This window comes from Panthera uncia (assembly GCF_023721935.1).
Source record: "Panthera uncia isolate 11264 chromosome C1 unlocalized genomic scaffold, Puncia_PCG_1.0 HiC_scaffold_3, whole genome shotgun sequence".
NCBI classification, from domain to species: Eukaryota; Metazoa; Chordata; class Mammalia; order Carnivora; family Felidae; genus Panthera; species Panthera uncia.
The window spans coordinates 29,264,671-29,334,132 of record NW_026057584.1 but is presented as its reverse complement, the minus strand read 5'-3'; the positions used below and the strand labels follow the sequence as shown (position 1 = coordinate 29,334,132).

Sequence of the window (69,462 nt, the reverse complement as noted above, 5' to 3'; positions counted from 1 at the left end):
TTGGTTCAGGAGTATGAGCCCCGCCTCGGGCTCTGCACTGTCAGAGATTCTCTGTCTCCCTCTCTCTCTACCCCTCCCTCACTCATGCTCTCTCCCTCCCTCTATCTCTCTCTCCCTCAAAAATAAATGAACATTAAAAAAAAGAATAAAATTGACTCTGTGTTTAAAAAAATAAAGAATGAAAAACTGATTAACAATGGGGCTCACGTGGATCAAGAGGAGGGGAAAAAACAATCCGCCATTTGCCTTTTCATAGATAAATTACATTGATTTTTCTGGGAACAGATAAGACAATGTGGGAAAAGAGTAAGTTTCTCTCACGTGAAATCTCTGTCTTTTGCGTGTTGTAGACTCAAAGCTGAAATCGTACTTACGAGGTTCATGTTCCACCATATCTGGATCGAGGAATATAGTATCAGAGGTATTGGTGATAGAGGGATGTTTTACTAAACGCTGCACTGTTGAGATCTGAGCAGCCCTCTGGTGTTGATTAATTATGTAGCTCAAGAATCGTAGCACCACCAACAAAAACAAATGTCCAAAGTTCCAGTCAAAATGACATCATTGAACAGACAAGTATTTAAGTACATACAAATGAACCACGGTTTGTCGGAAAGTAACGTAAGCACGTGAGCATGAGCAACTGATAGTCTGAGCTGCAAGTCTGGCTGGTTTGGGACAGGCTGAGGGCTCCCAGGACTGTTTTGGTTTCACTTACTTCTGGAAAGGTTTAGTTAACTGTTGCACCTCCCGGTTCAGGCTCCGGTAGGCTTGGTCACAGTAAGATTTTTTTCTTTTTCATAGGAAGTTTTGGGTTATAAATCAAAGCCAGTTACTGCGATTGTACTACACCATAGATCCTCAGTGAGGGGGCATTTTTCGCTGGCATATGACAGTAGGTCCCGTAAATCGTAATGTATAATTGATATTCTTTGCCTCCTGAAACAGAGCAGCCCCACCCTGAGGAAGCAGGGAGGCAGAGGGTTCAAACTTCCCGCACAATCCCAGCATGCCCTGGTTTGGACATAGGAGGCTGCACACCAACCAGAGACTGGGTGACCATTGCTTATTGCGCACGGGGACTGATTTTTGAGGCAGCCAGGGTTCTGTTCACCCTCTATCTGACAGCTTTTTGCACATACATGCGAAGACTCTAACTCCCAAGAGAGAAAGAAGGGGTTTGACACCTTGCACCCTAACACGTGTACGTAGTCCCTTACGTAAATCACAGGATGGCTTTGTACACATATTTACATACACATGAACAACTTCAAGGAAAAATTGTTACGAAAATCGACTCAGATTAGAATGTAGAAAAGGGAACACTTTGTGTGCCGTTGGTAGGAACGTAAATTGTTACTGCCATTACGGAAAACAATACGGAGATCTCTCAAAAACATTAAAAATAGATCTGCCATATGATCCGGCAATCCTACTTCTGGGTATATACCCAGAGGAAATAAAATCAGTATCTCAAAGAGATATCTGCACTCATATGTTCATTGCAGCATTACTCACAGTCACCAAGATATAGAAACAACCTAAGTGTTGATTAGCGGATGAATGAGTAAAGACTTTGTGGTATGTATATACAATAGAGTTTTATTCAGCCTTCAAAAAGAAGGAAATCCTGCCCTTTGCGACGAGAAGGATGAACTTGGAGGATATTATGCTAAGTGAGGTAAGCCAGGCACAAAGACAAATACCACCCAATCTCACTTACATGTGGGCTTTTTTGAAAAACAAGAAGTTGACCTCATAGTTACAGAGAGTAGAATGGTGTTTTCCAGAGATGGGTGGGGGTGGGTAGAAGGGGAGACACTGATCACAGGCTGCAAACTCATCCTTTAGGCTTCGCTGAGGTCTTTCACGACCCCCCCATCTCAACTGGCTTCAATACATCACTCTACTTGATTCATAGCTTATAAGCAAGCACAAACTGTGGTCTTCTTGGTTTTTTATATTAACTGGTTGACTGGCTTATTATTTTTCTTCTCTAATAGAAAGCAAGCTCCTCAAAGGCGGGAACAAGAGCCCTTTTCTCTTGTCTGTCCCTGTGTGACATTATGATTTATAATAAGTAATATGTATGTGGTCTTTGTCTTTCTGGCATATAGAGCTGTTAAAACCCTTGAGATTTCCTAAGGGATGAGAGGGTTAACATACCTTTTGTTATGCAAATAAGGCAATTATTGGCCCCTTCTAAAAGAGGGGACTGGTTGCCAGGGGAACCAAATTTTAAGTCTTCACCTCTGGTTTGGAGGGGGGGGGGGAGAGGAGCTAGAGATGGAATTAATCACCAATGGTCAGTGATTTAATCGCTCATTCCTATGCAACGAAGCCTCCAGAAAATCCCAACATGGTGGGGTTCGGAGAGCTCATGGATTGGTGAACACGTGGAGATCTGGGATGAGTGGTGCACTGGACAGAGTGCAGAAGCTTGGTGCCCTTTCCCCATACCCTGCCCTATGTACCCCTTCCATCTGGCTCCTGAGTTACATATCCTTTTGTAATAAACTGGTAATCTGGTAGGTAAAATGTTTCTCTGAATTCTGTGAGCCCCTCTAGCAAATTAATTGAACCCAGGGACAGGGTTGTTGTGACCTCTGATCTGTAAGCTGGTTGATCAGAAGCACAGGTGACAACTTGATTGGTAACTAAGTGGGGTGGCGGCGGCGGGGGGGGGGCAGTCTTGTAAGACAGCTCTTTACCTGTGAGATCTGATCTTATCTCCAGGTAGATAGTGTCAGAATTGAGCTAAATTGTAGAACACCCAGCTGGAGTAGGAGTCTTGCTTTGTGCTGAGGAAACCCCACAGCTCAGAATTGGGAGCAGAATTATGCTTTGTGCCCTCAGTGCTTGCTTCCCTCACTGCATGACCTATCATAAGCACTCAAGAAAAAATAAATCAAGAGAGACTGGCACCAAGCAGAAAGAGACTGGCACCAAGCAGGCTGCCCATCTCAACCAGTCTGTATCGTATATGGCTTTCTTATGGAGATGAAAGTTAGAGTTTCAGGCCATCTGATTTCCAAAACATCTGAATCCTTTTCCTTGTTCTGACTAAGCCTTCGGATTGTTACCTTGCCTCCATCTAGCTTGCACAGGAAGCGAACTCACTGTCAGAGCTACGGACATCTGGTATCCTTGGTCGTTCTATTTTGACTCTAAGATTTATAAAGTGGCATTCTTGTTCCATCATCAGTCTTGTTCTCGCTTATGTGAAGGTCACTACTGGTGCCTGCAAACTATACCTCTAACCCTGCAAAGATGAAGCATAGGCTTTGGTGGTGGATTCTACCGAGGTAATGTCACCCTTGTAGTAACCTTCCCACCTCCTTAGACACTCACTGGTTTTCCTTTTCTTTCATACTTCAAAAAATTAATAACGAATATTGTCAGAATTTGGAAGACAGGGATCAAAAACATTCTGGGGAGCGGGGAGGGAAGGGAAAAAAACCATCCAAAAGGTATCCTCCAACAACACAGCATCAGCAGGTAAGACTACAGGGGTTTCTCCATAGATCATGCATTCAATATGACAATATCCACTTCACAGTGTAAACAGGTGTAAAATTGTATTCAATTTACAATTCCAGTAGGAAAGGCACAATGTGGCAAAAAATTTTTTTGGGGGGATCGTAAGAAAGTGCAATAACGAAGACAAACTTTTGATAACAGTCTTGATCTACTTTTCCACATAGAAGGAGACTTCTCCACTGAGAAATTAAGGTCTTTCTTTCTTCTCTCTTGTTCATCCACTAGAGCAATGTGTCCTCATTTGCTGCATATTACATATACGCAAAGGGGGGAGTTTAAAACAAAGACCCGTAAAGAGATCTTAAATGTCCAGTCACTCCCACCGCACCAACTCAGGTTGAAGACAAGGCGTCAGAACACTTGAGCGGTCATAAAATAGGAAAATAGAAATGATGGCTACAAAAATAAAAATAAACGAGGCAGACCAGTGAAAGCTTTCACACCCATGACTTACTTGTTCCAACTTCGTAGCCTTCATGAAATACTCAAAACAATCTTCATAATTACTTGGCTTAAGTCATACCAAGGACATTTTCGTACAAATTAGTCTGTGGACCTATAAGAAACATGCCTTCCCATGAGTTTCTTCAAGAATGAAAACCCAGTTTTTCAACAGGGTAGGCACACGTGAACCAAATTAAGTCAGCTGAGGGTCCTCTCCTGGTGGCTCAGGAAGGAGGCATCTGGAAAACATAGGAAGTATGTTTGGGGCTCCAGCTGAACTGTATTTCAATAAAGCAGCAACACACACTGACTCCCTAAGGACTAAAATCAGTCCAGGGGCATTTGAGTGGCTCAGTCGGTGAAGCATCCGACTCTTGGTTTCAGCTCAGGTCATGATCTCATGGTTTGTGAGTTCAAGCCCCACATCGGGCTCCATGCTGACAGTGCAGAGCCTGCTTGGGATTCTCTCTCTCTCCCTCTCTCTCCTCTCTCTCAAAAATAAATAAACTTGGAAAAATTTTAAATCAGTCCATTTGAGGGCATCCTATTTAAGGTTCCAAGGTTGAAGGAATTTTGAAATTCTACCACCTTAGTTAAAAAAGAAAAAAAGATGGGTGCAGCGTTGGGGGTTATACAAAAAAAGACTCTAAAGATGACTGATCTTGTCCATGGATGCACATATAGTCAGTTACCAGGGAAGTATATAGTACCCACCCCCATCCCCAGCCCCCAATTAGGCTAACAGTTGTCTTTTCCGTTGCAGGTCAGTAAGTTCCAACTTGAAATAAGGGAACAGTCTTTGGAAACAGTTACTCTAGGTTGTACAAAGGTTTTTATGCATACAGTTTGTTAAAAGTAACAAAGCTACTTTGCAAGACCTGCTTCTTTCCAAAAAAAAAAAAAAAAAAAAAAATCTAGTCTGTTTTTGTTGTGGTTTGTATTTTTTCATTTTGGGGTGTAATTTTTTTGTATGTTTTTCAATATTTTTCCATTTTTTTTATTTTTTCAATTTTTTAAATTTTATTTTATTTTATTTTTATTTTTTTGCCAAGCAACATAACATTTGATTGTAAGCCTTGCCTGAGGCTGTGATCGCAACTGTAAAAACATCATTTGCACATCAGTAAGAAAACACACAGGAAGGGATGTGTTCTTTTAAAAAGGAAAAATAAAAAGGAAAAGGAAGTACAGTTCTAGCCGGGTCATTCTCCTGGCCCTTCTGCTTCACAAGGGTTCTCCTAGAGCATAGAGGCCTGCAATCCTGTTTTCTTCCGAAAGTGAGGGAACTGGGGTTTGGGAAGGCTGTCCGCAGCGTCCGGGCTTTCCACTTGGTCGCTGATAGCCGACTGGAAGCCACCCATCGTGGAGACAGCGGTGTTGTCCCCAAGGCAGCAAGCCCCATTGTGGGCCAGGATGCCACCACTCCGGATCACAGAGATTTCATTGGTCGTCACGGCCAGACCTCCCCCGAGCACGGTGCTGTGCTGGCTCCAGACGACAGGGCCCACGTTCCATGCAGGGGCCAGGGTTTCCTTGGGAAACCTCTCGGGGACTCTCTTCTCATCAGTTCCTAACAGAGGCCGGGTGTCCTGGATGGCCAGCCTCCTTCCCCCCCCCGGGCGTGCCGAGCTGCTGTTGGCCCCATGCGTCCTATGTGCACCTTCAGGTTGCCTTTGATGGTACAAGATCGCCCGCGAATGTTCCACACGAAAGGCTTCTCCCCGGTGTGCGTCCACTCGTGAACCTGAAGAGCGCTCGCCGAGAAGGTCTTCCCGCGCTGTGCGCGGCCTGTCACCAGGGCCTGCCCGGCTAATGACGGTGTGATGCATGGGGACGCAGTCGCGGGTCCAACACGGGCACCAGGAACTTCAACTGTGACCGAGTTGGCTGGGCTCGGGTAAACGTGGAGGCGGACTGCCCCGACACTTGTGCCTGCAGAGGACGGGCCGGTCTTTGGGTTGGACCTCCGTCGGGGACACGTTCGGTGGCTTCCCCTTCCCTTTCTTGGATGGGGCCCACGCCACAGTGGAGAAAGGGCTCTGGAAGAGCACAGAGCCCGGGGCCCCGCCCCAACATATTTGGGACTTGACAGTTTCTTTGCCGATTAGCCGTTTGACTGGAAATATTAAGCAGCATAGATGAACCTGAGGTTTGGAAGCAATGACACCCTGCTGATACAGTCTTGGGAATTACTTACATATAGATGGCTTGTAAAGTCATGGGACTGGTTAGGATCACTAATAGATGAGTGTAGGTAGAGAAGACAACCGAGGGCAGGTCCTCAGAGTCTCTCCAACCTTGTGAAGGGATAAGAGGAAGAGTCAGCAAAGGATACTGAGGAAAAAGTGAGGTGCTTCATGGAGATTACATAGGAAGAAAGCCAAGAGAGAGTCATGCCCTGAAGGCAAGTGAAAGGTACCAGAGAGAGGTAAATTATCAACTATGTCAGATACCGCTGATAGGTCAGCATGGGGACTGAGAGCTCACAATGGGTAGTTGTTGGGCACCAAGGATGAAAACTTGCCTGGTAGCATTACTTGAGTGTGACCGTTGCATGTTGTTCTTGAGCAAGACACATTCCGGTTTGTGGCCACTGTCCCGGAGATAGGTAGCCCACCTGTGAGAAGGGAGGAGACTGCGTGCATTCTGCAAAAACCTTGCTTATGGACCCTTTGTATAGAAATCACTCTTCTTTGTACCAGTGAAGGGAGAAAGTGGTGGTCAGATATGTCCATGGGCTCATAGTTTCTGTCCGGAGGAAATTAATGTGAAGGATGCAGCAAGCACTTACTCTTGGGAGGGTTACTGGTTTAGCTTCCAGTAGCTCAGCCATAAGCCTGAATAACGTTTCTGTGTCCTCTGCAGAATGAGTGAACGTTCGGCTCTGGGCCAAGGCAATTTTAGAGTTAAAATTTTTGTGTTAAGGCCAGCAAAGGAGCAAATGACAGTTATGTGGGATGTTATCCCCCGCTTGTACCTGGTAGGGAGTACAGAGGGAGGAAAAAGGCTGTTTAACCTCTTTCTAGGCATTGAAGTCCCACAATTTTTTTCTCTCTGAGATAAAAAGAAAGAAAGAAGGATTTGGTCAAGAGAGGGAAGGCCACCCACTGTGTGAGACCCAAAGAGGCTTCAATGAGGTCAGGTTTGGGGACACTCCAGGCAGGGCAAATGGTATAAGTAAAAGCAGGCAGGGCACAAACCTAAGGCTCACAGGATCATGGCGGACCAGTTTGGATAGCATCAAGGAGACCTAAAACAATTTACTGGTGAGTATGGAGAGGAATCCTGTGGTTAGAAAATGAAATTCAGACTCAACTGTCTGGGGTGTAGGTGTGAGTGGAGGGGACTGGGGATATGGCTGACTTAGGATGTGACTGCCTGTAGGCTAGGCAGTGTCCGTCCAAGTGTGCTTCCCCAGATCAGCAGCCTCACCTGAGAATTTGCTAAAAATGCAAATTCTTAGGCTCTACCTGAGACCTACTGAATCAGAGACTCTGGAGGTAAAGCCCAGCAATCTGTTTAAAAAGATGATTATGATACATGCTAATGTTGGAAAAGACAGGTCTAGGACCAAACGAGGCATTTACTAACTGGAATTAGGAAGAAGATTACAAATATAGGAGTCAATAAAGGTTTTGAGCTTGGCTGAGTGAGAGAAGTCAGTTGTTTAAATTATATAAATCCATTTCTTATTCGTTCCTCTGAGACAAATAATAAATTGAAAGATATATCTCTATCAGGTTACATAGCTGTTGGCCGTAAGTGTATATGGTCATATATATATATATGTATATATTCATTGGCTAACAACTAACAGAGGCCTAAGCCATAAAGTTGTTCATTGTTCATTTGACAGAAATTCTGAAGTTGGCCCAGAGTTGGTTCAGAGGCTCTTTTAATTCATCAAGGTCTCAGTCCCAGGTGCCAGGCTTTTTCTCTTTCCACACAACCACCTTCCTGGTGGCACCATACTGGTGATGTGTCTCCTCATGGCCACAAAATGGCTGCCCAAGCTGCAAGCATTCTATCCTGGTAGAAGAGCAAATTTTTAAGCAGGAAGGAAGTAGGTGGAAGCCCAAGTGCTTTCTTTCCATATGCCATTTATTCATCTCAAACCCTGTCTGCCTCCCACACACCTCCAGAAGACTTCTTATGTGTCAATGCACAAAACTGGATCCCATGCCTGCCCGCGGACCAATCACCAGGACGTGAGAGTAGATGACATCTAGCAAGATGCATCCCTAGGGTTGGGCCTTTGTACATCCCAATTAAATTGGAGTTCTGTCAGTCAAGGTAATGGGGACAGGGCTGTACGGGGAGCAAGTAACAGTGCTTGCTGTAGTTATAAGAACATATACACTTAACCTATATTTCTGGGACCAATAATTACTTTATTCACATGATGCCTCTGTTCGAGTAATATTCTAAATTTTCTACTGAATATTTCTCCCACATGACTTTATCATGACAGTTGTAATAACATAGAGAAATCATTTTTATAACCTCCTATTCAAGTTACTTCCAATGGGAAAACCAGACTTGAGATTTCCCAAGTTGGTCGACCATACCTATCAGGCTACTGTGACAGCTAGTGCCTTAGCTGAAACAAAACAAAACTCTCTGAGAGATGTTTTCGGAATGGTCCCGGCATTATTGTCAAACAAATAGCAAACGCTAATATTTTTCTTCCGGTATAATTCCGTATCTTCTATCAATCTGGGACAAATGTGTGATACTATGTGTAATGATTAATATCACTTTGGTCTGTGCTCCGATGGGAGCCTATCCTAGAATATCCTGGTCATCCTATAGTGTTTCAAACATATAATAGCTTATGTTCATGCTAGAAAGACTAGCCTGCTGGGGATGGGACTGGATGTGTCCTACAGCATCTCTAAAAAGGAGAAACTCTGCCCTGTCTCTCTATAGCCCCTTGTAGATGTCCACCAATCTGAATGATGTTCACAATGATGTTCACCATATCTGAATGGTCAGGGCTTCACCCACTGGAAAGCCTATCACTGAGGGGCAGGACCACTGCCTTGAAAGGTGATGGATCTTCATGGTTATATTCTCTATTCCAGGTTTTCTGGCTGGTTCCTGTTGATAAGTGACTAGCATACCTGATTCAAGGAGAATGGAATAGGAAGCCTTACTTAGGTTTCTTGGTCTGAGCCACATTTTCCAATCTAGTGTGGTTTTCCCATAAAGAAGCCCTGTAGATTGAGGAATAGCTGCCACATACTGGCCTCGTGATGCGTAGAGCACCACGTGACTTCCCATCCAGTTATTGTTCTTTGTGGTCACACTGCTTCGGTTGAGAATAGCACAAGGAGAAGCAGGGGAAATGGTAGGATCAGGGAACGACACCTCACCCAACGTCAACATTGACAGACATTAAGTTTTCTTTACAATAACATCAAATGAGGTGCTGACTTTGGAAACAAGCTGACGTTGGTCACAGCCTTGAATCATAAGGGTGTAGAAGCAATGAAGAAGTATCCAAAATTTCCCTGAATTTTCAGAAAGTAATTTGTACTGTAAGATCTATTGAAACTACACGGAAAGCACAGATATCAGCAGTTTCTAACGTGACTCCTGGGCTTTCAAAAGCTCCTAATTGGCATTTGTAAAGGGTTCTATTAGCTTGAAAATATATGAGCATATTGGTTTGACTACTACTGCTTTAATAAAGACTGTAATTTTTACTTAAACCATGCAATTATATGGTAAAAATATTAGGCTTTCCTTTCAACATTCTATTTATTTTCAGTGTCAAGAAACAGAAACCCATTCAATCTAAGCTAAAGTAAAAGTGCGATTTATTGTAAATATAATTATCCCAAGCAAACCCAAGGAGAAAGGATACACAGCCAGACCTTATGAAGGTGGTGAACCTGACTAGCTCTGAAGACCTCACAGCAGAAATGTGTGGCCTTCTCTAGTTTCTTGTCATTACCATCATCCAGACACCAAGTTACTTATCCATTTTTCTCAGTGCAAATTTTTCGACACAGGGAGAAAAAAGTCTAGTTGGTTCTCTCTGAGTAAAGTATGTTTATTCTGGTACAATCAGATGAAGCCAAAGGTGGTGAGACCAGCTGAGCAAACATGGCTGCTTATGTCCATGCCGTAGGTATGGCCTGTGGGAGGAAGCAGATTCTCCTAGAAGGATATATGGGCAAGGATGCAATGACTGACAACTGTATTTTAATGTGGTTTACAAAATAGCAATTGACACCGAACTGTATGAGAAAATGGGACAGTAAGGAAACCTATGGGTGGGTTCGGGTAACACAAAATGACTGGGCTCACTTTTTCGTGGGTGTGTGCTGTCACTATCGTTGTCTAGCATAACATCGTCTAAGATGAAAGCCAATCTTTTCAAATTATTCTTCCCTAAATACAGACATTCATGGGTCTTTCCGTGTTTATTACATTACTAAAGAACTTTATAGTTGGTCTAGTATGCTCTATTGCTCTTCCATAGTTTTGCCTTCAGAATCTGTAAAAGGAAGAGGATAAAAGGTATAACTATTTAAAAATCTATTAATAACCTATTTTGTATTAGCTTTTGTTGCTCTCCTCTTTCTTCTGTTCCCTGGATTCCTGTATTCCATCTGATTCAATTGAGGGAGCATGTGTGTGTGTGAGAGGGATTCTATCTATGAGGGACATTGAACCACGAGACCATTGCTAGGTATTTTTATACAGCAAAACTAAATTCTGGCCTCCCTCCTCACCTTAATCTATTTCTATGTGCAGTGTCCCTTGGCTCCTTTGCTTTCCATTCTCGATTTTGTTTGCAGCTATGTTGTCAGTTCCATTTATTCTCTTGGCCCTGCTTCTCATCTATGCACCAATTCCAATTCCCTGTGGTGAGCCCCACTTCAAAGCCCATCATACTGTACATTTTCAGAATGGAAGGTAGAATTGATTTGTTCATTTTGTTGGACATTTAAATAAAAGTGTGGAGGCGTGGGTGAATATCCTGACTGGTCAACCACAAAGAAGTCTGCATCAGCCTTGTTTTCATACAATACCGTGACAACTAGGTTATAGACTTTGAAAATCTGGACTCACAGATCTATCTGTGTCCATTTCCTTACATATTCATTCTAAGGGAATGATTCAGTTGTCATTGACACAGCCCTGGTTATAAATGTAGGAAGGTAGGTTCCAGAAGCATCAGTGAGCAAAGTTGAGGACCTGGGATGTAGGATGGGGAAAGGGTCTGAAAAGAACTGTATCTGGGGGAAATTTGATCTCTTCTACCCAGTTCTACTTATAGAATAACAAACAGACTAGTTAATGTTTTGTTTCCCACCTACCATTTATGGGTGCTTGACTGTATGGGTTTTCAGAGATGGTTAGAGGAGTCACATCTGAAAAACCCACCATAGTAAATAGAGAATGAAAAGAACAGAGATTTTAGTATCTAAAACACATTGCTTTTTGCAGATCTTCTCATTTTCTCCTATGTTGTTTCTTCCATTCCAAGTTTCTCTGAAAGCCTTGCTCTTTAGGAGCTGCCAGATGCCAGATCACTTTCATATGGCATCTCAAGAGCTGGACTATGTTCTTCTGACTGCAACGTTATTGTCTAAGACTGGACAATGTGAGTCATGACCATTAGCACTACAGAGATTGTTTCTTACTCGACTGACCTACTGTCTGGCATAACTAGATCTTTTTCCTCATCTTGGATTAGATCAGAATACATTCTATCTTTGTATTCTGAAACCAAAATTAAATAAAACATATTGGCTGTAGACTATAACAACCTCTGAAATGTTCTAGGTCAGTGTTTTTCCATCTTTGTTGACCAGGACTTACAGTTAAAAATGTATTTTACATTATAGTCCAGTACGTGCACTTGTGTGCATATAATACAACAAAAAAGTTACAGGAAGCAGTACTTACCCTTTTCTAATCTTTACTACTCATCTTTGTTTTTCTATTCTATTCAAGTGCACCGGGAAGAAAATTCTGGTCTTCTCACTGTTCTTTTCTTATCAATTTTATTCCAGTTCAGGGAAAAAATGCCAGTGGTTATACTGATTTTGTCACCCACAAAATTTTTTGACAACTCACCGAACTCACACTGGAAAGCTCTATCGAGTGATATTTGATTCTTGATGCTCATTCAACAGCTAGCCCCGAAACAACCTGAGATCAACCCCATTTTCTTTATGTTATCACCACTAACATTCTTCAGTCTACGTAAGATTATGATTTAGTAGAGGGTCTAAGAATCTACCATTAAGACATTTTTTTAGTTTGTTTATTTTTTGAGAGAGAGAGAGAGAGAGAGAGAGAGAGAGCAAGTGCAGGGGAGGGGCAGCAAGAGAAGGAGAGAAAGAATCCCAAGCAGGCTCCTCACTGCCAGTGCAGACCCCAATTCAGGGCTCAAACTCATGAACTTGAGATCATGACCCAAGCTGAAATCAAGAGTTGGATGCTTGATTAACTGACTGAACCCCCCAGGTGCCCCCTAAGAATCTACCATTTTAATTAACCACTTAGATTGTTCTGATGTCGAAACTCAGGAGTAGATCCTCTACAATTTGGCTTTTCTCCGTCTGTTCTGGAAAGCTGCCAGTCACCTTCATCATGACAGGTCTTCCAGTTTTTCTCATTTCCCTCACAAGGGCCTTGGAGCCCTCACTCCTTTCCTGAGTACTGCTTAGCACCAGCAGGCTCATTGGAACAATAGTGCTGACACTCTGATCCCTGCAGATACTGTCTCCCTGGGCCTCTTAAAGTACCTATTCTGTCTGGGACTGAGCTCAGCACAATCCTGCAGACACTGACTTGGGCTGCGTGATCATCCTCTAGGGGACGATGATAAAGCCACATTAGTTCTCTAAGCCTGACCCACCCATTCCGTGATTTGTCTGGCCATCCACCGGCTGTTTTGCTGAGCTCTCAGCCAACCATTCAGCCAAACTGGAGATGTCCTCCATCCACCGTTTCCAGTTCCATTCATCCTCTTGGGACCCTCTGCTCTAGCCCAGCTACTCTATTTAATGTCTTCTGAATACAGTTCCACACTGCCTCAGGTTCACACTTCTGGTCATGCCTTGGTCACCTGACATGTCTCCTTGGCTCATGTGTCTCCTGGTGGTGCACCTCCCACAGCCTCTTCTACTCTTCCTCTTAGCATGCTTCTTTTTCACTACATGACGTGAGTAATTCCTACTCATCCTTCCAGACTCCACTCCCATTTTGTTTCTTCTTGAAAGCCTTTGCTAACACTCCCGTCTATGTCAGGAGACCCCCAATGTGGTTCCATTATGCCTGGGCCTCTCTCTGCATACCACTGCCTTCTCAGTTGGGTAGTTTTTTTTTTTTAATTTTTAAAAAATTTTTATTTATTTTTGAGAGAGAGAGAGCGAGCAGGGGAGGGGCAGAGAGAGAGGGAGACACAGAATCCCAAGCAGGCTCCAGGCTCTGAGCTGTCAGCACAGAGCCCGACGTGGGGCTCGAACTCACGAGCTATATAGATCATGACCTGAGCAGAAGGTGGACGCTTAACCAACTGAGCTACCCAGGTGCCCCTCAATTGGGTAGTTTTAAGTCAGCTTTGCTGTTTCCCACGCTAGATGGTGAGCACTTTGAGAGCAAGAACAACATTTGATTTATGTTCATGTCTCTAGAACCTAGTATTTCTTTCTTTCTCTTTCTTTTATTATGCTAAAAACATGTAACGTGAAATCTACCTTTTTAACATGTTTTTCAGTGTACACGAGCATATTAACCAGGTACACATTGTTGTACAATAATCTCTAGAATATTTTCATCATGTGTGACAGAACTAGCACAGTTTCTAACTAAATATATGACCATTTGGTTATTTTTAGCTACTGTAAGTCCCAACTAAATTTGAAGATATGACTAAACTTCCTCCATATATTACAAGGACCTCTCGTTTCCTTGTGAGTTTCCAGATTAGTTATTATGTACTCTCTTTACTTTTGACCTGTCTTGCTTTGCTTTATTGAGCTTTTTAATTCATTGTGCATCTTTGCATTTACTTTTTAATATTCTTATGGCTCCTTTCCCAAGACGTGTTTGCGTGGCCATAACTCTGTTATTGTGTCCCCCAGTGTCTCTCACAGTGGCCAGCATACAGAAGGTGCTCAATAAATCGCTGGTAATTTCCTTCACAGGTTTTAATAGATTTTAAATATGATCTGATTTTTGAATATAGGATAAGGGTGATGAAAGGCTTACCTCCCCTTCATGGTTAATTGATGATCAAATTTCTTTGTTCAAAATTTAGTGTTAAACCTTGGATAAAAAGGACATTTTTTTTTTTCAATTGATATACCTACCATCTGAGACTTTGATTTTCCTGGTTGGTGTATGTGGTTGGTAAGGTGGTCTTTTCATCTCTTTCGTCTAAGTCAGTTTCTAAAAGTCAAGAAATTATGTATTAAATTAATGGAAAAGAATAAACAAACCTCATACACGAATCATCTCATTGATATGTTAATAAGCAGAGATCTTCAAACAGCAAAATTCTGATTATTTTTAATGCTCTGATCTTGGAATCTCTGGAACAGTGTTTTGGTCAAGGTCACCCTCAGGTGACAGAGTCAAGATCAATCAAATATATATATATATATATATATATATATACACACACACATATATATATGTACACATATATATATATGTATACACACACACATATATGCTTTGACCTTTGTTAATGAAAATAGCATAAAATCAGGTTGTTCTTTTTTCATAAAACCCTCTATAATGCAAGTATTATGGAAAATTTAGGACTAACTACCAGTCAAAGGAGTCAAATTTAGAATGATTGCTTTATACCCCATTCTCAGAAAAGGAATTTGTAGCTCTACCCTGCAAAAGCAGGAAACCTCACAGAGGGCCTCAAAAATCTGGGAATAAAAGAGTTCCAGTGAAAATCGACTGCTCTTTGGACTTCTGAGTCCATACCCTTGGATTCCATGCTGTCTCTGGGCTTCATTGACTTTGGCCCATTCCTGGTGACTTGACTACCAGGCAGAACCAGGTCTGGATTCCCAAAACCCACCTTTCTGCCCAGAATCTCTTTTCCTTGAGGTCTAGTCTCTCTGCCCTTCCCCTATGGCAATGCTTTGACCTCACTAAAACTTCTCTAGTCTGGACCAAGGAAGTCCTCTGTCCACTGCCCAGTTCTTTTTACCAGTTAATTCATTCTAAGAGGCAGATTGGGTGAAATCTGTGCCACACTGATTGTTAAATATTTTCAATATTTAGAGATTAAAGAAAGATGATAACATTTCCTTGTCAGTTTAGGATTCGAGAAACTGCCCAGGAGAAAAATAAGCTTACTAAAAAAAAAATTTTTTTAAGTGATCTAAAAGTGAATGGGATGTTGTGGGTTGGATTGTGTTCCCAAAAAGACATGCTGAAGTCCCAATCTCTGATACTTGTGAATGTGACCTTATTTGGAAATAAGGTTTAGCAGATCTAATCAAGTTCACAGGGGGTCATACTGGATTGCAATGACTGGTGTCCATTTGAGAAGAAACACAGACACACGTACAGAGAAGACTGACATGTGAAGACAGGGCCAGAGTGATGTGGCTATAGCCCAGACCGCCAAACACTGCCACCAGAAGCTCGAAGAGGCAGGAAAGGGTGCTTCCCTAGAGCCTTCAAAGGGGCCATGACCCTGTCAACACTTTGCTGTAGGTCTTCTAGTCTCATTTATTCACTAAGGAGTAAGTTTCCCTTGTATAAGCCCCCCAGTTTGTGGTAATTTGTTATGGCAGCCCTGGGAAATGAATACTTATGATATACGCATTTATAAGGTCATAGTGCTTTTTTTTTAAGCTTTTTAAAAATGTTTATTTTTGAGAGAGAGCCTGAGTGGAGGCAGGGAAGAGAGAGAGGGAGACAGAGAATCTGAAGCAGGCTCTGCGCTGTCAGCGCAAAGTCCCAATGTGGGGCTCAAACCCATGAACTGTGAGATCATGACCTGAGCTGATGTCAGATGCTCAACCAACTGAGCCACCCAGGTGCCCCAAGGTCATAGTGTTTTTAAGAGGTAATTTCTTTAGCATTCTTATGAGATATTTTATTTCAAAGGACACACTGAACTTGGTAGTTTATTTTGTCAATAATTTCATTTAAATGTGATAAAATGTAGATTATAGTTACCAATCTCAAATAGTGATTCAGTTTCAACAAATATTTTATTTTATTTTTTTCATGGATGATTATGGTGATCTTATTTTTTTTTAATTTAAATTTTAGTTAGTTAACATACAGTGCAATATTGGTTTCAGAAGTAGAATTCAGTGATTCACCACTTACATACAACATCCAGTGCTCATCACAAGTGCCCTTCTTAATACTCATCGCCCATCTAGCCCGTGTCCCACCCACCTCCCTCCATCAACCCATAGTTTGTTGTCTGTCATTAAGAGTGTCTTGTGGAGCACCTGGGTGGCTCAGTCAGTTGAGCATCTGACTCTTGGTTTTGGCTCAGGTCATGATCTCATGGTTCATGGCTTCAAGACCCATGTCAGGCTCTGTGCTGACAGCAAGAAACCTGCTTGGGATGCTTTCTCTTTCTCTCTCTAAGCCCCTCCCCTGCTCGCATGTGCATGCTCTCTCTCTCTTAAATACACTTAAAATAAACAAAAAGATTCTCTGTGGTTTGTTTCTCTCTCTTCTCTTTTCTTTTTTTCCCCATCTTCCCATATGTTCATCTGTTTTGTTTCTTAAATTCCACATGAGTGAAATCATGTGGTATTTGTATTTCTCTGGTTGACTTGTTTAGCATAATACATTCTAGCTCCATCCACATCACTGCAAATGGTAAGATTCTATTCTTTTTGATGGCTGAGTAATATTTCATTTCTACAACTATTTTAGTAGTCTTTTAATAACAGCTCAATAAAATGTCACATCTAAAAGATTACCTGATTGATAGGACTGGAAGCTGATCAAATCTCCAAGTGCAACAAGTTTCTCCTGTTGAAAAATTTTATAATCAGAGAAGTAAATGACCACAATTGCTAACTTAATCATTCTTCAATAGAAAAGCACTTTGAGTCTTGATTTTTAGGTAACCAACAAACATTTAAAAAAAAATTTTTTTTAACGTTTATTTTTGAGACAGAGAGAGACAGAGCATGAACAGGGGAGGGTCAGAAAGAGAGGGAGACACAGAATCTGAAACAGGCTCCAGGCTCTGAGCTGTCAGCACAGAGCCCAACGCGGGGCCTGAACTCACGGACCGCGAGATCATGACCTGAGCCGAAGTCGGCCGCTTATTCGACTGAGCCACCCAGGCGCCCCGGTAACCAACAAATATTTTTAACATGCCAGAAATTATATAACCTAATGAATAGTGTTCTTCTGTTGATTTCTTCAAACTCTTATTGCCTTCTTATTGTTTTTAGGGATAAGATGCACAGAAGATCAGCATTTGCCTTGGCCCAGAGAAAATCAGTTTATAGTCAGTATCAGTCAGCGCTCCTGTATTTATTTGGACATTACCTGAATTAGATCACTTGTCATTCTGGTCATCATTTGATTACTGATTTCAATATCTTTGAGATCCGTAAGAACCACCCAAGTTCCATTCTCAAATTTTACAGGCATAGAAAAGACGATACCTTCAGGAATACCAAACTGGCCTGCAGTGAGCAAACACAAAGCAAAGCAAAACAAAGTGCTCAGAACAATAAACCCTTCACATTAAGCACCGTAGAAAAGGACAGACATCGTATATGGTTTTTAATGATAATGGCGGAACTATATTTCTGGCAATTCCTCTCCTGGGAAGATTGAAACATTTACTCCAGAAATATTGCCTGAGCACCTCTCCAAGTTCTGACAACTCTCTCCTCTGTGTTTCCCTCCGAAAGAAGAACTACTGTTCCTCTTGTTGTGCCTTCTGTTGCCTCTGGCTTGGTTCAAACCCCCTGCTGCTTCAGGGGCCAATGCAGTCTTTCTCCTCCATTTTTTCTGGATTCCTTTTGTCTGCTCCTTGTGGCCTTTCCTTGACACCTCAGTAGCCCAAGACTCCAAGGCATCTGTCCACCTGGCCTTGCTCTGCTAGCCTGAATGTGGCTGGTCCGTAGCTCTGGTGTGAGGGCCGGGGGGGGGGGGGGGGGGGGGGGGGGGGGGATGGACGGGAAAGTGGATGACTTCCCCGCAGTTCCCAGGGCTCAGTTTGGATGTGTTCCAAATAAAAAGATCAACAATACTTACCACTAACTGAACAACATACAGATAAAACTTCCCCCTTTTTTTGTGAGTCAATCAAATGAGAAAGTTATTCTTGCCATCTGGTCATCAAAAATGTTGTCAGTAGAACAAAAATGGGAGGATAGTCAAGAAACTGGGATCTAAAAGGCCTTTCCTTAGAGAGCATCCCAGGTTCTCTGTTCAGTCTCTTTTTTATCTGTAAAAAGCCAGCCTTACAGGTGGACAACATATGAGAGTTTACCTATATATTTCAGGGAGATAATGATTATGTGCTCCTCACCTCCAATATTGATCCCATTGCTTACTGGTGAATTCCTACACAGCTTAATCAAACTGTTTACAAATAAAGACAAGGTTTTAAATGCCTGTTACACTAAAAAGGTCACATGCTAGGGGCACCTGGGTGGCTCAGTTGGGCATCAGACTTCGGCTCAGATCATGATCTCGTGGTTTGTGAGTTTGAGCCCCACGTCGGGCTCTGCGCTGACGGCTCGGAGCCTTGGAGCCTGCTTAGGATTCTGTGTCTCCCCCTCTCTCTGCCCCTCCCATGCTCATGCTCTGTCTCTCTCTGTGTCTCAAAAATAAACATTGAAAAAAAAAAAGAACTATAAAAAAAAAAAAGGTCACATGCTGATTTGAATTCACCTCATTCAGTAAAAGGGTGCTTCTCACCTTAACTGCAACCGAAACAAGATCCACTGAGTGTCTAACCATGAAGCAGCAAGGAGGAGACCCAGCCACAGCCCTGCCCTCAGGGTATATGCCCCCTAATGGTGGGGACGTATGTAATCAACCATGCCACCAGTGAGGGCAGGCTGGAATATGCTGTCTGACAGAGGAACAACATGCTATGTGTGTACAGAGGACAGACAGATTGATTCTGACTTGGGGGGCTTGGGGGGATTACCTTGAGCTGCACTACAGCCACTGGAATAACAGGGAAGATGGTGGTTCTCCTGATAACATAAGGAATAGAAGAGGTAGATCACATGGGAGAGGAAGACAGTTCAGTTTGGTGTAGTTTGGTTTGAAGTGACATCTAGGTGGCAATGTTTTCATAGGCTGCAGCTCAGCAGAGAGTGAAGCCTGAAGCTTTAGGCATGAATGAGTTTGCACAGGGAGAAAATAAAACACAAAGGAAAGAGGTGCTTTCGATAGAAGAACCCACAGAACACAGAACGCCAACTGTTCGCTCTTTCTACTTTGCAAAAATGGTAGCAGTCCTCTGAAATGGTTTTTAGCAGATGAAAGCAGTGAGGCTGTAAAAATGCATGTCTGGTATTTGTGGCTGGAGAGCAGGCTTTCCACATTTCCACTGGCACCTGAGATCTGTGTCCTGCTGTGCTCTCTGGATCCTGCCCCTGTGCCTTTGCTCCTGTGGCATCTGCAAGATGTTCTTCCCACACTTGTCTGCCACAGCAACACTACTCAAGCTTGAAGGCTTCCTGGAGTGTCACCTCCTTATTGAAGTCTGTCCTGATTCTTCCTGCCATCTGCCTAAAATCAACCTTTCTTTCCCTTCCTCAGCGGGGATGCAGTGAGAAAAACTTAATGGAATGGTTTAGTTGCTGTTAGCTGGCTCTTCTTACTCTGCTCGAGATCTCCTGAAGGCAGAGGCCAGGTCTGATCCCTGTGTGCTCCCTGTGCATTCGCACAAACACTCCTGGATCTCTGAATGGATAACTGAATGAATGCATGGTGAATAAATGGCAATAGAACTCTGGACGTCCGGACAGTTTATAGATCACGTCAGGCAGGAGGTGGGGAAACGGAAGTAGGAGCACAGAGCATACCTGGAAGTTTGAAAATAATACAAGGTTTAAAAACAAAACAAAACAGATTTACCTTCACTTAGTACTCCTAAAGATACGATCTCCCCAGGAGGTGAGCCCTGGTACCAGTATTTCAACGTAGTGGCTATACTGTGTGCAGCTAAGATGCTTCCAAATTGTTTTCCTGCCTCAGTCAGCTTTTTGAGAGTTGCCACAAACTGTCCGTTTACCCACTCCCTATAAGGAGACAAAGAAACAATTTTACAATGGAGGGAGGAATGCAAGTGAAAAAGAATGTTCCTTGGGTCAAGGATCTAAGTATTCAAGCTTCTTCAATCTCATAAAAAGTCAGTGGAAAAGTAACGAACCGTAGCAGAAAGGAATCCCAAAGCGTCAAATGAAAAACATGATAACAAATATGAAACACACAAACATGGTCAAAGGCTGCAAGAACGATTACTTCCATTACAAAGAATTTCTTCTATATGTAGATGTTATCTTTGGAACCAGTGGTCTCTTTCATCCTAAATAAAATGATATCATAAGACTTTGAGCTATTCACATTGAGACCGGGGAAATAACTAAGTCGTTAGAATCTATAACGTTTCAATTCAGGGAGTAGTTCCGCTAGACTAGAACAAAGCCTTGAATGGCTGTCCCCGCGAAGCCAGCTGGAGATAGCTCCATGAGACCCTGCTCCTACCCAGAGGAAGCATGCTGCAGGAGAGTGGGCTCAGGGCACATAATTTCTGGGCACGGGTGAAGTGCCTCTGATCTGCGGAAGGGGCAATGGGAAGGAAATGCTGCAACTGGAAAAGGGCTGCAAAGCTCAGAAAAAAAAAACCACTTCAGAGTCACTCCTCCTCCTCTCCCCTTCCCCACCCCATCGTATTGGGGGTGCTGACTGGGGCAGGCTTGGGTCTAAGTGCTTTGCCTGTGCTGATCCCTTTCATCTTCCCAACAGCCCTAAAGGCTCATATTATGTGACCATTTCCACTTTGTAGACGAAAAGACTGAGGCCTAGAGTGGTTAAGGAACTTCTCTGAAGTCACACAGCTAATAGGTGGCTGCTTGAGAATTCCAATCCAAGTGGCTTGGTTCTTGAGACCATGCTCTTCACCACTTCTGGGTTCTGCCTCTCCTGGGACAGAGCACCCAGCACGGGCCTGGGCCCGCTCACCACCTTAATTCCTTATTCTTGAAAATGTTCCCACCAATTTCAATTTGATACATGTCTCTGTCTCTGTGTTAAATGAAGACTCACTTTCTGTATGCTTGCTTTAGAGACAAATTTAAAGGAGTATGTGGGCTACTTGAAGGATAGTCTAACACAAAAATCCATAATTGCAAAATCAAATAAGTTGGGCATGGGGATTGACTGATTGATATTCTGTGGAATTTTCTATGTTTCTTCAATAGAGCACATAAACAAAGGTGGGTGTGAATAATGTCAAGTTATTTTTGTACAATGATTTCTAAGATGATTTAAAGGATTATAACAACGATTATACATTTACCCAACACTGTTAGTATACTTGACTTAAAAATATACCATACCTATCAAAAATCAAGCTCAAAACAGGACGTGAATAGTTAGGAGTTCCCCAAATAGCACTCTCATATCTGTAAACTCTGGCTTTTCTCAGATCAATGTAGTTATTTCCACTAATATTGCCCCAAACTATCACATTTTTGATGCCTGTGAAGAAAAAAAAAATGTTTAACATAATAATGAGCATTAATATAAAAAAGTTGCCTGCAGTCTATTTTTTGACTGTGCGTTTGTCTTAGGATTGATCGATCTTTTTGCTAGAAGATGATCTTAGTTTATGGTCCCCCAAAATGTGGAAATGGCATGGATAAGTTCCTTAATCATCGGGGTTTGGCAATGCCTAATCGTGCTCTGTGTAGGGCACGGGCATATCATTGAATTCAAGAAATACTGAAATGCTCCCTCAAAGAACTACTACTGAAAATCGTAGCACCGGTGTGATCCTTTTACCACTCTGCTTGCCATTAAGAGAACTTTTTCTCTGCTTTGGTTCTGACAGAGTCCTTGATTCTACACTGGAATAGACATTTTGGCAAATCACTTAACCCCTGAGTTGGTTTCATTTCCAGCAGAATGAGGGTGTTATAATCAGAGGACCCCAGGAACGTCCTAGTCAACAAATAATTGAATTGGCTTCTATGTGTGAGGTGCTTTTAGGTGGTACATTTGGAAGAAAACAAATGAGCCCAAATCCTTGCAACATTCTGGGGGTGGAGGGGAGCGGGTGACAAAACTACTATACAAAGTGATGTGTACTATGAAGGAAAATAAGAGGATAGGGGTCAGAGATAAAGAGTGATTAAGATTTAATATGATTCTAAAACTGGGGATCTTTTAAGGATATTGTATCCAAAGTGAAAAATAAGTAATTTGATTGGTTGATTGATTCACTTATTTATCTGCTTAAAGACTTCATTCCAAGTTCACACTACTTCCTACTGTGGAGATTACATTCTTTACTGTTCTGCACGAGGGAAGGTTGCCGTTTGGTTTCACGTCACAGAATATCCTTGTGACTTGGCTTAACTAGAAGGAATTCGCTTTTCTTCTACAATAACAGGCTGAGGTAGGCAGTGACACGGGGGTTCGCTCCGCGGCTCAGAAGATGCTACTCTCTTGGCCTGCCCCACGTGGTCCTAAAACAGCTGCATCAGTTCCAAGTATCACACTCTCACGCAGTTGTGTGCAAAGGTGGGCGGTAGGAAGAAGAATTCTGCTTATCAGATTTCAGGCTCTTTATAGCTCTGTGAGAGAAAATCATAGTGGACATCTGCTGTTTTTTCTCCTAACATTTCTTCCTAATGTTTTTCTTTAACAGCATCCTGGTTTTCCTATAAATAACTACCCTTTCTCAATTTCAGTCCATATGGTTTGGGTGGGGCTGTCCTCACCCCTCAGGTCTATCAATAGGCACGAGACCCAGATTCCAGATTTCTGGCCACAACAATTGTTTTGGAGATGGGCAAATGGTCCAAGCCTGGCCAATGAGATATTATCCTGCAACTTATGCACATTTGAGAAAGCAAACCCTCTTTATACTGGGGTGGCTAAGCTATGAATGTATGAGTCTGGAGACACCCGTGGCCACTTTGCCACTTTTTACGAGCCTGCCTGAGAATCAAACCAACGCTGAGGAAAGCAGGGCTGAGGGATAGGTCAAGAGAGAGAACCAGCTAGACCTGACATGACCATTTAAGCCCCAGCATCCATCTATGCCTGAAAAAAAAACCCCACAAAAAATGATCTGACTTCAGTTGCTTTGAGTGGACTTTCTATCACCTGCAACAGAAAGAGTTCCAACTAAGCCAATGCACATGGTCTGAGAAACAGGGTTATGTGTGAACTGAACTCAAGGGATATCCTGAAAAGGTCTGCTACCCCCTTGGCGTCTGGAATCTTCCCCCAAATGATTCTCCTTGATGGTTTTCAGATTTCAGGTCCCTCTGCTTCAATGTCTTTGTTGGTGCTGAGTTTCTTGTTGCTACTCCGCTGACAATTCCAATCGACTGCCGTCCCTCTCATGTCTCTCTTTCCTTTACCCAATAGCTGAAATTTGTCAAATATAATAAACATTTTTAAATACAGCACCCCGCTTTTAAATACACCAATCCGGGGCACCTAGGTGGCTCAGTCAGTTAAGCGGCTGACTTCAGCTCAGGTCATGATCTCATAGTTTGTGAGTTTGAGACCCGCGTCGGGCTCTGTGCTGACAGCTCGGATTGGATTCTGTCTCCCTCTCTCTCTGCCCCTCCCCCCACTCGCGCTCTGTCTCTCTCTGCCTTCAAAAATGAATAAATGTTAAAAAATAAAATAAAAAAAATACACCAATCCATTTTCTGAACTGGTCTCATCCTCGCAGGATTCTGATGCCTGCCATTCCAAAGACCAACAGAATCACAAACAGCTCAGATATAATCCCGTGGATAAGTGAAATACCCTCGCAAATGTCTACCACATGCTGGCCACTCTTCCAAGCACTTTGGAAACATTATTTTTTGAATCCTCACATCAGTTCCAGGAGGTAAGTGCTATTAACATCCTCATGTTACAGATGAGGAAACTGAGGCAAGGTTAAGTGATTGCCCAAGGTCACACAGGTGGGAAGTGAGGTAGAGCCACTTAAATACACCCCTGATTATTTTTTTAAAAAAACACTGATTACCTTAGTTGACTATTATAATGGAAAATTGGAACATTAGGTTTCAAATTATAGCTTGAAAAATATGTCTTATATGAAACGTTTGTTTACTAATTTTTATTTTAAAAAACTTAGTCTTTATTTATTTTTGAGAGATAAAGAGACAGAGCATGAGCAGGTGAGCAGGGGAGGGTAAGAGAGAGAACGAGACACAGAATCCGAAGCAGGCTCCAGGCTCCGAGCTGTCAGCACAGAGCCAGACGTGGGGCTCGAACTCACGAACTGTGAGATCATGACCCGAGCCTAAGTTGGACGCTTAACCGACTGAGCCACCCGAGTGCCCCTGTTTACTAATTTTTACAATGATGGACAAAGTCAGCCAGTCATTAAAAACAGTAAAAAACCAAAAACCAAAAACCAGTTTGCACAATAGTCAGATCACACAATAAGTTTACCCAGAAAAATCCTAACGGGTATGGTGTTCTTCCTAGCTGCTTTGAGATCACCCTGTTTAAAACCAGAAACAGAAACGGAAGCTCACTCACTGGAGGGGGCTGTTTTCAGTTTTCTGGCCAGCACGGCTTTGGCTTGGCCTTCCACCCCCAGCGCCACAGCGACGATATTATGTGCCACGTTTGGGGCGTATCTCATAAGCAAAACTGTTTTCAGATTCACGAAGGTTTTTCCTCCCACAATAACTCTGACGGAATCGTGAGCATTTTTCTCAATCAGCTGTCCAAACAGCCTACACAGAGGAAGCCTGCTTCGGATGCAGCCTTCTAGAGTGTACACCTCCCGGTCGGCGCTGTCGTCCAGGATGATGATCACGTGGGCCTGGCGGAAGGCCTCCTCCACTCTGGTGCAGACGGAGACGCTCCGGAGCAAGGGTGCCACCAGGTTCCGAGTCTCAGTCATGAGAAGGTGGAGATCTTCTTCCGCCTGCTCTTTGTCAAATAGATTTATGCTCATCTCCGTATGCATTCCGAACACCTCGCCACTTACCAAAATGGGAATTAGGCTGTAGCAGGCAGGGACAGATGCACTAATAAAAATGCAAAGCCAGATTATGAATAGTTAAATCTTTTGCCCCTGTTAAGCCTTTATTCTTAATAGATATTTCAGCATGTGCAGTAATCAGGTGATCTAATAGCTTAAATCAGCGTCCATAGCTGCATAGACTTTTTAAGACTAGAAACCAAAAGTTGAACAAAAAAATGCTTGCTACTAATCCCTTACTCTGGCCCTCTGAAAACAATCCCCAAATAAGAAATGTACCTGTTTCAAAAGTTTCAAATACAATAGATTATGCAGAAAGCAGAATTTAAAAGAATGGTGTCATATCACTCTGATTACATGTTTACATTTTGTCTTAAAAAGGTAAAGAAATAACAAGTTTTATTTAACCATAGCTCTTTTCTACTTTATATTCTTATCTACAAAGTAACGACATTTTGGAGGAAAGGGCTATCTTTTCTAAATCCTTGCAAAGAAGGCTAGGATCAGCATAGGCTAGGCATCATGGGTCGGTGTCCACAATTCAGCAAGTATCTGGGTAGCTGACCATCTGGGCCACTAGTTTTTTCTCTTTCCAAGCTTTAAATTTCCACTCTTAGGTTTTAAATTCGGCAATCCAGAGTGAGTCCACAAAACCCTAGACCCCCCACTCTCAGCCTCAAGAAAAGCAGAGCCCCAGGCCCACGCATGCTTACATGTTCTCTCTCTCTCTTTCTGTAACAGTGACATCACCATGTGGCTCAAGGTGTGCCATGTAAGTTCCAGGAGGTATAAGTAACAAACCCCTTTGTCCAAAGTTTCCTGACGGTTATTGCTGAGGGTGTCTTGCAGTCACGGTAAGAACCACAGGCTGGTCCAGCCACAACACTGGTTAGTGAGGCAGGCACACAACGGGAGGTGACAGAGGAAGAGCCAAGGAAGAGTCAACGTCAGCTCTAGCAAGTGGGGAAGAGGGGAAGGCAGCGGGCAATGAGATGGGAGTGGGGGAGGAGACAGAAAGTGAGGGAAAGGGCAGGAAGGACAGCAAGGCAAAGAGCAAGAATGAGAGCAGCAGAGGGCCTGAGAGACACAGACCGAGGGGACAAGAGCTGGAGATGGGGTTATCAAAGTACTTATCTTTGCTATACCCTTGCTCTTCGATTGCATGTGTGTGTGTGCATACACACACCTATATTGTAAAGCTTAAATATGGAGGCACGTGGGTGGCTCCGTTGGTTGAGTATCCAACTCTTGATCTCAACTCAGGTCACAATCTTGCTGTTGGTGGGATCGAGCCCCATATCAGGCTCCACACTGTCAGTGCAGAGCCTCCTTGGGATTCTCTCTCTCCCTCTCTCTGCCCCCCCCCCCCCCCGGCCCATGCACATGTACCCTCTCTCCCTCTCAAAATAAATAAATCAAAAATCTTAAAAAATAAAACAAATATGAAGCTATATTGAGGGATATATATGCATATCTCTATCTATCTATCTATCTATCTATCCATACAAATCTCAAACTTGACATTCAGATGTTCTTCCATCATGGACTTAATCCCACACTATTGTTCTTTCTAAATATAAACACCCAATCTCACGAATCCTGGAGTTTGACTGTTCTACCTGGTGATCCAGACCTGCAAGGGATTGACAAGATCTTTCCTGACTTCTTCCTGCAGTTCTTTTTCTATATGTGCTTCCAGGTTCTCTTGAGCAATTATCTTCATCAGCTCAGTAGTCATGCTAGAGGTGACACCGTAGTAAAGCTAAATATTAGGAAAGAAAAAGTCAACACCGAGAATACATAATTAGCTGACAGTAATTATAATGGGAAGTTCTTATTTAAAGCCAGAAGAGCGTAAAAAGAGAGCCGAGGGAATACTTTGGAAAGCAAGACATTTGAAGAACAGCGTGAGAGAAGGATAATGTTTTGAGCAAATAAACCAACTTAATTCGCATACCTGGGTGTACTCCAGGAACTCGTTATAGCCTCCTAAAAGCAACCCCTTTCCTCCACGATCCAACAGCTCTCTCCAGATGATGGGGGAGTTTCTGTGACTCCACTTATTCTTTTCACACAAATCTTCTAGCCACTCCTATTGAATGATATTCCAAGACACGTCATCCATTGAATCGGTGTCAGAATTTAGTTCAATACTTCAGAATTCAAACACAAACTAGCTTGTTTTTTTACTACCACTGAGTATACATAATAAAATTTAGACATCTTTACACTGTAAAAGGTATATGCAGAAAATAGTAGTGAGTTAAGTAACAAATTGATCAAATCAGAAAGATGATTCTTCAAATTTGCTGACCTAATGAGAGTTGCTCTCTTTGCTGAGGAGACCGCGAATGAAAGTGGAGAGCTTAAAAGAAAAGCCAAGTGTCCCAACTCCTCTGATATCCAAAAAATTCAACTGGTTCTTCCCTTGCTTTTCTCTATGAGATATTTCCAGTCTTAAGGCCACGTAAACTTGACCCTGATTTCCAAATATGTGGGTATAGTTTAAGTCATTCAGACTGCATTAATGAGCTAAAAATCATCTATGGATGTTAATAATATTCATTAGGAAAAGTTTAAATCGTAATTATCTGGTTTGTGTAGACCAGGCTTTCCAATGACAAGAGCTGAGTAGAGCTAGAGAGCAATTTTCTTGTGAGTAAAGTACATGATAGCATTCTTGCCATTGGAGGCATGTGTAATGAGACTACCTTACACATGAAATCTTAGAAACTAATTTATCTTGATTATGCTGAAGATCTCTGTGCCTTTATCACCCCTTAAAGCAAATAATGCTGCTGTGAGGATTCTACCATGGTTCCCCTAGTCATTATACAGCCTGACCAGTGAATGTATAGGTCTGGACCCTGAGGGTGCTATCCTGTCGGATAGGGGAGAATTTATCAATATGAATCACTCTTCTACAACTCAGTGGTATATATCCTGGCAAGAACCTCAGAAGACAGTGGTAACACGTTTCTAGAATGGCTCTCTGAAGCTTGGAGAAAGTGATGGTTCACAAGAAATGAAATGGAAATGCCAGAACGTCCATGGAAGACAATAGCAGAAGGAATCAAAAAGCTCAGAAAAGTGGGCATGCTGGTATGGATATGCTACTATGGAAGTATGGAACCTACTAGTAAGTTACGTTCTCCGGAAGGGCCTGGGGGACACTACTTTCATCAAAATGATAAGAACTGTGCTGGTGATATGTTTTCAGCATCACTGAGAAGCCTGGTATGGATATCCATTACTGGCCAGGGCTATTAAAGGACATGCTGTTCTAGAGCTGGACTCCCTGGGGATTGGGATGATAGAATCCTGAAATAAAAGAGGCTGGGGACAGTGCCCACCAGAGAACATCTATATTGTGATAAAAGCATGAGACAACCAGCAGATAAGGTGACTTAGCTGAAGGCACAGTGGGCTCACAAAAGAGACAGAGGTTACGCTACGGCCCTAGAGAATGAGCCACCACTCACTAAAGCTGATCTAGCCATTGTTGCTGCTGAATGTCCACTGTGATGGTAATACAGACCAACACTGACCCAGTGATAATGACACTATCCCTCAAAGACATTAACCAGCTTCTTGGTGGCAAGGTGATTACATTTCACCCCTTTCAGCCTAGAAAGGGCAGTGATTCATCCTGACTAGAATCAACAATCTGGTTTGTGTAGACCAGGCTTTGCAATGACAATCACAATCAATATTCTGGGTAAAGAACTGCTTTTCCTGCATGTGGGGCTTTGGCCAGCACCCTGCCCAAGAGCTTACAAAATATTCAACCTAGCAACACGGGATCCTGTGTAACATCACTCTGAACCACTTTGGATTAAAGCATGTGTAGAACTGGGCATGTAACCATGGGATGCACTGGCCCTATCATAAATCACATCACATGGCAGACTGATAGAGGGATAGGACAGCCCACTGGAGGTGCTTAGAGGTTGCTACCTTGTAGGGATAAAGCACTGTCTTTCAGGATGCAATATATACCATGAATCAATATAGTGCTTTTTCCCCAATAGGTGACATATATGGATCCAGGAACCAGGAGATGGAATTAAGAGTGATCCTGCTTACCATCACTCCCAGTGACCCACCTGGAGAATTCGTGCTTCCCCTAACCTACTTACTCTAGATTCTATGGGTCTGGAGGCTCTAAGTTCCAGAGGTGCAAGGGTGGTTCTGTCAGGAAGAGTTCCATTAAACTTTAAGTTATGGCTTCTGCTTGGTCACTTGGAGCTCCTGTGCCAAGGGACAGCAGTCAAGGGAAGGAGTTACCATCCTGGAAGGAGTAAATGCCACGGCTGATCTGGGGCATGTGGGCAGAAAAGAATATTTGGCATCTAGGTGATCCATTGGGGAATCCTTGGTACTGCTTTGCTCAGTTTTGACAGCAAATGTGCATGTGCTAGAAACTGGGACTCAGACCCCTAAGGATACAGGTCTAGTTCATTATGCCTCATAAGTCACCTAGACCAGTAGAGCAGGAGGGGGATCGATATTGGGCTGTAGACAGAAAGGTGACGAGCGTCAGTTACAGCCCTAAAATGATATGCAGTGGAGACTATGGTTCTTTTGACTAACCATCTTCTTGTAAAGTTTCCTCAGGGAAAGACGCCAACCAGAACCTCAGAAAAGCTGTTCCCAGATGGTATGAAATTATTATTTGGAGAATGTGGATCCACAAGGCACAGCTGGTGAACTGTAGCAGATCCTGTCATATGTCTTTCAGCTTTCCTCTTCATGACCAAGACACGCACTGCCTGGGCCACCAGGTGCACTGGCTGCTGATGGCTCAGTGCTGAGTCTCTCTACAGGAACCGACCTCAGAGAGGTTCCCTTGCTTAGAGTTAAGTCCCTTCCCCAAGGGCAGCCTGCATCCAAGGACTGTTAGTTGTGCCAGTACAAAAGCCCAGCCCCCTCGCCTGTATTTAGAGTATCTCTGAAGGGCCACCCAGCTTCAGAGTTCAGGGCTGGCTGAGCCCTCTTACGCAGCAGTATGGTAGTGTCTTGTGTCATTAGAAATCAGATGAAGGACAATGAAAAGTTAAAAAGGATAATATAAGTTACCTGGATTCTAGGAGAAAAAATAGCGAAATTTATTCTACTGATTGGTTAGGGCCTCATTTGTTCTACTAGCTACTGGGGAAAAAAATACATAATGTTTTGAGACTGGTAAGTAGAAATTTATTTTATTAGTGTTAAAATAGCAGTAGTACGTGAACGTTTATTATTGGAAGCCTATCTGATACACTGGCTAATATTTCATTAAATTAGAACACATTTTGTGAGTGTGTGAGTTTAACACACTAGAAAGGCTTCTTACCTCCCAAACATGAGGATGTTGTGTAATTTTATGTATCCAAAAATTAGGAAGATTCTTTTGTAAATAATCTGCCAGAAGTTCTGCTTTAGCATAATATGGGCAATCTGCTCTACCTAAAAGAGTTCAAAATAGCAACATTTTCTTACATCACACAGGAATTATCATGTAGTTATAAGTATTTGCCATATAATTACAGAAATAATGATACAGTTATGATATATTCTATTACACAGAATTATTGCATAACTGCCACCATGTAAACTTTTGATTTTTATAACAGCAGTAAACATAAAATTATTTCATAGAAGGTCAGGATCTTAAGTAATAAAATGTGGAAAGAAAATAAAGACTGTTGGATATTTACTCTCTTCCAGCATTAGCTAGATCTCACTCTCTCCAAAGGGCTGCTGTGCTACTAACTAAGCATGAATTACTAGTAATGAACTACTCATTAGTATCCACTAAAAGGCCAAGTATGAAGTGAGGAGTGGTGGTGAAATCACATGGCGCTAAAGGGAAGAGAAGCCGAAGGGAGAGAGACGAGTCTGGGATAACTTCTATTTTCTGGCCTGGGCAGATGATCCTGCACTTACTAGAGAGAAACCACAGGTAAGAAGTTTAATTACAGACAAGTGCATTGGAGGTATGTGCAGTATATCTAATTGAATATGACCAGCAGGTAGCTGCACATGTTAAGTCTCAAGTACAGGACCCACGTGAGGGATTAAGATACAGATTTTGTAGCCATCAACACACAGGAAGTTAAAGCCACCAGAGTAGATGGGATTAGGTGTCTGAGGGAGTAGGAGGAGAGGGGCAGGAGCCAAGGGCAGAACCCCCTCTGCAACAATCTTCCCCAGTTACTCCCAATCATGAGTTCTTCAACTTCAGGGTGACTTCTCAATCATCAAACTTCCCACCCACTCCTTTTCTGTTAGCCTCCCTGTTTAGTTCAAATCCATGGTTCATGAATTCAACCACTCTCTGGCTCATGTTGTAAATTATCTTGCCCTACTATGCTTCTGGCAAATCAGCCCGGTAAAAGCGTACCTGCCTTTCCTGTTTCTGGGTTCCATTTGCTAGGCACCCCTGGAGAAACATGGTAGAACCAAACAGAGAGGCGCCATTATAAATTCATGGTCACTAGCCTCAACTGGCCTTCAACTCTGCCTGGAACTCCTTCTGTTTTCTTTATCATCACTTTTTTCTGTTCTTCACAATTACCCTTCTAAACTTGGCCCACTTCTTGCAAACCTCTTGTCTCCATTTTCCCACTACTATTGGAAGGTGACAGAAAACCTTGCTTTCTACTTTACAAAAACAAACCCAAATCATACAAAAAGGCATCAGCTGGTAAGTCCTCCAACCTCCTACCATCATTCCTATAAGCCTGTCTGCATTTGGACTCATCCTTTCCTTCTTCCTCCTATTCAATGGAAGGTGGCTCCTACCTCCTTTCCAGGTCTAATCTCACCACTTATGCTCTGAATACCACCCTCTTCTGCTTTCAGAATTGCCTCTCTTTCGGCATTTTATCTCTGTTCTTGATGTTCCTTTTCCATCGTATTTAAATATAGTACAGTTATATTTAAGTTTTTCCTGTCCTAAAAAAACCAAAAAGCCTATGTCCCTCTTTAGCTAACGCATTCTACCTGCCCTTTTCTATGCAAATTTCTTGAAAGAGTCCTCTACATTTGCCATCTCCAGTTTTTCACTTCCATTTATTTCTTATCCCATTTCAATCTGGCTTTAACCATGACTCTCTGGAGGGACATCAGGGAACCTCCATGTCATTACATCCAATGGATACTTTTTGATCCTTCTCTCATTGACATTTTCTTGTTGGCATTTGCCCTCTTCTATCCTTCTGAAACACCCACTACGGTCAGGTCACTCTTCAGGTTTTCATCCTACTTCTCTGGCCATTCTCTCCATACTTTGTAGGTTCTTATTCCTTTATCAATCCCCTAAAAGGAGCATTCTTCACTGCCTCTTATCTTCATACTCTATGCATTCTTTCTGGCTAATCTTCTCCACTCTCTTGGTTTCAGGTAGAAATCTGTACATCCAGTTCAGAACTATCCAAGATGTTTATACCTTCCTATAGTTTTCCATCTCCCTCTGAATGTCTCATAGGCACTCAGCATGTCTAGGGCAGATTTTTCCCAAACTCCCCCACTGAATCTGCTCCTTCTCTTATGTTCTTTATGTTGACTACGTAGTTATTTAAGAGAATTAAGAGTATCCAGGGTATTAAGCCTACTTTTCCAATTTTTGTTTTCAGCGACTCCTTATCTACCCATTTTTCCAAACCATTGGTTGGAAATAATTTTAACTATTTCTTCTCCCTTACTTCTCTTCCTCGACCTAATTAGACATCTAGTGCTGTGAATTATGTCTCTGTAATATCCCTCCAGTCCATTCACTTCCTTCCATTTCCATTGCCCACCATCCCAGACCAGGCCGGCCACTATCTCCTTCTTGGACTATTGCACCTAACTGGGGTCTTGGCATCTAATCTTTCTCTTCCAATGGAGAATAACATTCAGGTAAAATGAAAACTTGATTATGTTCTCTCCTTCCAAAGTCTTCCATGTACTTTGGATAATGTTTAAAATACTAAACATGGCTCACAAGAATCTATATTAACTAATTCTGGCCTCAGCCTACGATACTCTCTCCTTTGTACCCTTTACTCCAATCCTACTAAATCTATTTCCATCTTCTGCTTATTGTACACTCTCAATCATCGCCAAACTAGCTTTCCTCATTCCAACCCCACTCCTATGCTTAATCCCTCTCTTCTTCCCTACCTCCTTTCTGCTAGGTAACTGCCCATCTTTCAGATCTCTGCTTAAAAAAACCACTTCCTCTGGGAGGTCTTTGGCTCCACTAAATGAGGTCTCCTGCCACACTGCTCCTACAGAACCTGCTCCATCACTGACACACAAGCACCGTTCTCTGTAAGTTTCTGTATCACTGCCTTCTCAGCAAATAGTCAGTCAGTGATCAAAAATGTTCTTCTGAATGAATAAAGAAGCAAGCAAAATCGGTTTCCAGGCAGATGGGAGATGCCAATTGTGTTAATGCATCAGAAACTTCAAATAAGGACTGGACAGCTTCTGTAAAAGTCATTGGTGACTTTGGTGAGGGCCATATTTGAAAGGAGGTAGAAGCAGAAGCCAGATTGAATGGAAGGACCTGAAGACAAGAAAGCAGTCTGCTCTTTCAAGAAACTTGCCGAGAAAAGGGAAGGAGGCAGGTACAATAGCCTGCTGCTTTTCCTGAGACCCTTTAGTGGTTTTTCTGGACGCCAGTGGACGTTTTCAATCCTCCCCCTCCATTGCTACACAGCAATGGGCTTCCTAAAATGCAAACACATACTCTCCTGCTTAAAAAAAAAAAAATTAAGACTCCTCATTGCTTTCAAGATACAGTTCAAACACCTTTGTTTGGTGTACTTTATGTGCAAGGATCTGACTGCTGCTCCCATTCTAGCCCCAGGTCCAGACTGTTCCTCCATTAGGCCATGAGACTTCTAGCCTCTTCTAGCTTTTATCTGGAATGGCCTCCCTATCGCAAATATTCACAAATCAGCTCCTGGAACGCCTCCCAGAGTCCTGTGCACATCTCCCTTATTTCATTAATTCCAGTGGATCTAAATTTCTTGTTTACGTGCTACTGTACTCCGTGAGACCGAAAGCTCTTGCAAGGCCCGGGTGTTATGTTTTCCCCCACTGTATCTCCAGTGGACGGGAGTGCTTTGCACAGGGCGCTGCCCAATAAACATCTTTGAATGAATGCATAAGAAGCTCGAGGTGGTCCATATAGATGCTGGAGTCGCTAGAACAAAAGTTAAGAATATCACTGCTAATTGACCAAAGGAGGTGAGAGTTTGGGTGTTTTGAGAGACCTACAGGGGGCACTTGGGGATCACTCACCCGCAAGCACGAATTTGGCCATGTTAAAGCCGCGACCTAGGACCAGGAACTGCGGCTCAGCGGTTCCCTAGCAACCACGGCGTGGCGCAGGCGCACTTTGAAGCTGAGGCCCTGTCGCAGACGTGAGGTGTTGGGGTACACGATCACACATTGTATTTAAAAGCCTTATGCTCTCCCCTGTCCCTATCCCTAAGCCCAAGAAAACTAGTCATTCTCTTTGGTAGGCTTTCTTCTCAGGAAGTTAACCTCGCCAACTACCGCGAACGGAAGCTTTTTGACCTATGAGGGATCCGTAAAACCTCGCGATACGCGCAGCTCGCGGGGAAGCTGTCATGGCTGCGCCTGTATAGAACCACGGGGTTCTGACCTCAGGTGAGTGGGCGACGAGCATAGGCGGGAACAGTTGGCAGCCCTGTACCATAGACTTCTTGCTTTTTGGAGAAAAGTCTCAGGAGTTGCTCGGGCATTAAGTTTAGGGAGGTGGGTTAATATTGGGTGGCTCAGCACTGGCTCCTAACATTTTCTGAGATCTGGTGATACTGGCTCATGTATCTATCTCCTAAGCGCAGGCCGCATGCAAGCGTCACTTTGGTTTATTGCTTCCTTTCCTCAGCGGTTCTACTTGTCCCAGTCCCTATTCTTACAAGTCCGGGTTTGGCAGTTGCTAAATCTTCATGTTGAAAAGTATCCGTCATGGGGGGTAGGAGGGAGGGGAAAGTGGGTGATGGGCACTGAGGAGGGCACCTGTTGGGATGAGCACTGGGTGTTGTATGGAAACCAATTTGACAATAAATTTCATTTAAAAAAAAAAAAAAAAGTATCCGCCAACGTTAAAACTTTCTCATTGAAGATCTCTCCAGGCAATGGTAACATAAAATTCCTTTCTTAAAAGGAAACTTTGTGGGAACACTTTCCACCAGAAATCCCACTCTACTTATTTATTTTTAAAACTCATTTATACGATGACTACTTCCAAAGTAACCTGGCTTCTCTGAGACAGTGTACACATTGGTGGATGTGGAGGAAGCCCATGTTGGTAAAGCACTTTTACCGTTTTAATCTTTAATGTCTCCATAGGTTCTCACTTTAGTCTCTGTTAAATTCATTTCGTTTCTTTAAGTAAAAGTTTTGCTTTGATTTGTATTCCTTTTATAACCCTTTCCCCCACAGGAAAACAACGGCATGTCTTCTCTTTCACTCATAGAAGTGGCATTTGTGTTACATAGACTACTTTAAAGCGAGTTGAAAGTGTTTGAGTGGATAGCAAAATGATGAACAGAGCAAGTTCCTTTTTATGGAACCTCAGACAATTCAGTACTTTCGTTCCAACAAGCAGAACTATGAGGCTGTATCCTTTGGGATTTTCCAGACCCAGAATTGTTTTTTCATACAATTCAAACCTAAGAAACCTTCTCTTAAGTGACTTTGGCAATAGAGTGCAGTCATCTATTAGGTACCTTTTTCAGGATGCCTTAATTTTTAAATCAAGAGACGACTTTCAAACAAAGGGCGTAAGCACTGAAACAGTCCTTACAGTTAGCAGAGTGCTTTGTCCTAGAAGACTCTCCTTTGATTCAAAACACTCTCTTTTCTCTGACGAGGGACTGAAGATAAACTTTCATCACGAGGCCTCCAATGAAGATGTTCTCACCAAGGAAACAAAACCAACCCCTGTCAACTATAGAAAACTGTCTCGGGAGTGTAGTTCTCTGAGTGATGTGTTAGATACATTTTCAGAAGCATCTACTTTCCCCAGTAGTAACTATATTTCAGCAATGTGGACCATTGCCAAAAGGATGTCTGATGACCAGAAACGCATTGAGAAACAACTGATGTTTAACCACCCTGCATTTAGCCAACTGTGTGAACAAGTGATGAGAGAAGCCAAGATCATGCACTGTGACCACCTGCTGTTCAGTCTTCATGCTGTAGTGAAGCTGGGAATTCCTCAGAACAGTCTGCTGGTACAGACTTTGCTGAGAGTGGTCCAGGTAAAATCAAAAGGCGACTTAAATATCGTTTTTCTCGACATGGCATACTTTGAAAGACTGAGGGGAAATAGAGAAGTATCCTCCTTGGAAGAGATTATCAGTGGAATGGTAGTTTATATTTGTTTTTGCATATATGTGATTTAGAAACCTTAAGTTGACTGGGCCTTTCCTTCCTTTTGCTATGGACATTTATGAAAGCTTGTGCCGTTTTTTCTTCTCCAGAGTTAACCAATAGTGAGGACTAAAATGAGGAGAGATACAAAACATACAAGGAAATGTTGGTTAGTGGAAGGCAGGAGAGAAGGGAAGAGGGGAGAACTAATATTTGTTGAGTACCTGCACTTTTTCCTAGTTTAATTAATCCTCTCAATAGCCCTGCAAGGTCGATGTTTACCTCAGTTTTGCAGATGAAAAAACAGAGTTGATGATGTTAAACAACTTGGCTAAAGTCAGACAGCTAGTGGATTCATTTATTCATACAATTAACATTTATTTCGTATCAATAGTGTATCAGTTACTGCAGTTGCTACTAGAGAGAAAGATTTAGGAGACCTCATTCCTGTTTTCCCTATGGAAAGGGAAAGGGAAGGGAAGACAAATATTTTGTAGGCAATTATAAAAATAACCAACATTCGTTTAATAACTCGTACATTTACTAAATTATAGGCACTGTGCTGAGTGCAAGGGGATATAATTATGAACAAAATAACGGCCGCATGGAGCTTTAAGTGCAATGAAGGAAAACTATAGTCTTGTAAGAGTGTGTAACAGACTTAACAGCTTAGTCAGGAGATGGCTTTCATGATGGGAAGAAGAGACAGGGGAGGAGGGTACAGGGTTAGTGTTTGAGGCAGAGACACACGTACAAAGTTTGAAAACAGAATTGTCTCATATAATCCTCAGTGTAGCCTTTAAAATATGTACTACTGGGGCGCCTGGGTGAGTCAGTGGGTTAAGCGCCAGACTTCGGCTCGGGTCACGATCTCACGATTTGTGGGTTCAAGCCCCACGTCAGGCTCTGTGCTGACGGCTCAGAGCCTGGCGCCTACTTTGGATTCTGTGTCTCCCTCTCTCTCTGCTCCTCCCCCACTCACGCTTTGTCTCTCAAAAATCAATAAACATTAAAAAAATTTTTTTAAATAGATGCTATCATCTTACTAATGATTAGTAAATTGAGGCTTAGAGAGGTTAAATAACCTGGCCGAAGTTACCTTTCTGTGAATGTCACTCTTTGTAGGTCTTGGTTTGCTGAGTAAATTAGCAAATACCTAGTTCATAGTAGAACAAGGATTCAAGCCCAGTAGGAGATGATATCTAAGTTGAACGAGCAGCAGCTTGTGAGAGATTGATAGTGAAAGGGATGGTATTTGAAGCAGAGAAGATTGCCTATTCAGAAGAGAAGTTTGGCAGGTTTGGGGGAGCTGGAAGTAGTTCAGTGGTGCTGAAGTATAGAATATCGGGGTTGTGTGTTTGAGGTAGAACGGAGGAAACGTGTAATTGTGGTCAAGGAGGAGGGGTTATGCGTACAGAGGCAAGACTGAGACTGGAAAGGGGGGCGGAGCTCAATCATGAAGAGCCTTTTATGTCTGGGTAAGGAGTTTGGAGTTATCCTATAGGCAGTGGGGATCCATGAAGTATTTTAAGCAAAGTGTCAACATGTTCAAATTTATATTCTAGATCACTGTATGAGTGGAAACACCACCAGATGTGATGATGAAATGAGAGCCCATTCAACTAATTGTGTACCTTTTAAGGGTGGACCTCTCGTCTTTTAAACTCAATGATCAGGATTAAATAATTTTTTAATTTCTTTTTTATTTAATTTTTTTAATGTTTATTTATTTTTGAGAGAGAGAGAGAGAGAGAGAGAGACAGAGCATGAGCAGGGGTGGGGCAGAGAGAGAGAGGGAGACACAGAATCCGAAGCAGGCTCCAGGCCCTGAGCTGTCAGCACAGAACCTGATGTGGAGCTCAAATCCACAGACTGTGAGATCATGACCTGAGTGGAAGTCAGACACTTAACCGACTGAGCCACTCAGGTGTCCCAATAATTTTTAAATTTCTTGAGGATGATCTCACGTGTAGTCCTTCCTATTATAGAATTGAAGAATTAAGCTCATAGGCATATAACTGTGTTTAACTTTTTATGTTACTCTGATTTCCATCCATCCTTCATTAAGAATGAGTTTTGATTTGTGTGTGTGTGTGCTTAAACCACAGAATATGCCTTTATTCTATTTATTTGGTAGACTGTGTTCTCTGCACAGTTATTTAAAAGTGATTCCAGTTAGTCACCACCTGGTTAGCAATGCTCTTACTGGATTTTGGACAAGTATCCCCATCAGCTTAGCCTCTGCATTGGTGAGGTATGAGCAGTGGATATTTGGAGTCAGTATATCTTTAGGTACAGTTGTGTCTTGCTGACCTGTTGGAATGTTGTAAAGACAGTTTGGCTGGAGATGAAAGCTCAGTATGTCATTGCTGAATTTGTCCTTCAGTCACTTGGTCTTTCCTTTCACAGCGGATAATGATGGAATGTTGCAAATTGATATGGAAACCCTCCCATGGGAATGAGACCTTTCTTTTTCTTTCGGCCTTCTCCATTTCTTCTCATTACCTGGTTCTAACCTAAGACTTTGTGCCTTGTTGGTCATGCCATTTTAGCAGAAGAGCATACCTCTTGCAGCCCAAGTTTTCTCACATGTGTTCACAACTACTTTTGTGAGGTGTATGAACCGGTTGTGATTAAGTCGTAGAGTACTAGATACACTGTGTTGTCACTATTAACTTTCCGAATTATGCCCACCGCCATTCCTAGAATCTAGATTAGTACCCTAATCCAGGAGATCTGAGAGATGGAGCTGGGGGCCTGGAGCCCCCCTTGGGACCCAGTGGTAAAATGTGATAGCAGATGTGGACCAGAAGATTCACAACTGAAGCTACGATATGATAACCGGGAAAGGACAGAGAGAAATTGTAAGAGAACAGCTATCTGAGTTTCTTTGGGGATGGACAGGTTACCGTGTATACCTCAGTAGCTCTTACGTTACTGCATTTGCTGTCTTCATGCTGAACTTGAGTCCTAAGAAGAAGTCAAAATAATGTTTGATAAAAGTTACTTCAGAAGCTTCTGAATATGATCAGTACCAAATGGATTTTCAGTGGTAATGATGAATGTAAAAAGTGTTGGTGCACAAAAGCGTGTGTTGGTTATTTGGGAAATTCACTACATAATACATTTCATTTCCCAAAGATGTTGTTTCTTGTGGGCTGGCTATGAATTATTGGTTTGATACTTAGTCATATAATTGAAAGCATCAGTTCAGCAGTTTTGCTTTGGTGAGATCGTCTGCTCTGGGCTTATCATCTGCAGTGTTCTTGTAATTATATTTCAATAGGAACGTATCAATGAGTGTGATGAGAAATGTCTTTCAGTTTTGTCAACTGTTTTAGAGGCAATGGAGCCATGCAAGAATGTGGATGTTCTTCGAGCAGGAGTGCGGTGAGTCCTGTCTTACGCTTTCTTCATGTGGCATTCTCTATCCCTTTTATATCTCCAATCAAAAACCAAGAGGAAAGCTGACCTGCCTTTTTTGGGTGGGGGGAGACTTTGTTGTAGTATAATCTTCAGTACCTTAGTAAACTTCAAATCCTGACTCTGGATCAGGAAAAGCTAGAAATAATACTTCTTTTAGGGTCTACCATTAAAAAAAAGTGTGGGTAATAGTGAATTCTAAATTGATCTTAAAACACAGTACTGATGTGGGCTGGGGGAGAATTGACATGTGTTCCGCTCATCACGGTCATTTGGGCACCATGGGGAGGTTACGTGTCGCTGACTTGGCCTGAAAAGGGGCTTGAGTTTTATAATTTATAAAATTGCTGCACCTGATCTGTTGCCATAGGTCTGTGAGGATAGTAGTTAGTTTCCTTTTTCATTGACTGTGCATTGGGATGTCTTATTATAATCTCCTGATGTGATTTGTTTATTCATAATGGTAGCAGAATAATGTGAGAGGACAGTGCTGGGCTGGCCCTGCATCTTTAACTACTTACACTCCCCCGTGGGAAGGCACATTATTTTTATGGGCTTCATCTTCCTTGCCTAGAATTAGGAGCAGGACCAAATGACTTCTAAGATAACTTTGGTTTTCAGATACTAGAATTGTGGTGTTTATTGTGTATAATTACAGGATACTAGCCGATCAGCAAGTCTGGAAAATTGAACGTGTCTTCACATTACAAGTTGTGATGAAATGTGTTGGAAAAGACGCACCAATTGCTCTTAAAAGGAAACTGGAGGTAAACACATTTTGGATTTCCTCTAGCGGCAGGATTTGAAAAAAAAAATTTCTTACGACCTGCTATCAGTTCCTGAAGTCAGTTTTTTAGGAGGACATTGTTGTGCTTTTGGGTTATAACTTTGCTAAAGTGAAATAATAGATGCAGATTTATATTTTTTGTATATACAAATATATGTGTTTAACCTGTGTATCTATTTGAGTCATTCTGCTCAAACTTTATCCTTTTTACTTAAAGATAAATTTACTTTACTTTGCCACAAGTTATAAATTAAAGTTTGTTTTCTTTAGATGAAAGCCTTGAGAGAATTAGACAGGTTTTCTGATTTGAATAGCCAGCACATGTTTGAGGCTTTAGCTGCCATGAATCACCGCTCTATTACACTTCTGAATGAATGCAGTAAGATGGTCCTAGGTAAGAGGAATTTTTCTTTCATGATTCTTAGCATCTGACCTACTGTTGAGGACTGTATTTGTTTTGTTTGTCTTAAGATCTTTGCTGTTATACAGACACTATCTGATGATATGATTAGATCTGAATTTTATTTTTGCCTTTGTTTTTTACAAAGTACAGTGCTATTTTTTTTTTTTCTAAAGAAACAAAAGTATCGAGTGTAGAGTATCTTGGATGTTACGTTCAAAGCCATGTGGTAATTTTTGTTTGTTTATTTAACTCATTCTTAAAGGTAATATCCATGGGAGTCCTTTTAAAGTATTGATCAACATACTGCAGTCTTGCAGAGACCTCCGATACCGTAATTTAGATCTTTTTAAGGGAATAGCAGATTATGTGGCTACAACTATTGACATCTGGAAGTTAAAACAAGTAAGTTTGTTAGCAGTTTAGAATAAGCCTCAGAAACTTGGGAGAAGCATATCAATTCATTTCCCATTCTGAGTATTTCTCTATCAGCTTTATAGCAGTTAATAGAGCAAAATATTCCAATGTTGGATTTACTTTTGAAAAATCAGCTCCTTATCATTTATGTCTAGGAGTTACCTGTTAATATACTATTCAATCTTTTGACTATCTTTCTGAAATAAAAATTATATTGTCCAAAGTTTGCTCTTCTATTTGTTTTTCAAAAAAAACCAGTTGTGTGGTACTCTGGATAATTAGGATTATTTCTGTTTCTGCTTTCACTTTTTTAGATTTAGAATAATAAAAATGGGTAATGTGACAGGCTTATGCATTTGGAAGAATAAAATGCCATTACTTAATGATCATGCCTATTTTCTATTTATGAAAAGTTGTCTTGTTTCCTCCAGAGTAAGAACCTTTAAATTTGGGGGCTGTGTTAGCAATATAAATATCTAGAAGCAGCTGGTAAAAATTTCTTTTTGTGACGAAGCAGTGGTAATTGCGTTAGATCACTAGATTCACTTTACCTTGGAGGGTAAAGTATATATTGAGATTGCCATGGAAATTTTCTTTGGAAAGAGAAGCACTAATTGTGAGAAGTTCCAAGAGGAAAATGAGAAGTGGACTGGAAATTTTAATTTAATCATAGTATTTCATCTCTGTTCTCATTTGTACAGCTCAATGTGGAATAGAGAAATTTTTGAGTTCCCTCTTACATGTTCTCTCTTCCTTTTGGATGTAGGAAGTGTCTGGGTTTGGAAGAGGGAATAGTTCAAAATGATTCAGTCATTTTGAAAAACCTCAGAAAAGGTGTATTTAAAGTAGTTTTCATATCTGTTGTATGAAAAACCTATAGGAAATGATTTAGAAATATGGAAACCATTGTATGCTCTGGTTCTCAGCTTATAAAAAGATAGTATTAATATCTGATTCAAGAATTACTGGAACAGATTTCGTGAGGAAGAGAGAACTGTTTCTTTGTGGAGAATATTCTCTTCAGACAGTTCTATTGCTGTTTAAATTTTTTGAGATCTAAAACGATTACTGGTAGCATACTATAATTATTAAAAGTTTTTCCTCAATTCACTCTTTTAAAGGTTCTCTTTCTCCTCATTTTACTTGAAGACCTTGGCTTCCGACATACTGATTTGATGGACTTGTTCATGAAAAAAGTGATAGATGATCCTGCTTCTCTAAACATGAAAAGCATTATCTCTATTCTTCACGTGTATTCTTCTCTCAATCACTTCTACAAATGCCAGACCCAAGAGTATGTACTTTTTTTTTTTTAATTTGTTTATTGCTGCATAACATACTTCAAGAGAAGATTACATATTATCATAATCTTAATGGATTGTTACAAGTGAACAGATCCATGGTCATTATCTATATCAACAAATAAAACATTAGTATACTTTATTTGAGAAGTTAAACAGAACTTTATTTTATTTTATTTTTGCTGTTCTTTTTTCTTTTTTGCCTTGCTTGTTTCTTTGTTCATTATGACATATTTGTTAATTCAGCATAGGAGTCTTCATTTCAAACTCTCCCAGCTTATTGCCTCAGCTCCTGAGTTCATAGTTCAATTTTCACTCTGACTATTCAATTGGTCCCAGACTACTGCTTTCTATAATTTTCATTTTTAACCACAACCATGCACTTCTGTTAAATACAGCAGCTCCTCAGACGTGCTGGGCTCTTTCATACCTCTGCTTTCCACCCAGAACATCTTTTCTCCCTTTCTAGATCAGATTGGATTCACTGAAACCCAAAATGCATATAAAATGTCACTTGCTAGAAGAGTGATTAAAAGCCCAGACTCCGGAGTCTGCTTAGGTTTGAATCTCAGCTCTGCCATTTGTTAGCTACTTAACTGTCAGCAAGTTACTTGTCTGTGCCTCAGTTTCATCATCTATTAAAATGGGGATCAGAAGTAAGAATTATTTCTAATCACATTGGGTTGTTATGAGGATTAAATGAGTTAACCTGTGTTAGGTTCTTAAAGCAGTGCCCGGCACATAGTAATTGTTAGATTACAAAAAAAACTTACAGCGTAGGTCACAGGCTGGCAGGAATAAACTAGGGCAGTTCTGAGGGTCTCAGTGGCAAGAGTCACAGGCCATCACTTTGCCATCAGGTAACTTACTTGACTGCAGCTGCTTTCTGTCCCTGTGGTTTTCCCTCAGGATTCAAATTTCTAAAACAGCAAGTCTGGTTGACTGGGTTTGGGTCACATGCCCGTCGCTTTGGAGCACGTAACCCAAGAATTCTTGGCCCACTGAAAAGCAGCTGCCCACTATACCCTCCATCGTACTGAAAAACTCAGTCTGTGCTGCATTTCCCATGCCTTCCCTACTTGTCCCCATCAGAGCCCTTGTGCTTGTCATATCTATGAATCTCCGGTGGAGCCCTGACACAGAGTTGTAATCACTTATCAATAAGCCTGTCTCTGCTTCTCAGTTGGAAAGCTCTCTAGGGTGAGGCCCAGGTTCTTGTTATTCTGAACTGAGCACAAGACCTGGCACTGAATAGGCATCTAATAAAGGTTTAAAAGTACCCCCAAATTTGGTCTTTCTCTACTCCCACGCTTGTCTTTGAGGCTGGCTCCCATGTACCTCCTGCACTTTCTTGACAAACACCGTCAAGCAGTGATAATTAAAACTCCAGAAACAGCTGCACAGATTCCATGGTATTAGGAGAAAAAGCACTGGGTGGTTAGGGAGTTTTTCAGCCTATTGTAAGCATTGCAAGAGACAACTTGGTCGAAATTGTTACATTGTGTTCCCTGTTCTTCTACCCCGCTTAAGGAGACAGGGCTGGATATCCAGAGGAAGGCAGTAAATGGTAGGTACCAAATGAACACTCTCCGGAAGAGAGAGAAAGGATGCTGGGGTCTTAGGCTGTAGTGGCAAGATTTTAAAAGCAGGCCAGCTCAGAGCATTTGGGAAATAAGTTGACTGGAAGAGAGCGGTAGAAGATTTGGCTGAGCGTATTGTATATCCACATGTTGTACGTTAATCATTTTGTTTATGTGATGGCCTCTGGGAGACAGGGTGTGTTAAATCCAGAATATGTTCCTGGGTTTGAAACCCAAGGAAGAAAACATTGTAACGGTTAAGCTGTCCTTTCAGTCCTTTGGTTTCTTCTTGATCTGTATTTACCACCCTGTAAATAATCCCAGATTTGCATCTCTGGTCCTTAGTGTGCCTCTGGACTCCAGGACTTCTGTGGTTTGCATGTGGTCATCATGTATCTTCTTCCTCTTCTTTCTCTTTCTTTTCTTCCTCCTCTTCTCCCCCCTTCCTCTTCCTCCTCCAGCAGTTATTTACTGTTTACTAAATACTATGTGAAGTGATGTTTTAAACCACTTTATTGAGGTCTGATTAACACGTAAAAAACTACATGTTTAATGCACCCAACAGGGTGAGTTTTTAACTCATTATTCTTGATTCTTTTCTGCTAACCTTCTCTTTCTCATGTCTTCCTCATCTAAATTTGTTTATTTAGTCAGAAAACGTATACTGAGCACGTGGCTACTTAGGACAAAGATGAATGAGACACATCCTTTTTTTTTTTTTAAGATTTTATTTTTAAGTAATCTCTATATGCAACGTGGGACTTGAACTCATAACCATAAGATCAAGGGTCCCGTGCCCTTCCCACCGAGCCAGCCAGGCGCCCCAAGACACAATCCTTTTTTGCCAGGATTCTATGTAATGGGTAAGGTAGATTTTGGCAATTGAATACAGCATAGAAATTGGAGTGAGAGAATTTTATGCAGGATAAATGGCAATAGAGGAAGACTGTGCCAGGACACTAGCCAGCCTGGTGACCTGGAAGTTCAGGATGAATGCCAAGCAGTGCTGCCTGGAGAGGTGGTTCCTAAGCAGATCTTAGAAGATGGAGCAGTAGGAGGTAACCATAGGAAGATAAGCAGGAAGGAAGATTCTGAGCAGAAAGGACTCCATATTCAGTCTGGGAGGAAAGAAACAGCAGAGCATGTGCAGGCAAGGACGCGTAGTTGGGTGCTGCTAAAACACGAGGAACGGCAGGAATGGGATGAGAAGATTCGAGAGGTGATCAGCACCCAGGCTCCAGAAGCGGTCATCTGCAGCCCGCCCTTTCTCGCCTTACTGCCTTCTCTGGGATCTTTCCCCTTCTTCCCATCCCATTGTAACTCCCACAGTCCTGCTCAGCCTGCCCTGGCCTCCACTGTCTCCCTCACCCCCTCCTGCTGCCCCTGGGACCTACCAGCTGATCTGAGACTTTTTCCTCTACAGGCTCACTGTGCAAAGGGCTCGTTCACGGGCGCGCTTGCCTTTGCTCTGCACCGTGGCCCCACCAGCTCCTTACAATAGCACAGATAGCACGCGCTTTCAGGGCTCCATTTCTTTGCTCAGTTTCAAATGATCTTCCCTTCTCCTGTCTTTTCCACTTGTTGAAATTCTCTTTATCCCCAAAGCTCTATCTACTTACTTTGCTGTGTGCTATCTCAGTACTTTGCATGTCCCATAATGATAGATAGCTGCTGTCTAAGATTCTGACTGACCTGGGTTCAGAACCTGCCTGTGCTGTTTATCACCAGTGTCACCCTGGGCAAGTGACCTCACCTACCGTGCTCTTTCCTCTCTTCATGCATGTTTAACTGCTTTGTTACACTGTATAACACTGGTTCTGGGTGGTAGGATTAGGCTTGCAGTTCTTTTACTTTTAACTCAGAATATTGATAGCTGGAGAATCTACAGTGGTGTTTCAGGCCTTACAGACATACTCATTGTACAAATCCAGTATCATGGTTAAAAGGCTCTGGAGCCTGACAACTTGGGTTCCAACACTGTCTCTGCTACTTCCTGGCTGTTTTTTCTTGGACAAGTTCTTCAACCTCAATGAACCTTTTACTTGTCTTTTTTTAAGAGGATAATAAGAATACCTACCCCATAAAGCTTTAGTAGTGATTAAATGAGTTAAAGCCTATGAAGTATTTGCTCTGTATAAGACATATGACAGTAGTTCACTAGCATTTATTGAGAATCTATATTTATTATGAGGTAGCCACCTGACCTGAGGGACATGTGAATACTTCCTGCCAGTCTGATTTTCTTACTTCCTTTCTTTGGACTCCTTAAAGCCATCGGTTCTCTGGCACCTAACTCGCCTCACCATGACCTTGTGTTCTGTTCATGTTTGAAAGCTGACTTTTCTTTGTTCCCCTGAAGGTTCCAGGAAGCTATGGCTCGTTCTCTGACTGGTTACCTTCACCACATCTCTTCTGAAAACCTCTTGAAAGCTGTGTCTTCATTTTGCTTGATGAACCATTTTCCCCTGGCCCTTATTAATCAGCTTCTCCAAAAGGACATCATCAATGAGCTGCTGACATCAGGTATGGCGTCGGTGTACAATGGTGACTAAAATAAGGCAATACCCTGGCTGCCTTGTGATTCCGAACGGGGTCATAGGTGGAGCAGATGCTACTGAGGACAGCACCACAAATGATGAAGTTGAAGTCCGATGCTTTAAACCAGCAAACCAGCCTCCTCTAATGACAAATCCCAGATACAGAAGGCAAGGATAAGAAACACGTCGTCATTGTTCCTTTTTTTAAAAATTTTTTTCTTAATGTTTTTTTAAATTTTTAAATTTTTTAATTTATTTTTGAGACAGAGAGAGACAGAGCATGAGCAGGGAAGGGGCAGAGAGACAGGGAGACACAGAATCGGAAGCAGGCTCCAGGCTCTGAGCCATCAGCCCAGAGCCCGACCCGGGCCTCGAACTCACAGACCGCGAGATCGTGACCTGAGCTGAAGTCGGACGCTTAACCGACTGAGCCACCCAGGCGCCCCCGTTGTTCCTTTTATTTACACTGTCTGCACCTGTACAAAGGCCGAGTGTTCAAGGTGTTCTCTATGCCTTGATCAGAGATGTTTGTAATTCCTAATCCTTACGTATCACCTTTGAAGCCAAGTTCAGTCAGCTTCTGCAGCTCTAAACACTTTATCACTCGTGGCCTACAATGAGGATACACCCCCTAGGTCAAGCAATCAAATAGTTCCCAAAGTAGTGAATTTATTTACTCTTGAAACGAAATTAATTGTTGACTTTTGGTCTTTTATATTAAGCAAAGAAAAACAATATCTGGCCGGATGTACAAAATTTGATCATGTGTCTGAGAACAGAGAAGTTTAAATTCTTTGAAAAAACAATGTTAGGAAATTCTGAAGTTGAATTGTGAAGGAGGAACGCCACGTGCTGATTTTTTTTAAGCGGTTACTGTGGGGGAAGCAGCCTTGAACCCAGGAAACCTGGATTCTAGTCCCGACTTTGCCTTTGGGTAATCATGAGGCACTTGAACATTCCTGGGCATTCCCTCATCACTCAGTGAAGAGTTTAGACTAAATCACCTTGAGAGAGATTTTAAACTGTAAGAGGTCATCAAATACTGATCTAGACACTGGGAACTGATCTAGACTGAACTGATATGGGCACTGATCTAGACTCTGGGAACTAGGGAGACACGAAGACTCCTCTCGATAGGAAACAAATAATCAGAAACATACGTACGTGAATAGAATGTCTTAACTGTGGCACTAGTGTTTTTTGGTAACTAAATATTTTTTCTTAACTCTAGATTTTCTTTCTCTTTTTTTTAGGTGACATAGAGAGGAACGTTCACAAACTTCGTATTTTGGCCGCTTGCCTAAAACTTGACACTTCTTGTCCCAAGGCCATAGACTTAGCGCTGCCGCCGCTGCCTTCCACACCGCTATCTCCAAACGCGAAGGTGGCAGAAGCACTAAGTAGCCTCCTGGGAGAAGGATACTTCTTAAGAAATGTACAGTTGCCACATAATTACCATATCGGTATGGGGCTTTATGACATTTTCCTCTATCGTATTTTATTTATTTTCCTTTATTTTGGACAAAGATGGGTTTTCCGCAGCAGGTTAGTGCGGCGTTGGCCCCAGACTGGGCTGCCTGATTTGGGCTCTTGCTCTGTGCGTACTCGTGCTGCGTTTTCGGGCCCTCCCCAGCCCCCGGCCCCTTGTCCGTGAAGCGGCAGTAAACGTGGTGCCCACCTCCTAGGGTTCCTATGGTGAATAAATGAGATTATACGTGTGAAATCCAGGCTAGAGTCTGGCACGTGGTAAGCTCGACATAGTTTTTGTCTGATGCCGTTATCGTTATTAGTAGTGGTAGCATACATTTTGAAACAGAAAATCACTTTGAGCAATGTTTGAAAAATTAATTCTTTTCTTTCAGATTTTGAAGTCAGAATGGATATTAACAGGAGTCAAGTGCTTCCATTTTCCCATATGGATGCGGTAACTTCTGCAGATATTCAAAGGTTGCTTGCATATGTTCATTTAAATCTTAATTCTCAAAGACTTCATAATAAGTGGCAGTAACAATACTAAGACCTTATATTTGTGTAGAACTTATAATGTACCAAGAGACTTCTCATCCATTAATCTCCTTAGGTGTAAATGTGGACATTGATTAAAGACAGTGGACTGGAGTTGAGCTGTTAAATAGGCAGTGTGTGTGTGTTTTTTTTTTAATAGGAAGTTTTTAAAAATCAGGTTTTAAAGCTGAATACTACAATAAAACAATGTCAACATAATTGAAACTATCAGTGCAGTATAAACTTTTGACAAGATAGTGTAATAGTCATCATAAAAAATGAAGGCATCTACGAAAATTAAATACCCAGTAAATGTTTTGTTCTACCACCAGGATCTTTCCAAAGGTAGAGAAACTTTAGCTTTTTAATGAAGTTGTATTGTGTATGGGTCAGACTGTATTGAAGTTAATCATAAGCCGTTTCCTTGACTCGCATACTACAAACCGTGTGTCTCTGGAGAATTGTGATACTGTGCCCCAGAGGATGTCCTGCCGAGCCAGTGAAGCAGGTGCTTCCGGTCATGTTGTGACACCCCGTGTTCGGTCAGCCTTCGTACAAAGGCTCTGCTAGGCCCTGCGGGGTGCACGAAGTAGAGGCAGACGTGGATCCCGACCCCGAGGAACCTGTCTCTCGATTGCTTTATAGGACATGCACGTAGGGAGAGTTATAGAAACAGATCTGTAGGCGTTCAAACTCTTAACCTGCTCATCCCTCTCCATTCTCATACGACTCTTTAACTTTACCCTTTTCTGCATCCATCTAGCTTGTTCCTTGTCCATCTGTTTCACTGTGATCTTCCCTGTACTGTCACCCATCTCCCCTGAAGGAATAGCTTTCTCTGTGACCTCTGTGAAAGCTAATTGTTCTTTTTCAGGTACTCCATTTTTCTGGCCTAATAAATGTACAAGCTTTCAGCCTAAAGTCCTGAGGAGAAGTAAGGAATGTGAGCATTCCTTTAAAAGATAAAATTTCTCTTATGTTATCTCAGATAACAGCCAAAGTATAACAGAAGAGAGAAAGGATACAAATGTCTTATTTTCCCCCCAGCCAACTTAATCTTTCCAAAAGGCCAAGAACAATGAAAAAACAAATTATGCCTTCCATATTTTGTTACACATACAGATTTTATCTTTTTAACAGTTTGGCCTTTCTCTTAGCGTTTCCTGTTTTGTATTTGGTCTCTCTGGTTTTCAGATGCTGCTCTCTCTGGACCATGTGTATACAAGGAGATCATTTGCCATTTCGTTTTTCTACATCAGTACTTCTAGTAGCATAAATAATTATATTCGGGTCAGAGATTGAACACTGCACAGGAAAGCCTTGAAATGCTTTCCTATCTGGATATTTTCCTCATCAAGAATGTAGCCATCCTTGAAGGTGGTTGAGGGATAGCTGCGTAAAGCATTATTGCAAGCTTTTGGTTTCTAAAGCAGCCTTCATGTACTGGAGTGTTTGTAAAGGCCGAGTAACAAGGAGGTGGAGGGCAGGAGGGGCAGTGGGGAATGGTGAGGCCTATGGTTGGCAGAGAGCTCAGCCATGAAATCTGCAAAGAACAGGAGCACAGCAGATTGTACGTGCAGTCTCATTAATAACGGGTCTCCGTTTGTGCATTTTTGTTTTCAGAGTAGCTGTGCTGTGTGTTCCTAGATCTACTTACTGTTTGGATTTAACCCACCCCAGAGGATTCCTTGCTATGAAAATGCGGCATTTGAAAGTAATGGGTTTTCATGTAATCTTGGTAAGAAGAAAATGCACACGAGATACTCTTCAGTGACTGATGTCTGTTCTGCTGGGGATGTTGTGGTTGGGGGTGGTCACAAGGACTCTAGGGGAATCGTCAGCAGTATTGCAGTAATTCTTTGGAAAAGAACATTTCTGTACGTGATTTGGTTTTTACTCAGCTGATAGCTGTCATTTACTAGGAGTTTTATAAATGCTACATTTGGTCAACTTTAATCCTTTTTGGTAAGAGGAAAAATTTCTTATTTAAGACCCATGATATCATATTCATTTCCCAGAGTTCCTTAAGGGAAGGAAAGATGAGAATTTAAGCTTTGTTTTCATGGGCTGGTGTGAGGCTACTGTAGGAAGTATGTCTCCAGGAAAAGCTAGCTGCTTGTAAGAGGGGAGCTCACATCTCATCTTGATTCCAACTCCACAGCTTTGCGTGACCAGCCTTTCCAGATGTCTCTGTATGGAGCAAGAACCTTGTGAATGAGTTTATATATATGTTAGCGTTGGGATCTAATTGCCACTCATTTGGTCCTGCATATTATGTGAAATGTAAACATTCACATTTACATTATGATACTTTCCTATCCAAAAATGGATTACATGTATATTACTGAGGTTAAGATGCCACATTTCTCTTAATGGGCTACTGTTTAAGCTTTTTTCCCATAAGGGATATTGTATATATTCTAAGGAAGATTATCCCAAGAAAGGGATTTTTCCACCCTTTAGAGGACCTTAGTTTTTTAAATGTTTATTTATTTTTGAGAGGGGGGTGCAGAGAGAGAGGGAGACCGACAATCCCAAGCAGGGCCCCCGACATGGGGCTCTACCCCACAAACCATGAGATCATGACTTGAGCCTAAATCCAGAGTTGGATGCTTAACCATTTGGGCCACCCACGTGCCCCAGAGACCTTTAAACTTTTTAGAATTTTCACTGATAGAGCTTTCTTCAACCCTACCTAGCACATTCTCTTACTAACCCTTTAAAATATGAGTAATCATAAGATAGCACTTGCTTTAAAAATTTTTTCTTGTTAATGTTTTTATTTATTTTTGAGAGAGACAGAGACAGAATGCGAGTGGGTTAGGGGCAGAGAGAGAGGGAGACACAGAATCCGAAGCAGGCTCCAGGCTCTGAGCTGTCAGCACAGTGCCTGACACGGGGCTTGAACTCACGAGCTGTGAGATCATGACCTGAGCCGAAGTTGGACTCTCAATGGACTGAGCCACCCAGGCGCCCCAGCACTTGCTTTTGAAGAGCAGTTGGCTTGATATTACGTTGATATGCTTGGATCTCGAAACTAGCTTTTGTTTTGCCTGTTGTCTTCTTGCAAACTGATCATTTTCTCCTTTCTTTGGTAAGGTCCATAACTGGGAGATAGAAAGACTGCAGATGAAGGACGTAGTCACGTTTTTGAAGACTGAACTCTATTCAGCTGAAGCCTTTCCTACTGCTGATGTAAATCTGCAAAGCACGTGTTAAAATGGAAGCTGCCTTTTCATATTGGGAGACATAAATTTGTAAAATAACTTTAATAAAGACTGCAATTCAGTTGTCAGTGGAATCTACCTGACTAGTCACTATAACAAAAAGTATCACTTCAGTTCACTGTTAAAATTAATTTGAAGAGTGGGAGAAATGTTGTTATTGGCATTTTAGAAGGTGCTAAGAAAACTCCAGGGGGATCACTTTTCCAACCCAACCTGTTTCCTCCAGTGCACAGATATGTGACAGATTCATGAGGTTTTATTTTGGCTCGTGAGCTTTGATGCATTGAACACTGGCTTCTTAGTTGTGAAGGGCAGCAGCTAAGGTGGCACGGGCAGTCCTTGCGTTCGAGACCTGCGTGTTTGCACTCTTACTGTATACGCTGTTCTAGAATTCAGGCACGGACTGCGTTTTTAATCATTGGCCACGTGGCCATTGGACCCAGTGCTCAAATCACGGAATTTAAGAAATGATGTGACAAATGCCTGCAGGCCAGGCGTCTGCTTTTGTAACAGGCATTCTAGGTGGAAGTGGCTCGTGAGCCACACTAAGAACTGCACAGCGAAGACAGTACAGACATGGCAACGAGTCCAAATTTATTAAAACTGCTAGGCTGTGGGTTGCTGACATGTAACTGTTGTTGCCATTATTGAGGTCGTTCCTTTTCCCTTTCTTCCCCTCTCCCCACCATTTCAGGAAGTCTTTTAAATTAAATATATAGCTGAGCTATGTTGTGAGTCCGAGCTGAGGGCTATTTTTCAGTTATGTTTGTTCCTTTTTTTTTTCCCCTCAGAGAGAGAGTGTGAGCCGGAGAGGGACAGAGAGGAAGAGAGAGAATCCCAAGCAGGCTGCACACTCAGCATGAAGCCCAACGGGCTCAGTCTCACAACTGTGAGAACATGACCTGAGCTGAAATCAAGAGTTGGATGCTTAACCGGCTGAGCCACCTGGAGGTGCACTCCCCCCCATATTTTTCTTGTTTATTCCTTCATTGAAACATTTGTTCAAGGGGCGCCTGGGTGGCTCAGTCAGTTAAGTGTCCAACTTTGGCTCGAGTCATGATCTCACTGTTCTAGAATTCAAGCCCCTCATCGGGCTCTGTGCTGACAGCTTAAAGGCCTGCTTCAGATTCTGTGTGTGTCTCTCTCTCTGCCCCACCCCTGCTTGTGCTCTGTCTCTCTTTCTCAAAAATGAATAAATGTTAAAAAAAAAAAAAATTCAAATTTGCAGTATAGCTGTCTACCTAGTGTTTGACTCACTGTGGATATAGTGAATTTCATTTATGAAACCCGAGTGCCATGTAATTTGATAAGTATTTTATCCCAATGCAAAAGACTGGATGTTTCTGTCATCCCTCCTAATTCTTATGTTGAAACCTAACCCAAGCATGATGGTGTTTGAGGTAGAGCATTGGGAGGTGATTAATCCATGATGGTGGAGCCCTCATGAGTGGTGTTGGTCCTCCTAAAGAGACCCCAGAGAGCTCCCTTGGTGCTTCTGCCATTTGAGGACACAGAAGATGACCATCTGTGAGCCAGGAAGAGGGCCTCCACCAGACACAGTCTGCCAGAGCCTTGATCTCAAGACTTCTCAGCCTCCAGATCTGTTGAGAATTTTTGTTGTTTATAAACCACGCAACTAATGGCATTCTGTTAATATCAGCCCGGATGGACTAAGACACCCCAAATACACAGACATGCAATTATTGGACATCTTATTCTCTGCCAGACCCGGCCAAGTATTCAGATGTATTCTTTCCCAGTATGGTAACTCTCTTTATGATCCTCCTGGGGCCCCTGTTTCCTTATCTCTAAAACAAAGATAGATTATTTGCCACGACGATGCAGATCATAGGGCAGGGCTGGAGTGTGAGCCTGAGGTGACATGGGCTTAAGAGTCAAGGAACCCTGGAGTGGCAATAAAGCTCCAGCACAGGACTGCAACTCTTGAGGTTTTACCCACTTATCCAGCATTTAGAAAAGGTTTGGGGTGAAAGGAAGTTTAGCAATCATTTAACTCACCTCATTTTATGCATGAGGAGGTTAAAGCTCCAGGAACTTGATTTTCCTGGAGTCTAAGCCCCATCATTGATTGCTGCTGCTTCATTTCATCCTCTACTGCCCTTTAGCTTGGGTCTCAGCAGATCTGGATTCTGGCTTCAGATTGGACGGCACTTAGCTTTGTGGCCTCGGCCAAATGATTTTAACCCTTATAAGCTTCAGAATGAAGTTTGAAAATCTTTGACTAAAGAAACTAAAATTCATTCTTTAAATGTTTTGTGTATCTGTTGCTTCTAGTGGCTTAATTATGGCTCATAGTCAAAGGATTGGACAATTTTTTTTTTTTTTGAGAGAGAGGGGGACAGAGGATCCGAAGTGGGCTCTGTGCTGACAGCCGAGAGCCCAATGCGGAGCTCGAGCTCCCAAACCATGAGATCATGACCTGAGCCAAAGCTGGACGCTCAACTGACTTGAGTCACGCAGGTGCCCAGGATGGGACAGTTTTATGAATACTTGTAATTACCTTTTGGGGAAGTCATTTTCTTGCATCTGTACCAGTTGTCGTGGTACATAAAAAGGCATCTCTCTTTAAATAGGTATTACCAGTGTTGGCACTCTTCATTGGTTTTTGGTCTAAAAACAATCTTGTGAGACTCCAGGTATGGTGAAGGGGAAACGTTTAAGTAATAATATATGTCTTCTCAGGATAGAAACATTTACTTCCCATTCCAGGAGGATATTTACATATTCTCCTTTTCTGGTATTCAGTTGATCAAAACAAAACAAAACAAAACAAGCGAAAAAACCCAAACCACACACCCCCGGTTTGATTTCATGGACTCATTTCTCATACACTGAGAGGTTTCAATAAAAGGTGGGAGTTTATACATTCAAATTCTGACTGCTCTTGATCAAGTCACAAAACATTTTGTATCTTAGTACCACTAACTCCACTCTAGAAAGGATGAACCAACCTATTTTACTGTAACAACCAACCAAAGCATGAATGTGAAAGTTAGAAGTTGACGTGTTTATATAGACGGCTTGCTTCTGATGTAGTCTGTGGTAATCAGTCTTTCACCTCATGAAAGAAATTAGGTGATTAGAAAAGACTTCCATGGGGGCGCCTGGGTGGCGCAGTCGGTTAAGCGTCCGACTTCAGCCAGGTCACGATCTTGCTGTCCGTGAGTTCGAGCCCCGCGTCAGGCTCTGGGCTGATGGCTCGGAGCCTGGAGCCTGTTTCCGATTCTGTGTCTTCCTCTCTCTCTGCCCCTCCCCCGTTCATGCTCTGTCTCTCTCTGTCCCCCAAAAAATAAATAAAAAACGTTGAAAAAAAAAAAATAAAAAAAAAAGAGAAGACTTCCATGTTCTTTATACCTGATTCCGTGTTCAGACTCTGAGCTTTGTGTGTATTTGGAGCAGTGTCAAGATGATTATTATGATGATTTTATTCTTGGGCTTCTTTAAAATGTCTACTTATATTACATTCCATCAAGTATACACAAAGGTGAACATCAAGCTGAGGGGAAAATATAGATGACATATTTTCGACAGATAGCTAAAGAAAGAGCTCCTGTCAGTTGGTAAGAAACACTAACATAACAAAAGAAAAATGAGCAAAGAGCTGATCAACATGAAAAAATTTCAGTCAACTACTAATCAGAGACATGCACGTTCAAACAAATGAGGTATGTTTGCCTTTCAAATTAGCAGTGGTTTGTTTTTTTTTTTTTCCTTTTAAGAATTACAATGCTGCCATAGGTGTAATGAGGCACACACTTGTGTATACTGCTGGAGGAATGTAAATACCTTTGTGGAATGCATTTTGTGGCTTCCCTCCTGGATTTAAAAAAAGAAATAGCTTTATTGAAGCATAATTGACGATGAACTGCATATGTTTACAGTGTACAATTTGATCAGTTTTATCAGATTTTACATATAAAATATCACCACAATCAAGATCGTGAACATATCCACCACCCCTAAAAATTTCTTCCTTCTTTGCCCTTCCCTTTGTTCCCTGCAAACCACTGATCTGCTTTCTGTCTCTGTGGAATGTCCTTTGGGTGCATGCATCCAGAGTCTTAGAAATATTGATATGGATTGAAATTGACCAGCATTAGATTTTTAATGATCTTTGTGCCTATATGCATACAGAGTATATACGTGATAAATATTTGCATTACTCCTGCATTGTGTGTAAGGATTCTTATTGCTCCATTGATGTGATATTTCGCCACATATGAGCCAGACATTGAAAATTATGTGTGTTCATCATTACTGGAATATATATACTTTCTAAGCTCTTGCTACTCAGTGTGGTCCATGGACCCATGGTGTTGGCGTCATCTGGAAGGTTGATAGAGATGCAGAATCTTGGGACCCATCTCAAGACCTACTAACCAGAACCCATATTTTGACAATATCCCAGGTTAATGTATGCTCATTAAAATTTGAGAAGCACTGTTCTAAGACATCATTTTAATAGTTGTAAAATATCTGGATGTGCTACAATTTACTTGACGGGAAAAGTTTACAATGATATTAAATGGAAAAGCAAACACCAACTCCATATTGGGATCCGAATACTATTTTTAAAACATGCAGCTTAGGGGTGCCTGGGTGGCTCAGTCAGTTCAGGGTCCAACTCTTGATTTCAGCCCAGGTCATAATCTCACAGTTCATGAGTTTGAGCCCTTCATCGGGCTCTTCACTGACAGTCCAGAGCCTGCTTGGGATTCTCTCTCCTTCTCACTCTGCCTCTCTCTCTCTCAAAATAAATAAATAAAAAAAAATTTTCTTAGCAGCTTATATAATGCATAGTAGTACAGAAAAAGATAGGAAGGAAAGAGAGAAAGATGGAGAGAGTGATAGTTCTGAATAGAATTGTGATTATGGGGGCACCTAGGTGGCTCAGTAGGTTGATTGTCCTACTTCAGCTGGAGTCATGATCTCACAGTTTGTGGGTTGAAGCCCCACATCAGGCTCTCTGCTGTCAGTGCAGAGCCCATTTCTGATCCTGTCTCCCTCTCCAACGTGACACCCACGTTGTCTCTCTTTCTCTAGAAAATAAACATTTGGGGCACCTGGGTGGCTCAGTCAGTTGAGTGTCTGACTCTTGGCTTTGCCTCGGGTCATGATCTCATAGTTTTGTGGGTTCAAGCCCTGCGTCAGGCTCTGCGTTGACAGCACGGAGCCTGCTTGGGATTCTCTCTCTCCCCCCTTCTCTCTCTGCTCTTCCCCTACTCGTGCTGCCTCTCTCTCCAAATAAATAAACTTTAAAAATAAACATTAAAAAAATTTAAAAACAGAATTGTGATTTTTATTTTCTTCATACCTTATTTTTAATATTTGCAAGAATGAATATGTATTACACTTAAAATCAGAAAACAAATCATGAGTTCACCTCCATCCGTTCTTAATGTTTGATTCTCCAAACAGCATTTTAGCAATTCATGATAACCACCAAGAGCTTGCTTAGTGTATACCTAGAATAATGGGGGGATATAAAGAAGTTAAGACGAGGATCCTCAGGGCGCCTGGGTGGCTCAGTCGGTTGAGCATCCGACTTCGGCTCAGGTCACGATCTCGCAGTCGGTGAGTTCGAGCCCCGCGTCGGGCTCTGTGCTGACAGCTCAGAGCCTGGAGCCTGTTTCAGATTCTGTGTCTCCCTCTCTCTCTGACCCTCCCCCGTTCATGCTCTGTCTCTCTCTGTCTCAAAAATAAATAAACGTTAAAAAAAAAAATTTAAAAAAAAAAAGACAGGGATTCTCTCAAGTTGCTTATGAGATAAGATGCCATTATTGTTTGTCAAGAGATAACCTGATGTGCGAAAAGGCCCAAAGAACAGGGAAGAGGAGGTCAGAGGGAAAGGGTCACCAAGTTGGGTTTTCAGAGCTGGCTGTACAGAGGAGAATGAACAAGGTTGGGTAACATACAAAGAGAGACTATATATAATCTGAAAATTTCTTGCGGGTTTTTTATGAGATGGAACAATAGTGATGGTGGTGGTGCATGTAATACATTCTGCTAACTAAATTTTAAAAGGGAAAGGAGCCAAGAGCATGATCCTCTGCTTAGAATGTCAATGTGGCAAGTAAATAATTTTCTTAAATTTACTGTGAAATCTTGTAGAATGTGGCTCATTCTCCTCCATTCCAAGTCCTCCCTTTTTTACATCGTGGTGCACATAGAAAATGATAGTGTTGGGCGCCTGGGTGGCTCTGTCTGTTAAGCGTCCTACTTTGGCTGAGGTCATGATTTCACAATTTGTGAGTTCGAGCCCTGTGTTGGGGTCTGTGCTGACAGCTCAGATCCCGGAACTTGCTTCGGATTCTGTGTGTGTCTCTCTCTCTGCCCTCCCCTACTCACACTCTGTCTCTCTCTCTCTCTCAAAAATAAATAAACATTAAAATATATTTAAAAAAGAATGAGATTTGGTAAACAAGAAACTTTAAAAAAAAAGAAATTGATAGCGTTTTCATAGCACAAAGCTAAAGATTATTTTGAGATTTTTATTTGGAGTTTAGTAGAACAAAATATTGTATTTTCTCCATACGCTATAAGAACTAAAATCAGTAAAATCCAAAGTATTTGAGAGGAATATTGATTTTGTGCAAAATTCCCAAATACATTTTTTAAAACGCCTTAATGAGAAACTTGATCTTGCTTTCCAGACTGTTAAATATCAAGTTGTATGCTTGAAATGGCTATATCCAATTCTTGATCAAGATATTTTAATGACGAGCTCTTCGAATTCTTGGCAATCACCATTGACGAGAAACTTGGTTTATGTAAGTAGCTGCTGAAACAATTTGAAACCATTTTTTAAAATCCATTCAAAAATTGAAAATTCTATTTAAAGCCTAATAGCTCTTCTCGTTCTGTCATTGACAAATGAGAAGTGGGTTTTTTTTTGTGTGTGTGTGCTAATACAAATGGGTTTGAATTGCAATTGAATTTTTTTCACACCAGGTATTTCCAACTAATGATGAAGTTCTGAGCGCGTGTGTGATACACTTTTAACCCACTTGTGGCACATGGATGCGCTACGGCTCGCGGAGGGGCCCAGGGAACTGAAGTCTGTACATTTCCCAAGCACCCCCTTATGGCTTGAATTCCAGATGTGACCTGGTTTCCTCCAAGCAGATGTTCCTGTTTGAGATTAGGAAGCCCAGATGAGATGGAAACCATTATGTCTGCTCTCTCTGGCCACGACTGTGGAGCATTTGATTTTTCTGGAGAGCAAATAGGGCATGCTCCAGTGGGATGTGGGGCAGCGTTCTGCCGGTAGGCTCTGTGGCCTTAGAACTAACAAGCAGGTGGCGGCACCGTGATTTTCCGATGTCCGTGCTGTCGGCAGGGCTAGGAGCTCTTCTGGACAGCCAGTTCCGGGCTGGTGGTGCAAGAGTCACACCCGGAAGTCAGACTAAAGGCTGCTCTGTTAGCTCTCCCAATCATCTTGTAAGAAAGAGGAAGCAAGCTCTGTGGATGGCCAAAAGTTAACATCCAATCACATGGTGTTTAAGCTTAGATGGAGCTAGATGGAGTGCTTTCTGTTATCGGCTACCGAGTGTCGATGGATAAAGGTACTATAGCATATCTATCTATCTATCTATCTATCTAATCTATCTATCATCTATCTACCTATCTATCTTATCTATCTATCTATCTATCTAATCTATCTATCATCTATCTACCTATCTTATCTATCTATCTATCTATCTATCTATCCATCTTTATCTATCTATCTATCTATCTATCAATCATCTACCTATCTATCTTATCTATCTATCTATCTATCTACTCTATCTATCATCTATCTACCTATCTATCTTATCTATCTATCTATCTATCCATCCATCCATCTTATCTATCTATCTATCTATCTATCTATCCATCTTATCTATGTATCTATGTATCTATGTATCTATCTATCTAATGTATCTTATCTATCTTATCTATCTACCTATCCATCTTATCTATCTATCTATCTCTATCTATCTATCTTATCTAATCTATCTATCTTATCTATCTATCTATCTATCTATCTAATCTATCTATCCCAGAGCCAAAAATGGGATACCTTTTAAAAACACTTTCTGAATTTTGCTCTGAAGAATCTCACTCAAGGCTAGAGACATCCATTACGTTACTAAGAGCCACCAGGGCCATCCATGGATGCTGCCAGCTGGTTTTACACGTCCCTCACCCTCAGGGGGTTCTTTTAGACAGCAATAAATTTTCCCTGGCAGTTGAAGGGTGAAACCAGCCCTCCTGCCTTTATGTTCTACTCGTGCACCCAGCTGTCACCATACTTCTCCGGTTTTCAACTCCGGAAGTCCACCAGTTCCATCTCAGGTGACCTCTGTACGTCAGGACCCACGTCACCCTGAAGAGGGAAAGAATGGCATCTAACTTTTGCCCACTTGTTTCAGGAAATCCATTCGTCTTTTTGTGAAAAGTGCCACAAATGGGGAAAGACGTGGAATTTGATAAATATGTACTTTCATCTTAAAAGTCATGACTTTTAAGTTAAATTAGACAAAAAGCCAACACCATCATAGTTTGGGGACCTTTGAAGAGCTTCGATGTCACGTAGACTCATCAGAAAAGACCCCATCTATCTTATTAAAGGCTGGTCTCAAGGAAAATCACAGTTAACTGAAACGAGGCAATGCCCTCTTCACCAGCTTGCGGTGCAAATCAAGTTGCATCCGCTCTGCCGCTGCGGGCTGCAGTCGAGAGGGGCTCACACAGTCCAGTCCTGGATGGGCTGTGCCTTTGATGCGCCTCCTCTTCACCCAGCTGCCCCTGGGCAGCACTCTGCACACGCTGCAATGTTGTAAGAGAGCGCACTCCCTCAATGTTCTCCGGGAGAGCCATGCTCCTCAGCCATTTCTCTCGAAGCCCCGCCTCAAGCCCAGGCAGTGAACTCAGAACAGGTTTTCCAGGCTCAGCCTCCCACCTTGCCCAGTAATATTTCTTGGGTGATCGTGGGTAACCATGTAGCTTTAAAGAAAAACAGAGTCGAGCAAGGCGGTGCTGGTCACAGTTTGGAGAATGTGGACGTAAAAGTACTTGTGAATTTACTTGCTCATTTAAAAAAAATAAATGTGCTCTATGCATTTCTAAGCCAGAGTGTCTCACATGGCACTCTTGAAAGAAACACAAACCCAGCAAGACAATCTAGAAGCCACATTTCATTTTGATTTTGACACCCATGTGGTTTTTTTTTTTAAATTTAAAAATATTCTTAATTGTGGTAGAATACAGATATTTTGGAACCAATTTTTTTTAAGTTTATTTATTTTGAGAGAGAGAGAGAGGGAGAGTTAGCCAGAGACAGGGAGAGAGAGAGAGAGAGAGAGAGAGAGAGAGAATCCCAAACAGGCTCTGCACCATCAGCACAGAGCCTGATGCAGGGCTCAAACTCATGAACCGTGAGATCATGAGCTGAGCTGAAGTTGGATGCTTAATGAACTGAGCCACCCAGGTGCCCCTGGAACTGTTTTTTTTTTTTTAATTTATTTTTTTATAATTAAAAACATTTTTTTAAATTTACATTCAAATTAGTTAGCATATAGTGCAACAATGATTTCAGGAGTAGATTCCTTAATGCCCCTTACCCATTTAGCCCATCCTCCCTCTCACAACCCCTCCAGTAACCTTCTGTTTGTTCTCCATATTTAAGAGTCTCTTATGTTTTGTCCCCCTCCCTGTTTTTATATTATTTTTGCTTCCCTTCCCTTATGTTCATCTGTTTTGTCTCTTAAAGTCCTCATATGAGTGAAGTCATATGATTTTTGTCTTTCTCTGACTAATTTCACTTAGCATAATACCCTCCAGTTCCATCCATGTAGTTGCAAATGGCAAGATTTCATTCTTTTTGATTGCTGAGTAATACTCCATTGTATATATACCACATCTTCTTTATCCATTCATCCATCGATGGACATTTGGGCTCTTTCCATACTTTGGCTATTGTTAATAGTGCTGCTATAAATATGGGGGTGCATGTGTCCCTTTGAAACAGCACACCCGTATCCCGTGGATAAATGCCTAGTAGTGCAATTGCTGGGTTGTAGGGTAGTTCTAGTTTTAGTTTTTTGAGGAACCTCCATACTGTTTTCCAGAGTGGCTGCACCAGCGTGCATTCCCACCAACAGTGCAAAAGAGATCCTCTTTCTCCGCATCCTCGCCAACATCTGTTGTTGCCTGAGTTGTTAGCCATTCTGACAAGTGTGAGGTGGTATCTCATTGTGGTTTTGATATGTATTTCCCTGATGGTGAGTGAGGTTGAGCATTTTTTCATGTGTCGGTTGGCCATCTGGATGTCTTCTTTGGGAAGTGTCTATTCATGTCTTTTGCCCATTTCTTCACTGGATTATTTGTTTTTTGGGTGTTGAGTTTGATATGTGCTTTCTAGATTTTGGATACTAACCCTTTATCTGATATGTCATTTGTAAATATCTTCTCCCATTCTGTCGGTTGCCTTTTAGTTTTTCTGATTGTTTCCTTTGCTGTGCAGAAGCTTTTTATTTTGATGAGGTCCCAACAGTTGATTTTTGCTTTTGTTTCCCTTGCCTCCAGAGACGTGTTGAGTAAGAAGTTGCTGCGGGCAAGGCTGAAGAGGTTTTCACCTGCTTTCTCCTTGAGGATTTTGATGGCTTCCTGTCTTACATTGAGGTCTTTCATCCATTTTGAGTTTATTTTTGTGTCTGGTGTAAGAAAGTGGTCCAGGTTCATTTTGCATGTCGCTGTCCAGTTTTCCAGCACGACTTGCTGAAGAGACCGTCTTGATTCCATTGGATATTCTTTTCCTGCTTTGCCAAAGATTAGTTGGCCATATGTTTGTGGGTCCATTTCTGGGTTCTCTATTCTGTTCCATTGATCTGAGTGTCTGTTTTTGTGCCAACCCCTGGAACCATTTTTTAAATGCACCCACATGAGTGGAATCATACAGTATTTATCCTTTTGTGTGATGGCTTATTTCATTCAGCATAGCATCCTTCACATTTATCTAGGCTGTAGCATAAGTCAGAATTTCCTTCCTGCTTAAGTCTGAATGGTATCCTATTGTATGTATGTACCACATTTTACTTACTCATTCATCCATCCGTGGACACTTGGGTTGCTTCCATCTCTTGTATAATGTGTGTGGGTTTTTTCTTTTTTTCCCAGAAACGTGTTATTCTCTTGAATGTCAAACTGTTTTAAATGTCGGTTTCTCATTTCCTAAGCATTTGCATACCCTAAAGATTACATATTTCTGTCCCTATCGATCTATTATCTTTCATCTTCTCTCCTATGAGTCTTTAGTTGTTAATTTTAGAATTAAGCACATGTTACTGTAGTATATTTTATGCGTCCTGATATCCTTTCACCATGGATTTAATATTTGGAAATATTTGTCACATAGAACAAATTTGATGACCGAAAGGATGCTTACGTTGTAATAGCAATGACCATTTACAAAGTGCCTCCTATAAGCCGTATGAGCACTTCACATCCGTAATCTCATTCATTCCATACCACAACTCTGTTTGGTGGCTATTAATAAATATTAATATTATTTTATAGATGAGGAACTTGATACTTCAGGACTTTAATGACTTTCTTAGGGGTACACAACTAGAAAAAAGACTGACCTAGATCCACAACCCAAGTCCGTGTCACCCCAAAGTTCGTGCAGGTATCATTGCACTTGTATTTCTAAGACTTTCCTGAAGATGACATTTACTTCAATTCCTCATGAAAATACCAACTCCTGGACTATTTCCCACATGTACTGAATCAAAATCGTCAGAGGATGGGCCTGAAAAACGTACACTACTTGACATCAGGGAATCTCTGCCAGGTTTTCATTAAACATGTGACATCATATAACAGGAGATTGTGTTGTGCAACTCACAGCTCTGCAGGCAGTTTCCACAACAGACTCTCAGAAGTGTTATGAGTGTTAGTCGTTAGAATGACAGTACAGGCTTCAAGGTGACTCCTTTGAAAGACAATAGTTATTTGAATGTTCTGCCTTATAATCATTAAAATGAGCAGCCTCACTGCCGTGTAGGTGCAACTCACGTTAAGATAAAGGGATAGCATTTTGTAGTGGAAAGAGTAAGACAACCCTGGTCTCGGATCCTGGGGAAGTTTCTCAAAACTTCTCCAAGCCTTGATTTCTTCCTATGTAAAATGGGGATGCTAATGGCCAATTTGAAGGACTACTGTGTATATGAGAAATAAATATATATATATACCTTGTCATGTGGTAGGTGCTTGCTAATTGGTAGTTTATGTAATAATAAAGCCAATTTTCCTCGGTGATTACAAATGTGAACCACAACCCGTGGCAGTGATCATCGTGTAATAAATTAGTCCACCAGGGTTTCCACCTGACGTAAGTCTGGAGCTGAATCTAGAAAACTGTGTTCAGAGAAGCTCCTGTGCGTTTCTCATGTAGATAAGGAGGACTGCAACATTTTAAAAGGAATTTTATAGTGCAAATAGCAAGAAATGAATGGAAATGTCCCCTAGGTGGTGCTGCATCATCGTGAAAAGGAAAGCGGGAAACTTGGTATTTTTAGAGGTGACTTCCTTCTGGTTTGAATTTCAAATAAGAGCAGGACAGCTCCCTAGGAGGTCTGGGGAAAAATGACCAGGAAGAAAGAGTCTTTTTAGTAGGACTGAGTGTACAATACTCTTGCCCATCAGGTCTTGGGTTCTGTAGTTAGAAACAGGAAGCGCGGTCAGGCCAACTTTTATTCATTCCCTGTTGGAGCCGTGACTGATTTTGACAGATCGAAAACCATTTATAACACTGCTGTGGGAGATAGTTTAGCCTGGGATGTTAGCGCTGGCCCCTGCAGGAACTGAGTATGGGATTCGAGGGACGTGAAGACCCCTGGAATATTCAAATATATACGCTAATGAATTTTCAATGAGAGTAGCCCTTTATCGTTCTGTGCATATATATCACTGTGCATTTCTCAGCCGCACTTGTCCTTTCCAACCTCGATTTCTGGGCAACCTATTTTTTATTCGGCATCAGAAGCGATAGCATCTGGGAAGTGAATCTGATGAATTCTGTCTGGCAACCAACATCCTTCAGACTGCCAGATCCTGGGGGAGAAAACTGAGAGGCTGAGGAGTTGGTTCAGGGCCAGATATACCTGTCCTTGAGGTCCCGGTGATGGGGGAAGGAGGCTGGCCAAATGCGGAACTTCTGAAACTCCGCTTCCTGAGTTCATTTCCATTTTGGCAAAATGTGACTTCGGTTTCCGAGAGAAAGGGTTCACATGTATTAACATGTCTCAGTTGCTGAAGTTGCTTTGTGTCCTCCACGAAAGCCTTCTGCCATCAATCCCTATCTCCCAACACATTTTCAAATGTGGTGTCTTTGGAAGGTAACCATAGCAACGGAGCTTATTCAGAAATGACTGAATCTAGGCAATAAAGGGAGAGGCAACCCCATGGTATTTTCACCGGAGATTCACAGGACACTGTCGATTCTAATAGTTGCATAGGCTGAGTACTGTTGTCTATGTTCTAGGCACTGTGCTGCTTTAAGACGTGTGACTCCCACAGCCGCTCTCCGACGTAGTCATCATTATCCTTTTAAACAGCTGAGAGAACAGTAGCACAGAGATTTGGATGACTGGTCCATGGCTGTACAGCTAGTTAGATCTACTGGGGCCTGAAATCAAAGGGCCTCCCATAGGCCCCACGTGCGCTGCCTCGTAAGGAAAGCTGGAGAGAAGTCTTTCTGTGTCTATTTTGCAGGTAGTCAAAGTGAGTCACAGAAACATGGAAATTGTTCAAGGCAACAGCTGTAGAACTTCTGCATCCATCTCACTAATACCTTTCTGTCACATGAAGCTTTCCAGCTCCCAAGGTTATCTTATCTGGCGCTCATAGTAAGTCTTTGTGATGATTACAGCATTTGTATCTATTTACAGACAAGGACATTGAGATGTGAAGAGGTTAAATGGCATTTCCCAAGGTCACAACTATTATTGAAGAATAAGAAACCAAATTCATCTCTAATTCCATGTTGATCTCCTAGGTTTGGTGCTTTAGAAATATTTCATCGATCCATCTATCCATCCATCCACCTATTCATCCATTTCATAGGAATTTACGAAAGAATTAAGCGTCTTATGTATGTTTGGCAAGGTTTTCTGGATTCACTTTAATTGATCAGGGATGATTTTTACTATCAATATGAGACCATTCTTGACCTGAGTCTTGTGGAAATACTATTTATGAGTATGAACTTTTATATGTCAGAGTTGTATACTCTAATTAATCTAAAAATCCATACTTCATGTGTTAGAGCTTTGAAATCATATTTATCTCTATACATTGCCTAAAATGATAATAGAGAAGGATATTATGCTTAAAACGTTTGGTTAAGTCAAAAGCTGATACGTCCTCCGGAGAAACACGATCTGTAATCCTAGCTAGAGCCACCTGCCACACAGGGAGCCAAGTGTACGGAGAGGAAGGGGGAGGGGATGGCTCTCGTCCTGGAGGGCATGTCTGGTGCCTGGACTCATTGTTCACTCGGTGAGGTACAGCCATGACTCATGGAGTGACACTCCTGAAATCTTGACCCAGGATTCTTTGGAGAGCTTGATGTGAGTCTTTTGAACATTGAGGAGGCCGGAGATAGGATCCTGACTCTGGCAGCACAGCCAGGGGGCCAGTGGGACTGGGAGAGAGAACAAGATGGACAACAGCAGAAGCAGAGACTTGCTCATTACTAAGCTCAGAAGAGGAACCTTAAGTGCGTGAGAGATTAGAATGTTTAGAGAATAGGTCAGTAGATAACTTTTAATACTTGAACATGAGGCTGTTCTAATATCCAAGGGGGCCCCAAATGCTCCAGTGTATGTGTGAGGTATCCTTGCTGGGCGAGGAGGGAGAGGTGGCTGGGCGGGAACAATGGGCAGGGGAGGGAAGAAAATCGAGCTGCTTCCAGCCTAACTACGATCCACCCATACGATAGGCTGGTTTCACCTTGGGAAAGCCTTTCAAGTGCATGATATATTTTCAAAGGAAATGCTGGATTTCCTTTCCTTGCTCCTTCGCCCCCAGCAGCTAAGCTCACTCTAGAATCCATATCCTACGTGTTTTTCCTTTTAACTTCTGGTTAAAGAAAAATTTTCTGCCCTCTTCAGCTTGGTTTCACATTTTCACATTAGGATTATTATCAGAGAGAAAGGATATTTCCATAAATTGCAGGCAAGAGCTGCAAACTCCCTCTCAGTAACTTTGTAGGGCCTTCAGGAGGAGGCCGGAATCTGAAGGGAATAAACATTACAATTAGAAAAAATTATTCCTTGCAATAAAACATCCTCTGATATTGCTTGTAATAGCATGGGACGTTCCATGGTGCGGGCCCCAAACGAGAGGTATTCATCTGCAATTATTTATGCTCACCAGGGAAAGGATTTTTTCTATGTTTATTGTTTTATTCATGATTAACCAGCAGTGTAATGATAGGGTTATAATGATAACAACATGAAGAATGAAAATGTTTGAGGTGCAATTTGCAGGCAAGATGCTAACCCTAGAACCTAACCCGAGACAGGGAGTCTATTTGTAATCGTGTGTATGTGTGCATGTGTGCGTGCACGCATGCACACATGCATATATGTACACGTATGTAGTACGCATGTGCATGTACGTGTGCACGCATGCATGTGCACACATGTATAGGTGCACACGTATATATGTGTGGGCACACGCATGCATGTACGTGTGTGTGTGTGTGTGTTTGTCTGTCTCAGTGGAGAGGGGAGGGGATAAGTTTACCCTGAGTAAGGATGGGGTACGAGTGGCTTGGGTGTTCTTTTGTGTCTTCCACAGGCTGCTTTGCATTCAAGGTCACGAGTGGCCCTCACAAGCCTTCTCCTTCCCTCTATCCCTCATACAGAATTGGAATTAATCATTCCCAGAGCTACAGTGATCTTTCCTGCTTGTGAAGATCCACATGTAATTGTTTCTGAGAGGCAATATTTCTATCTCAAAAGTTCCAGCTTCCCAAGGGCTGACCTTGAATCATCAACACCCCCATTTCCCACCTTCTCAACTCTGGAACAGGGTTTGGTTCCACGGCTTGTGACTTTCCCGGGGTTTCTGGACCTGGCCCAGCAAATACAAAATGCATCCCCTCCCCTTCAAGAAGCAGATTCTTTTGAGTATCTTCAGTCGTGGCAAATCTTCATCTTTTGTATTTGGCTGTGGTTTTCACAAATGGTTAAAACTCCTTCACAGCTAACATTGGTGAATGAAGTTGATAAAACTGAGTACAACTCTTTTTGGCCAAAATGTAGGCTTAAAGGGATAATTTTCTCTTAAGATGTAAAAACTAGCTCTGGCAGCAGTCCCAAGGGAAAAACGTACCAAATATTTTGAACAATGACAGCATCATGGGAATGAATATATGGTGAGTTCCCAGGGAAACTATTTTAGACTCAAACCCACATATATGATATACACAATAGAATATTAGCCACTGTCTTTTAAGCATTTTTCTCAAAAAGTAATTAAATAAAACAATCCAACATTGATGTATATGTTATTATGCCCATTTTACAGATGAAAAAACCCAGACCTAGATTCATGAGCCATGTGACTTTGAGCAAGTTATTGAACATTCAGATTTGATTCAGGAGCGATATGTCATGTATTACATAATTTTATACAATCAGAGGACAGGTCATTTTCAAACAAATCTCATCAATTTTCTCTCAGTTTTATACTAAGATACAAAAGTGTCGGTACATTATACATAGGTAATTTTTTTTTCATTTTTTAATAAATTTCATCACGAATAGGACCCCCTCCTCTTTTCTTTTTTCTTTTCAATTCTTTTCTTTCTTTTCCTCTTCTCTTTTCTCTCTCTCTCTCTCTCCCTCTCTCTCTCTCTCCCCCCCATGTGTGTGTGTGTGTGTGTGTGTTTGTGTGTGTGTGTGTGTGTGTGTTGAACTGTAAAAAGGCAGGGGAATGAGAGGAAAGGCCATTGGGCTGATAATCAAGAGGCCTGAGTTTCAGCCTCTACCTCTGTCATTTAATTCTTTGGGTCTTGGTTTCCTTACCTGTATAACAAGGAGGTCATACAGATCTTCTCTAAGACACGAAGCTCTCCATTCTTTACCAATGATGAGCATAAGCCTAGATTTCCAATTCCAGCTTTGGCCAAAGGTCTTTCCCATTGCCCCAA

The 69,462-nt window shown here is 41.9% G+C and overlaps 2 protein-coding genes across 2 annotated transcripts; one reads left to right on the top strand and one right to left on the bottom strand.

Annotated features, from left to right (window-relative positions):
* Positions 1 to 10,172: 10,172 nt before the first annotated feature.
* Positions 10,173 to 34,652, bottom strand: MDH1B (malate dehydrogenase 1B). Its single transcript, XM_049615063.1, has 11 exons — positions 34,457 to 34,652; positions 30,516 to 30,628; positions 27,138 to 27,272; positions 26,800 to 26,942; positions 24,730 to 25,226; positions 21,552 to 21,693; positions 20,068 to 20,231; positions 17,509 to 17,648; positions 16,929 to 16,980; positions 14,322 to 14,400; positions 10,173 to 10,489 (listed from the first exon to the last, which is right to left on the bottom strand). Coding segments are annotated over exons 1-11 (1,488 nt in total). The 5' UTR covers positions 34,479 to 34,652; the 3' UTR covers positions 10,173 to 10,488.
* A 14-nt stretch (positions 34,653 to 34,666) lies between these two features.
* Positions 34,667 to 52,303, top strand: FASTKD2 (FAST kinase domains 2). The gene is made up of 12 exons (XM_049615062.1): positions 34,667 to 34,828; positions 35,627 to 36,447; positions 39,846 to 39,949; positions 40,641 to 40,749; positions 41,040 to 41,163; positions 41,435 to 41,574; positions 42,708 to 42,880; positions 46,827 to 46,990; positions 48,258 to 48,467; positions 48,867 to 48,951; positions 50,632 to 50,746; positions 52,108 to 52,303. Exons 2-12 carry the CDS (start codon positions 35,725 to 35,727, stop codon positions 52,225 to 52,227), a joined length of 2,067 nt encoding a protein of 688 aa, XP_049471019.1. The 5' UTR covers positions 34,667 to 34,828; positions 35,627 to 35,724; the 3' UTR covers positions 52,228 to 52,303.
* The last annotated feature ends 17,159 nt before the right edge of the window (positions 52,304 to 69,462 follow it).

Bases quoted from the DNA above. Each gene is read 5' to 3' on its own strand.
- MDH1B (XM_049615063.1), bottom strand. From the start codon at position 34,478: ATGGCCAAATTCGTGCTTGCGG. The intron at 27,273-30,515 runs GTAAGAAGCCTT...ATCATTCAATAG, and splicing joins AACATCCTCATGTTTGGGAG to GAGTGGCTAGAAGATTTGTG. The intron at 26,943-27,137 runs GTATGCGAATTA...CCTAATATTTAG, and splicing joins AGTTCCTGGAGTACACCCAG to CTTTACTACGGTGTCACCTC.
- FASTKD2 (XM_049615062.1), top strand. From the start codon at position 35,725: ATGATGAACAGAGCAAGTTCCTTTTTATGGAACCTCAGACAATTCAGT. The intron at 42,881-46,826 runs GTATGTACTTTT...GTTCCCCTGAAG, and splicing joins TACAAATGCCAGACCCAAGA to GTTCCAGGAAGCTATGGCTC. The intron at 50,747-52,107 runs GTAAGAAGAAAA...TTCTTTGGTAAG, and splicing joins TGGGTTTTCATGTAATCTTG to GTCCATAACTGGGAGATAGA.